We start from the raw sequence: 72,089 nt of genomic DNA on the forward strand, positions 1-72,089 counted from the left end.
GAACCCAAAGCATGGGGCAGTAATTCGCCACTAGCCCCTGTTCCAGCTCCTGCCAGGCAGCCACTTGATCCCTAGGACACCCCAAAATCCCCTTCTCTCTTCCCTGCTCCTGCTCCCAGAGATCAAGCAAAGAATTGGATGTCAAGGGCAGGATTTACCTGCTCTAAACTGAGCATCTAGAAACTGGACACCCAAATCTGAGCTAGTCACTGTAGGTTCCACTAATAATCACTGAAGAGAAGTAATCATTTATTCATCAGATCTAGATAAGTTTCCTCAATGGGATGAAGAGCCCTATGTAAGTGCCACTTTCTCTCAGACATAAATAACCCTGGAATAACTAGCTTAGGCTTAACTACTTGTACCACACATTTTTAAGCACCTGAGTAAGGGTAAATGCATTTTCTTCAGAGGGAGAGATTTAGCCTGAAAGTTAAGACACAAAAATATGTGTCTACAGCATTGGCATGAAGAAGCAATCTGCATGCCTCAGCTTCCATGGGAGATGTAGTCAATGCAGTCAGAGGCTAAGGAGCTATTCCACTGTCCTGCAAGAGACACCCCAGTCAACAGTCCATCTTTGGTCTCAATATTCATTATTGGTATTGGCTAGGAGTTGCTTTTACTTTCCTAAACATAGTAGTCTAATCTTATTTTAGGCACTGTGCTGTACTCCGCCTGTTTTCCAGCTGCTGCTCCGGAGAGTGCAGGTCTTCCATAAATGTTACATAGAATATTTACCAAGACCTACATCGTCTCCTTCACATTTAAGTTTAGGCTACTAAACTAAGCCATAAGTTTCTCTTTTATATAACATGATTATACAATCTTTCAGCCCATCACCTCCCCGTTATGCCTTTCTGCTCAATTCTGTTTCCTCCTGGAGCCCCAACTTTTTCATATTCCTATAGGCACTGCCCAGACAGCTAAGTGGTAGCAACATTGTAGTGAGGCTAACCTCAGGTGTGTTTGCATCATTTCCTTTGATGTATTCTCATCTGCTTGCCTTCAAAAGCCTGTCCCTGTTGAATTATTACCTGAGTGTTGCTCATGCTGCTTCTTGCCTGCATTTTCTGTGTTCCTAACAGCTTCCTTCATCTAAAGATGACTCCTCTGAAGCCTGATATCTTTTGCAGAAGTCTTCTTTACTGCCTCCAGTCTTCCGGAGTCTTTTGTTTAGAGCAACTGCTTTGCACAGATAAAGCGATGCTGTTAGTCTTTATACCATGTAACTTCTTCATCCGTCTGTCCATCTTCCACTTCTGGACCACACTGGTGGCCAAGGGCACAAGTTCACCCTTGATGGAACTGTTTTGGGTTTGGTTTTTTTTGTCTCCTCAGGGCTGCATAAGAATTGCCTTGTCCCAGTTTCATCTCTTCTGCGTTTCACCACCTCACACCTTTTCCTTTTGTCCCCTGCCCCATCATTCTGTTATCTTGACATTTATTCCCATGCACAAATCAACAGCTCCAAATCTTGACATTTATTGCCAAGCACAAATCAGCAGTTCCAATTTCTTGAAGCTACTAAGAATTACTTTAAGATGTTTTTTCCCCCCACTGTACGTGTCATCTCCAAAAGCTAAGAGGACCAGATGTAGGCCAGCGTTGCATCTTTCAGCCCACTTAAGGGTTTGGACACCTTGTCTGGTCAGCATGCGTAGTGATGCAAACTTAGACATCTGCTACCGAGTCCCAGTGCACGCACACAGGCAGTTGCCATAGATCAGCTTATATGTGATAATTTGCTAAGCTGTGGTAGCTTGACCATTACACTACAGTAATTTCACTGCATACTTCAGCCCCAGCATTCACTCACTCACTCGAAGAATATGAAGAAGAGTTACAGTGATTAAACCAAAGTATCTACGTGAACGGTCATGACTCTGCAGCAGTCTTGCTTCATGCATTTTCCCTTTGCACTTGTCTTAAATACGCAATATATTTTGCTACTTTATATACTGGTTCACATAAAGAGCTTTTGTGAAACGAAGAGAAGTGGCAGAGATCTTTAACCTTGTTGTTTCTTCCCTCCAATGCAAGGTCAGCCTTGTTTAAGGTTATGCTGTTCCTTATCCGCAACTTCCTCCAGAGTTGTCCATAAACTGGTACCAAGTGCTCCAATCACTAGCCTTCCTGCTGTTGATGGTAAGCACATGCTTCTACAGTGATCCAGAGTCTCACGCTGTCCTCCTATTGAGGCACGCAATTGCTGTAGCACCCAGTATGTCAGCACATCCCTTACCTTTCTGTTTATGTCTTCCCCATCTTTTTACTAGTCCAAGAGTTTGTTCATCATTCCTTCATGACTTAGACTGGAGAACATTTAAACATCAAAATAATGCCTACTACATATTCCATCTCTGTGAAGGTTTCCACCTAAATTGTGCAGCACTTAGAGGAGGATCCTGCAATCCGTTCCAGAGCTATTCATCCATGCTGTGATCTTGAGAATATTTTTTAGTTTCCCATCTCAGCTACTCTGCTCTGTACTGGGAATATTACTTCTGTTGAACAAGGATGATGCATCAAGTGCTTTGAGATCCCCAGAGCAAAGAGACTAACAGTGGAAGGTTCAGCAGGCAAAAGCAGCAAGGATCTCTGGTCCCACAGCTCTGTGTGTGCTGTAGCAAACCAGTACCATCACTTCCAAGCCATGGAGCTGAAGGTGGGTTCCAGTTCCCTCACCTTCAGATCTGCAATTTGCATTCTTTTTTACTTTATTTTATTCTGGATTCTTTGAGGACACAATATTTATGATTATTGCTGATTAATTATTAACTGTACAGTAAAACAACCTGCTGAAGATCATCAGGTTCTGGTGCACGAGATACCCCATGGCTGGTTATGAGACAGGGAACCAGGTTACACAACCCACAAGGGGTTGCTCTCCACAACTGTAGACAGGGAATATACCCACAAGCACGTGTCTCTTCAGAGCAGAGCGTCATGAGAAAACACACTTCTTGGATGTAGAGTAATGCTACAGCCTCTCTCTTGTCTTGGGACTCTTTGTAGCAGACCACCACTCATGCTGAGTGTTCCACCGTAGTCAAGAAAGCGAGGAGCATTGTGTTGCTGTGTGCAACACAGGTCTGCAAGTGCCACAGCGAGACAGATGGAAGGAAGGACCACTGGCAATGTGCAAGGCTCAGCTGAGCAGGCAGTACGTGCACGATAACCTCCAGAGCTGCAGCTCCCCTCCCTGCACTATCGTTAGGTCCTCTGGGGACTTGCTCCTAAGAAGGCCTAGAGCAACAGCTACAGTCAGCCTTAAACCTCCAGCCATCTACAGACCTAACCCTTCCCCTCTGCTCCCATCTGGTATCACCTCGGCAGGACTAACACCAACCACGTCCCTCTTTGTCTCTTTTCCCTTCTTGATGTGCACTTAAGACTTACCCAGATATGCGGAGTTCCAGCAGAAGCCCCACAGTTTCCTTTTCTCACCAGTTTTCCTCTTTATATCTGCCTCCCTTTCCCAGTTGCCCATCAGAAACAAGTCTGGAAGAAAAGACCCATCCCTTGGAGAGCTGAGCTTCACAAAATGCAAAATCATGCCAACTACTGCAAATGGAGTGTCTCCTATGAATCAGATGGAGGCTATCCTGGAGGTTAACTCCAGGATCAGTAGTAAGTAAGGAAAGCTGAACCCAAGGCAGGAAGTACACTTAGATCTCTGGGGTCAGCACTTCTAATTAGACAAAATTTTCTGAACCTAAACCGGTCCTGTCGTGGTTTAACCCCAGCCAGCAACTCAGCACGATGCAGCTGCTTTCCCCTCCCCCCTCCCACTGGGGTGGGAGGAGGAAAAAAAAAAAAGTAAAACTCATGGGTTGAGATAAGAACAGTTTAATAACTAAAGCAAAATATAATACACTACTAACTAAGAATAAGAATAATAATAGTAATGAAAAGGAATATAACAAAAAAAAGAAGAAATAACACCCAGGAAAAGACAGGTGATGCACAATGCAATTGCTCACCATCCACTGAACAATGCCTGAGCAGTGATCCGCCCCTCCCGGCCAACTCCCCCCAGTTTATATACTGGGCATGACGTTCCATGGTATGGAATATCCCTTTGGCTAGTTCAGGTCAGCTGCCCTGGCCATGCTCCCTCCCAGCTTCTTGCACACCTGCTTGCTGGCAGAGCATGGGAAACCGAAAAATCCTTGACTAAGATAAGCACTACTTAGCAACAACTAAAACATCAGCGTGTTATCAACATCATTCTCACACTAAATCCAAAACACAGCACTGTTCCAGCTACTAAGAAGAAAGTTAACTCTATCCCAGCTGAAACCAGGACAGGTGCCCTGATCCCTCCCCAGGGCTGCTGTCTACCTGCAGCTTCTTCAATTTCTTTTCTTTCTTGCTGGATGCTTTGTAAGGAGTAGAAAGAAATCCTACAGTCGAAGAGGGAGAACTTTCAGTGCCCGGTAGCACAGATTCCTACCTCTTTGATTGTTCCAGATGCCTCTACAAGACCGCACCACTGACTAGACTTTCTTTCTCCCTTAGTTCACCTGTAGCAATTCTGGGTTTTGAGCACTGGGTGCCCCATGGCCAGTCCCTGCACTAGGGGAGACGGGTGGCTGTCACAAATTGCAATGAGGTGTGGCCAGGTGGTTGCTGAGTAGCTGAGACAGCTTGGAAGAGATGGGCTCAGACAACAATCCTATTCACCACAGATGGATTCTGAATAGGATGCCCCTGGGAGACAAAGCACTCCAGACACAGCAGGAAGCATCCTTCATTAGGAAGAGACTAAAATATGGTTTGTATTGCACAAATAGGCAAGTAATTGGAAAGCTCCAGCTCCAATTCACTCTGTGGTATCCATTACAGCTGTGTTTTAACAGCACTTTCATGGGCTGAGAAGGGAAGGGCACTGCAGGGAATCAGATGTGCCTGTTTAGGAGATTTTGGTTGTTTTTTTTGTTTGTTTTTTTTTTTAAAGAAATGAAGTGTTTTCAGCTTCAATCAAAAGGCTATTGCCAATTCAGATCAGGTCCTACATTCAGATACAAGGCAATGAAGGTGTTTTACTAACAACCCTTCCGAAACATCACTAGCAGGTTTTAACTCTGATTTGCTGCACCACAACACATCATAACATGAAGTTCATTAGCAGGGAGGGGTTGTTAACCTCTGATTTTCTAAGCCATAAGCCAAGAGAATAAATGCTGCATGTTGGTACGTGTGACCCTACCGTATCATCACTGCACTGGGACCACAGAAGCTGGTCTGGACAACCTGTTTCACTTGTAACGTTTGTCCTCTTGACCTACCTGTGAAACATGTTCAACCCCATTTCAGAGATGGGGAACTGAGGCACAGAAGAACTAAGGACTGAGTCTGCAATGAGACTTAGGTTCCTCGTTTGTCCAACATTTAGCTACTACGGAGGCCATCAGGTCCTTGTCCATTTCCATCTAAATGGTCACTCCAGAGAAGATTCTTCTACAAAAGGCAGGTATCTGTAAGGCTATTTGACCCAGACTCTCCCACAGATGTTGAAGATCTACTCCTTAGTCAGTGGAGCTGAGGTTGCAATGCACCTCATCGCCACTAAACCGCATAAGGAAAGCTCATTATCACCATCTTCACAAGATAAGGCTCTCATGGTTATTATTCCATTTTTTCACCTGTTTTCTCATTCCCTCCTTGCACTTCACTTCTAGAGCCTTTTCAGCACCTGGAAATTAGAGTGTTGTTCTTGTTGCATCAGACACTCTCCCCTCTTTAGCCAAATCCCCTCTCTTTTTGAAGTTATGCACTGAACAGGACATTATCACATCTTTTCTGACCTTTGATACATACAAGCCACAGAATTTAATTCAAAGACCTCCTTGTTAGCCTGAATAACTTAACTAAGACGTGCTTTCCTGAATGACAATATCAGGCTTAACACAACATCTACAAGACAATTTAAGAGCAGGTTTCTTTAGTCAAGCTGGTCATTAGTGACTCAAAATGTAGAAGCAAGACTGCTTAAAAAGAGTACTGTTTATGAATGAGGAAAAGAACTCTCTCAGTTCTTTTTTCATGTTTCATTTTAATTCATTACTAATCAATTTCAAGACTTGTTTAATGGAGAATACCACTAAAAAACTGACTTCCTCGAAACAAGTATACACTGAAAGAAAAAGTACACTTACAACTGGGAGTCCACTTAATTGTAAAAATAAAGATAGTTTTTAGGAACAGAGGCATTTGGTATCATGTCCCCTACTTAAATTATTTTCCAGATCACAATACACATATACATATGTGTGTATATATGCATGAAAGTACAAAAGGAACCTGCAAGCTACAACATAAAAAGAAATGAAGCAGCACCACCTTGCCAGCAGGCAGTCTCGTGGTTTATTCATGTGAAGGAAGAAATGATGGAAGCCAGGACCTTCCTCCTGGACTCACAGCCCAACTGGATTGTCTCTACACATTTAACGTGTTCTCAAGTAACGCAAGGGCTCTCAGCAAATACAGGTTACCTGAATTCTTCATTGCAAACAGCTGTTTGTTCATTACTGTTATTTATATACCTAAAAAAAGCAATAGGATCCCTGGTCTAAGCTTTAATCTCAACTCCTTGATGCTGTCTGTGTTGTTTAATCTCCCTACAGTATATTCTGCTTTCTGCTCTGAATCTCTCATACTGCTGGAGCTGTGAGAATCAGAGCTCTGGCTACAGAACTGGAGCCTCTAGGCCAGAATGACTTGTTTTGAACCATTTTTCCTTGCATTTCACAAAATCTGACATCTGTGCTTTCTGATATTAACTTTACAGAGTTAAAGCAACATGATTGAATCCCCAGTACTTAAATGCAACTCAAATAGCCATCTAATTCAGCTTTGCTGTTTTGGCAACTAGAGAATATGCTGTGTGGGCATTGGGGCCCACACATCGTGCTGCCTTTCAAGGGTCCTTCAACTCCTCATTCCCCAGTGATAATAGGTTTTAAATCAAGTGTCCTTTCTGAACTTATAAATAAGCCCCAGTATCTGTCCCTGTATCGAATCCAAATGGCATTTCCCTTCAAAATATCTCAAAGCAAAAGTAGGGAAACAGCAATGTTCCTCTGCTGCCAGTTGGGAAACCAAGGCACTGGGTGCTCATACAACGAGGCAGACAGTGAAAGGTGTAAATATGAGACTTCCCAATTTTGTCTCATACCTACGGGTGATGAGGCCACTGCTGTGACCTGTGCCCTGCCGAGTGGGCAGATGAAGGGTACTCCACAACATCTCAGACAAGACTAGATGCCTGTATTTAAGAGGCTGAATCTTACCCCCAAGGAGCTATGAAACAACACCACAGAACTGCAGATAACTCAAGTTTCTGAGTCCTCCTCTCCCCCAGAGGAGCATTCCCTGTCTAGAAAGGGGGGTTAAGGCAACATCAGAGTGCAGATGTTCAGAGCTTGGAAACGAGCCCACAGAGAGGTACATGCCTGGAGGAGGTCCACAGCAAGACAACTGGAGACAAGATTCACATCTTTTCTTGTAGCAGACCCAGAGCCAGCCCTGCCTGCAGGGCAGGTGAGCCAGGCTTGGCCAGGGCTATCTCTGCTCAACAGACAAATCCTCTACAGCAGCTCTAGTGAGGCCGATGCAGAGCAGAGAAGTTAGCTGGTCCCTTCCTGCACTGCTCCTTCAGGCAGTGGGGTAGCTGTAGGCTGTGGCAGTTACTATGCAGTTAAAGAAGGTGGGAACCAAGTGTGCACCATGCCCTAGCCCTCCTCACAGGCCCTGTGAAGTCTGAGCAGAGAAAAAGGAACCGGTGTGGGGTCAGGAAGGGAACATGCACCAAGAAGGGGAACAGACTCAACATCTTTCAGCACCAAAATGTCAGTCTGAGCCAGGGAAACAGCTACCTCATTCTCCTGGCTGGTCATACAATATAGCATGAAGAGAAAAATAGAAAGAAACAACCAAACTCAAAGGTCAGCATTGACTGCTGTGTCACACACAATAACTTCTGTCCTATTTGATCTAGCAGTTCTTCTTGCACTGTTTCTCCAGGGTTCAGGAGAAAGGCAGAAATTACTCTCCAGGCACCCAGAGCATCCACCTCCTGGAGGCTGGGCTGCTGGGGCCAACTCCGAGATAGTGCAACAAGGGTTGACGCCCTTCCAGTGGGAGCTGCTTTATGCCAAGGCTCTAGTGTTTGCCCTGTGCCTGGCCATGGTCTCGCTGACCCTTGAACGTGTTCCATCACTATGGACATGTCTGGTGACCTGGGCTCTCCGCTCACCCTGGCTGCTGCCGTGGGCTTGCCCTGCTCACCTTGTTCGGGGATGGTGGGATGGGGTCTTGCTGGTGAAGACCCCTTCCCTGCTGTTTGTGTTGTCCCCCTCAGCTCCCCATTTTTAGGGAGCAGCTGGCTCTCGACATTTAGCTTTTTTTCCTCCTTCCCTTCTCATCTAGCCCTAGCAGAGCAGATACCACTGCAATGCAACCTGTGGAGAAGTCTTTTCAAAAAAGAAAAAAAGCCATGTTGTACTTCGCAGCTGAGTATTAGAAACATCTTTTAAAGATAGGAATGCAAAATATAAGAAATATCCTCCTGATCCCAGGAAACAGACTCTTTAGAAAAAGCTGGGACTTTAAGAAACAACAGCAAAAAGATTTGCTTTGTAATCGTGAAAATTGGCAACACTTCAGATAAATTTCAAAATGGCAAAAGTTTTAGATAGAAGCTCTTTACTGAAGTCGCTATCCTCAAAGATTTCCAAATTGTTGGGGAGCCAATAAACTGGGGTCTACCATCTCCTGTGTTATTGGCATCTTTCTGACTGTTTTAGGGACCCTTGCAAGTCTTAAACCACATTTCTTTTTTTTTTTTTTTTTCTCCCTCTTTCCCAGGCCACCACAGAACCCCCAAAAAAGAAACCGGACCCTGTCACTTCGGAAACGGTGGTGATCTGGGGGCTGCGCCTCTGGCAGGTGATTGGTATCTTTGCCATCTTTGTCCTGGCAGTCAGTAAGTTGTAATTCTCTGCCTTGCACCAACCACAGCACCACCCCAAGTAGGACTTGTTCCTGGAGGACTACAGACCAGATGGCCATGGAGGTTGCAGGCTGAGGCTCTTTGGTCTCTGGCATCACAGGGCTACACACTGAGGGGGTTTTGCAGCAGGGAGAGGCAGGTGGGGTCTGTGAAGGAACCACAGATGGGCCACCATGGCTTTATCTTGTGACATACTGATCAACAGGTCCTAGCCGGTGGCATCCCAGAGAAGAGATACTGTAGGGCTGTGCCACAGCTGGGACTGTGTTCAGCTACAGTACCACATTCAAGCCCAAATGTATGTTATAGCCATGGTCCTGCCCTGTTGCACAACCGTACAAACTATATGTGATCTCCTGTGGTGCTGTCCCACATGCTGCAATAAGAAGCCTCAAGAGGTCTGCAGTCACAGCTAGATCTGGTATCAAGGTCCCTAACTCCTATTCCGGGTGCCAAGACTTTCAACTCGATTTTAGCAGGGCTTTCAAGACTTAAAACCCTCCTTTTTTTGGACCCAGGCACTAGGAAGCCACTGGCTCAGACCTGGTGACTGCAGTGGGATGGGATCAGACACTCTCCCAGCACACTTTGAGGATCTATCTGGGTATGGCCGATTCCCCACCTGAGTGTCTTCATCCAGCTTCATCCCCTTGCAGCTCACTCTCTGGGAAGAGTGTAAGCCAGCTTCACTGTGCATTGCAAACTACTAGCATGAGCTTCCTCGTGAGAATATCACTTAGGACACTATCAGCCCTGTGAAAATTCAAAGGAAGGATCTTCTGCTCTCTCCTTGAGCCAACTATAACTTCATACAAAAAAATAGATCAGTTTGGTATGAGTCAAACATGAGAAATCCGTTTCTTTCCCATCTTCTTGTTACTCTCTAGATTTTTGCAAAGTGTACAACTAATTCATTTCTTCCAGCAAACGAAGTTACACTGACTCATCTACAATTCCCTTGAACCTCCTCTTTTTCCTGTTAGGGACAGGTGAGCAGAGGCACAGAGCCTGTCACCAGTCCCTGAAGGTAAACCCCATCAACTCGGAGATCACCTCAAATCCTTACCCACTTCAGGAAGGACATCATCCAGCCATATTTAGATACATCTAAATCTTCTAGGCATTTTTTACCGTCTTCTTCTCATTCTGGCTTGTGGCCCTAATTACTTGTTAAAATTAATTTCATAAGGGGAACAATGAAGCATTTTAAAGTGACTGAAGGAAGGTCTTGAGCGCCTTAGCTTTCTGCATCGCTTCTGCTCTCATTCCCCAGAAGTGACGAGCACTCTCCAAAACAGAGTGGCCACATGCAAGCTCCTGGTGTGGAACCACCACATCCAATGCCAACCCTGACCTAGAAGCAGCCGTTGTTTAGCACGTGGGTCTGCTAGGCCAGCTCTAAAAACATGGTATTGCAGACAACTGATTCCTAGTACTCCCTGTTACTTTTCAGTTTGCTGCTAAACCCCATCTAGACGTAGCCCTAATCTAATCAAAGAGCACAGCAGTCCGTGTGGTGTTGTCTCGGCTGATATTGGGGGAATCAAGTCACTTCTTGTTGCCACAGCCACCTCTTTGGCTGCTGTAGGTAGCCTGTATCGTCCTTCCCTGATAGCCTTCCTGTTATGTTCCCAAGCTCTCTTTAAACCAGACATTCACATTTTCAAAGCAAGTACAAGCATTTTCCTGTGTTTTCTTTTCCCCTCATTGCCCTTTCTGGGCAAACACCACACCCTACACCCAAAGTCTGAGGGATAACTACTCCTGCAACTTGCCTCCTCTCAATCAATGAAGCTTATGCTAATTCATCACATGCCGCAACACCCTTTGCAAACAATCACAAGAAACTCCACAGAGCAAAGTAAACATGGCCAAGTATTTAACCTAGTGACTCCATACACCATGCAAAATAGGCATCAAAATTAACAGCAGGAGCTTTAGAATGCAAGTAGACTGGTGAAGGGGATTATTTAGCTTGTTTTCCTTGGCTCAGGGGCATCAAATTGTAAAGAAATTTTTGCCCCAGTAGGCCTGATGATTGTTTTGTTGTTCATTAGAAATTGGCTCTGGCAATACCAGGTTATTTACGGTTAGAAGCATGGGAAGGCTGCCATGCTGGCAAAGCAACACATCAGATGGTGCACTGCTTGCAGAAAGAAACTAAGGTTTTTTTGGTTACCTAAAAACATCAGTAGCAAGAAGCAAACAGCCGTGAAAATTTACTCATCAAGTGACAGCCTAGAAATGAAATGTATTCTAGAAAACAACATATAAAGAAAGTTACAGCCTAGTTATTGAAAGTGCTGAAAGCAGTGAATTATGAGAAACTAAAATATGTTTAAGGATCTGTGTTTAGACAAGCAAACAAATAGGTTATGTGCAATTCAATAAAGTAACATCTGCTTTAAGGTTTGAGTTCCCGCTAACACACACAAGTAGTTCAACAAAATCAGGCCATTATGTCAGCCTGCTACAGATATATATTACTGGAGGAGTAGGAAAGTATTTGCTAGGAGATCACAGGGTTTGGGCTTGCTGAGTCTCAGAGTGATAAATAGATTCAGTGCATCACAACATGTAATGGAGTCAGTTTATGGCTCTACTGCTCTGTTACAGCCTTTTTGTTTGAAGAAGCTTTCTTTCAATGAGCAGAGGAGATTTGAAAGCAACTGTACCAGCTCAGTCAGCTGTATGAAAACAGTAAGTATTTGGTGAAGACAGCAACTATCAACCAAGTCTGTGATCCAAGTCAAAACAAGGCAGATTCAAACTTAATGACATTAGAATAACTGAATCATACAGTCAGTTCTCACCAATTTCTCGTATCTTGCTCCAGCAACATCGTCCTCCTCCTTTGCTTTGCGATCCCCAAAGCATTGATGGTTCCCCAGCTTTACCAGCAAAGCTGTAACTCTCAGGAGCAGACACAGGTTTTTCTGTGAGTGAGCTCTTGGAGGCTGCCTTGGTATCACTCCAGAAAACTAGGCAGTGTTGTACTTTTCTAATGGGACAAGAGCTGGAGAAGAGCTTTAATATGGCTTCCTTTCCCTGGTTCCAGGAGCACCTTCCCAGTTAGAGCAAGAGGGTAGCTCAACCCTCTGACAGCCCTAACCCCCTGCACTAGGAGACAGAAGAGCATCCTTTTCAGGGCCTGCATTAGCTTCCCATCTCACCTGGTTATCAAGGCTTTAAGGGTGTGTCTACTTTGTCATGTGAATTCAGGTGAGGAGTAAATGAAGATGAGGAGAGGAATTGAGATGCTTTTAAAGTTAAAGCCCCTAGCTACTTCACTGTGGGTGACTGTGGAGCCCTTGAACTGGATTCCTTTCAGTTGAAATGGAAACAGAAGATGGTTGCTCCAGAAAGGGGTGGCCCCAGATATGCATGATAATTGCTAAGGGCAGCCACAAGACCAAACTAGAGTACCCCACCTGAAATACACCGAGTGTGGATGGCAGATCCTCCACGCTCTTCCACCCCACAAACCTGCTCCTGCTGAGTGACAGGGCTTGCAAATATCGATGTGATCTAGGTGTGGTTTCCAACTCATGCTCTTAGCAACTTCCACAAGATGGCATCATCACATAATAAAAGGCAGAAAAAATGGCCAAATCCAAAACTTACATTTCCTTATTTAATGAAAAAAAAAATTTAAAAACCCTAGATAAAGGCATCTTATATGGCAACACACACCACTGAAATGGACAAAAGGTCTCTGGGGAGATCTTCTAACTCATAAAAAGGTTTTGGGGCAGGTTACAAACCAAAGCGGGCAACTCCTAGCTCTACCCAGCAGAGACCAGAAGAGATGAAATGTTTGCACACCTGTTAGCAGAAGGCTTTTCTGTCTCTCCTGCAGCAAATGACATCCAACTTTCTCAGATGCCATATGAAAGCATTTCTCTATCAGACCCATCCATCTCTATCTTTTTCTTTTGTTTCTGCTCTGTGATAGGATATGTCATGAGAGAAACAAAACTTTGGGAGTAAACCAGCCCACAGTAGAAAATATAACTTAGTAGCACATGCAGAGCATCATTCAGGTGATGCTGGAGGCATGACTCTCATGGATGTGTGTATCATTACACAATTCTTATTCATCTACTAAAATACCAGGAACGTCAAATCTTTTTGCTACAACTGGAGAAGGCACAAGAGCTCATTTTTAAAGGAAACACAAACTCTACAGGGAAAAATCTGTAAAGAAAGGGAGGAAAAAGAAAGTTTCTCAGGTACCGCACACAGCAGGTCAACTCACTGTTGCTCCTCTGCCCCAAGATTTTAGCTCAGTCATTTTGTCCTTGGTTAAAGGAAACCTTCCCTTTTGGATATTTGAATCAGGTAGAGCAAGGCAGGCCATTAGGCTGGCGAGTATCCTGACAGTGTGCCTTGAAATCCTTATCAGGGCTGCCTCTCAGCACTGGCATAATTCAGCTGCTCTGGATTGCTTCTCTGAGTGCTGGTTGATAAGAAAAGAGGCCACTTGCAGGCAGGAGCAGAGACAAGGGTTGTACCTGTCTCTCTCTTTCTTGGAGAGACTTTGATGAGACAAAAACAGACAACTAAGACGAGATTAGCTGTCGGGAGGATTTGATTCACTCAAGAGCACTGCTATGCTATCTGGTTTCTTGGTCTTGCCTTTTTTTTTTTTTTTTTTTTTGGTCCTGTGAAAGCTGTAAATAGGGAACTGAGGCCCAACACTATCGCCGTGATAGGATGGGATTGAGTCATAATCTTGGAATCTTGCACAGCCTGTTTCATCCACAAAGACTGAGGACTTTGCACCTGAAGTATTACCCTTTGCAAACTGCAGTGCTGTGGTCAAGGAGGGAGTGGTCCTGCTCCATACCGGGGAAAGCCGGCAGCTGGCCCAAGGCTTGCCCAGTGTGCTCTCCATTGACTCACCCTTTTCTTTGGCATCACAACCACCATCAACATTTTTAAGCAGCCCTGTGGGCTGTTTATTTTCCACTCTGGATATTACTTTGGTTTCAAGGTCTGCTGGTTTCCTTGTTTATGTACAGCCCCAGGTCTGTTGACAGCAGCCCACCAGGGAGGATGCAGGCAGCACCTCTTTGAGTAATGCCCCACTGATTTCTGCAGAGGCAATGCATCTGCTGGGTCTGGATGCAGGGCAAAATGGCTTGACATCCCTGCTGCATATCCCTCTGGAGTGAAGTGTAGAATAGAAGGGAGAGGGCATGAAGAGGGTGATGGGAGTACGGACAGTGCTGTGAAGAGGAAGCAGTGCCTCTCAGCTCCTGCCCAGACTCCTCCTTCTTCTGTATCATGCCAGTTTGACGTACAGTGTCAACCAGATGTATTTCAGGTACCACAGGCAGGGAGAGACCCCTTTCCTTATCATCTTCTTTTGAATCTGTACTCTCTTGAACAGAGAAAGTGAGGGAGAAGGTAGGATGGAACTGTAGCAGCAGGTTCCCACGTGGGGTGGGGTTGCAGCAGAGCTGTTACTGCATCCCACTGCCGTGTTCCAGGCAGGAGCCCATGCCTTGTGCTCAACTCAAACTGAAGACCAATTTGGCTTTGAATGATACCTAATTATCATGCCAAGGAACTCCTGAGGTACCTAAGCTGGTGGTGGACTTTAGATCACCTTGTGTCCATGAGTGGTGGACCTTTAATTCATTGGGTGCTGGTGTTTTAGTGGCACCAGAACAGTTCTAGGGCCATGGAAAGAGGTTTGCTCACTGCACATCCTTACCTGTAGTCCACAACAGGTCTAGTACTACTGGGAAGTAGGGCTTACCTGGATGACGAGTGACAAAGTAGTGGGCTAAAGCAGAAGCTGAATGCAAAAGTAGGAGGCTCGGTTCTGATCTCTTTTTCCCTATCTTTATGTCCTTGTGCAAGACCTACCAGAGATGCTTTCCCATTCTCACCTATGCCAGTCAAATAGTAACATGTAGCCCCAGACACGAGCACCAGTAATTTTTCTCCTGACGTATAACCACAGACATGAAAGCTTGCAGAAGCAGGTCTGTCATCAGGAGGGATGCTTGGGAGTCACGAATGCAAAGCTTTTGCTTATCTGCCTGCGTAAACTGGGAGTCTTTCCTTTGAACCTGTCAAACGTTCAAAAGGAGTGTAAAATAATGTGAGAGTACAAGGGAGGGAGGCTCACACTCAACAAACGTGTTCCCAGGGATCAAGTATTATTTAATGAGCACCAACAAAGCTATTAAACATCTTGAATGCAATTAACCGAGCACAGTTTAATTTGAAGTGTTAGAGGTTTTATTTACCAACTTGCTGTGGGTGTTGAAGTATAAATGTCAGGCAAAAGATTTACACCATTAAATAACCATTACTTTTTGGATGGCAAAACTACCCAGATGTTTCTATTAATTTGCAGAATTTCCAGTGAGGCACGGATAATTTAGACTGGCTCAGGGATGCTTCACGTGGTGCTTTCTGACAGAGGCTTTAGCCGTGTATCTTCAAACACTGCATCGCCAGCAGCCCAGCATATGAGAAACACTCATCAGGGTGCACAGAATAATACATGCAGAGAAGGATGCAATGGGGGGGAGTACTGTCCTCTATCACAGAGGACATCACTTGGGGCAAGGAAAGGCTCTTACATGAGGACAATAGGTTGAGCCCCTCTTTTGCCCCCAGCCCATGTTCTCACATAGAAACCTCTTATCACACGTGAGACATTTCCGTCTGTTTTAGAGCTGTTCTGCACTTGTGTGCCTACAAAATAGCCCAAGCCCCCAAACTTATTGGCACCAGCATATGTAGCTCAAGCTGAGCACAAAATGGGGCGCTTAAGAGAAAGTTCAGAGTCTTTTAAAAAGGAAGGACTATTTTTTAAGTACCCCAATTAATAACAAGTAAATATTCTTTCTTCTTGATTATTTTGATAACAAATAACTTACGGTATTCTTGTTTTGTACTATAATGTTATCTTAAACTTCCATTGTTGTGCATGCTCACACACAGACAAACACATGGCTACTACAAAATTAGTTGTTGTGGTCCCTATCAGCTAAAAAGCATTGGAGATGCCATTGCCTGAGCCTGGCTTCTCTTAAATGTGACAGCTATCAGGTCACATAGAGGGCGGTGTGTCTGGAGCCTGCAAGGGGAAGAACTGGGGTGTTGGACCATGGTGGAGCTCCAAACCAGCTCCTCTGTCTGGGTGTTCCCACCAGCTGGAAGCCTAATCTACTTCTTCATCTTCCCTGCCACTCAGTGACCATTCATGCTCAAGGGGTGATGGAGTGCACAGGTGGACTCTGGCGTCAGAGATGGGGACTGTGAGGAGAGGCCGCTTTGTTGTATGGCACAGTGCATGAGTGTGCTTGAGATCTGTGCAGGACAAGCAAATATCACTTGTGTACGGCTTCATGGATCTGAAAGTGAAAGTCAGATTTGCAGCCTTCCTGGGCAAACCCACTTGCTTAACTCTTCATGTTCTGATTTATTACTACTATTGTTATTTCAATAGACCGTCATAATTTTAATTCCTATTTGTCCTTCATGTGCAATTTCATGCATGACCCTGCCCCAGTGCATTTTCTCCACGCAGTGCCGAGAACAGGCACAAGCCACCACCTCACACAAAATCCAACTAACACCGAACAACAGGGATTTTGCAGATTCCCAGGGCAGGGTAAATAACAGCCCATATCCCTGCTTCTCAGCTGGTGTAAATGAGTGCAGGTAGCAGCCATATGTTGCTTGCGATGAATTATGAATTGAAATCTGTGTGTATCCATAGGACTACATGAGGTTTGGGGGTAAACAGGACTAAGCTGCACAGATTAGATCCAAGTCTGGTTTTGATCTTCCCAAATCACAAGATTAGCTGTGGGTGTTTGTCCTGGTTTCGGCTGGGACAGAGTTAACTTTCTTTTTACTAGCTGGTACAGTGCTGTGTTTTGGATTTAGTGTGAGAATAATGTTGATAACACGCTGATGTTTTAGTTGTTGCTAAGTAGCGCTTATCTTAAGCCAAGGACTTTTCAGTTTCCCATGCTCTGCCAGCAAGCAGGTGTGCAAGAAGCTGGGAGGGAGCAGAGCCGGGGCAGCTGACCTGAACTAGCCAAAGGGATATTCCATACCATGGAACGTCATGCCCAGTATAGAAACTGGGGGGAGTTGGCCGGGCGGTGCAGATCGCGGCTCGGGAACTAACTGGGCATCCGTCAGCGGGCGGTGAGCAATTGCATTGTGCATCACTGGTGGGGTTTTTTTGTTTTTTTTTTTTTTCCCTTCCTCCCCCTCCTTTTTTGTTATATTCCTTTTCATTACTATTATTATTATTATATTTCATTATTACTATTGTTAGTATTATATTTTACTTTAGTTATTAAACTGTTCTTCTCTCAACCCACGAGTTTTACTTTTTTTTTCCCCTCTTTCCTCCTCCTCACCCCACTGGGAGGGGGAAGGAGGAAGTGGCTGCCTGGTGCTGAGTTGCTGACTGGGCTTAAACCACGACAGTGTTGGGATCCTGGGTTTTGTTGCTAGCTCTAGTTTCACAGAAAAGACAGGCCCAGCTTATTGACTATTTTTTGTACAAATGCCCGACAAGAGGTATTTCTCCTTGTTAAGGAACACTCGTCCTTAGATCTTGCCTCGCACAGCTGCAGTGTTGGCTCCTCCTTGTGACAGCTCCTCTCCTTGCATGGAGGCAATAGAGAAGGCTCAGTCCCAAACCTCTCACCCCCTGGGAAGGTAAATCCCACTCCTGCTCCCAGCCTTTAAGATGGGATGGTGGGGAAAGAAGGTTACAGAGCTCCACCTTAGCCTTAGGAGCTATTGCACCAGGCATAAAAGACCTCAAGAAAGAGACAGAAAGCATAACCAATCAGGAGCTTTTTTAAATTAGGGCTCGTGTTAATTAATAGCTCAGATTGCCAGCCAAAACATCTAATATGGACTTTGTCACTATGATTCATCTCACCTATCTAGAGATGCCTTCAGGGTAGGCATCCCAGGTGACCAGGTGAGAGAATAAGTGGGAATAATTAATCTGTTTGCTTTAGATGTCTACCTAAGGATGAGATGACCTGTGTCCTCAAGTGCCCTGGATACCCTGTCTGGATCTACAGGCATGTTTCAGTGAGCTCTCAGTGACTACCTGCTTCTTTTTGTCCCACACAACATATCCTAGCCCAGAAATCTAACTTTGCTCAGACCAAAATTTCCTAAGGAAACATTTGTTCTGATGAGAGGTTCAACCCTAACCCATATTTTTCACTGGTGAGCTCAGAATAAATACAAAGTGGCTGCTGTTAAAGCTGTCCTCCTTGCCAGTAGACAGGAGAATAAAAAAAAAAATAAAAAGAGGTGGAAGGAGCCATGCGGGGAGTTAGCTGAATCCATTCAAACAAAATGCAGTGAATGCAGGCAGAAGCAAGGATCTATGGTTGGGATAAAGGAACATAGCTAGACCTCATCTACAGAATAAACAAACATTCAGTGATTGAATGATAATTAGTAAAATTCAGTAACTGTTATCAGAGCAAAGCAAGCAGTTAAACAAAGCAGTTCAGGGTAATGCTGCAGTACAGAGTTATTTGAATGTATTAGCATGGGTTAGTGAGAGGTAGGAAGGTTTTTTGACCTCTGTATGCTGTCCTGGTGAGATGCTTGTGCCTATATATGAAAACAAATGCTGAAAAAACAAAGGCATGCAGAAAAAAAAAAGGCCAAAAATCCTCACCTCTGTTCGATGCCTGGAGAAAGGTCTTCAAACAAGAGTCTCACTGGATGCACTTTGTTTAGCTCGTTGGAAAGAAGATCAAAAGGCCACTTGATTGCAGCACTGAAGGACTTCAGAAAGAAAAGATAAAAAGAAGTATTAAAGATCTTTTTAGTCTAGTAGATAGAGACGAGAGCAGAGTCTGGAAATTAAAACCAGGTCAATTCAAATGAGAATCTGAGAAATAAATGTGGCAGGGAGGGTGATTAAACATTGCCACACTCTCCACCCTTTAACAGCTCTCCCTGCAGTGAGGTGGGATTCGATCCAACACAAGTTATTTCACTCAGGCAGTAACTAAACATAATAACCTGTGATGTGCAGAGAGGTCAGACGATGTGATCTAATGGTGTGGACAGACCCTCATTTCCAGACACCAGGATAATATCACGTGTAGAGGCATAGTTAAGCTTGATGGCTGAGCAAATACTGGAGCGGCCCTGACCCCTTCCAGCAGTTCTTTCAGCATATCCTCAGGGCGTTTTACCAAGGTAGACATATTTTAAAACATGTTTTGCTTGAAGTCATATTGGCACAACTATTGGGACTACAATCTAGATCTCTTCATTCTTTGGCTCCTATTTTTGCTTTCTAGGAAATTAGTACATTAATCCAAGTAGTAGATTTCCATTGAAAGAACAGCCATAGAGTGGGATAAAATACAGGACTGAGAAGGATCTTGAGAGGGCATCCAATTAACCTCCAACCTGGACTTTAAATCTGACATTTTTACCATCTATGTCTCTCTGTTTTCCAGGAGAAAGCAGATCCTGGGTCCCCATTGCCACAACCTGATCCCTAGCCTGAGCCACAGCCAGGATGCAGTTCCATGCCGTGTAGATAATTGCAAACCCCTTAGAGGGAAAGCCTCCTTCTTCTGGAGCCCAGCTCAGGGACCTCTTCTGAGGCACTAGTATCTCAGCAATAGCTCTAGTAGCAGCAGCGGCATCTTTAAATGAGGTGGTCCAGGCATCATCATCAGCAGCATCTCAGCATCTGAGCACTCAGGGCGGACCAGTCCTACAAGCAGCCACCCAAGCACTAACTAATTTTCTTAAGAGTTTAGTAGCCCTTACTGGTCATTGCATTATCACAATTAGCCGGTTATTAACACTGTCGTGAGTAGCTTGAACAGCCAAAATATGCTAGCTCTTTCCTTAAAGCATCATTGTAGTCATATAGTAAGCAACAATCCAGGCTTCTCAAAGAGCATTTAAACACAAGTGCTGCAGTTAACTTGCCATTGAATACATCTGCATTAATTGCTTACATTATTAACAATGAAGTGGCTGCCTAATTAACTCAGAGCAGCACAGGCTACTTTGCTAAATGTTAATTAAATGCTTCGTTGGCAGACTGTATTTTTTCAGCTTCAAAGGGAACAAACCTACTGTGTATTGCAGCCAATTTCCATTCAATTTATAAAACTGTTCAGTACTCAATCATAGCTCCGCTGAAATATCACACTAAGCAGTCTCTGGAGAAGATATTTCATTTACATCTTTCCCAGCTCCTAGGAGAACCCAGTTGTTTCTTTCCTTTTTCTTTTTTTTTTTTTTTTTTAATTTACTGCCCAGCTAAACTAGAAGCAACTGTGTTACTGTTGATGAGCTAAATTCACTTAAGTGAAAATAAAAAAGAGACCATGAACAGGGTAGCTTGGCCACATGGATATTTAGTTTAAGCCAACAGAGCTCCTTTCACGGTCTTTTGCATATGCTCTTAGCTTGCTTCAATTACGAAACAAATTATTAGCTTGCTTCAATTACGAAACAAATTATTTTAGTTTAAGCCAGTGGGAGCAAACACACAGCCATTATTTAGTCACAAGCATCTAATTGTTTATGGCGGAAATTATGTGTTTAACATTTGCTCTGTTACTGTACTTCAGATGAGAGTTTTTTGGGGCCATTTCTCAGCTCCTCCAACCTGAGTAGTATTGGATATGAATATTAGGAAGACATTGCCCCCTGTAAAAATAATGAAAACATGCTAAAAATCCAGAAAGGAACAAGTCTCAGAGTTCTTCATTATTTTCCAAGTCAAGGTTTTTTAGTATATGCTGAAGAATGAAAATATATCACGTACAATACCTCTTTTGTCATCATAGACAGCAAAAAGTTGACTCCTTTAAAATACCCATTTCATAAAGGACGACCAAGTATTTGTTTCATTCTTGAAAAATTACATTTCACATGATCAGCCTGGCTGAAACAATGAAAAATGATTTGATATGTTGTCAGCTTGAATCTTCAGTGTGGAAAGAGAACACCATATGCAGGATCAGACCTGACTTTTTAAATTAAAACAGAAATGTTCCTTCAGAATAGGTGGCTGAATTCAACTGTGTGTGTCAGGTAACTGAAAGAGAAAAAAAAAAAAAAGGTGAGAAAATGATTTTTAGAAGCCAAACAGCAAAGCAATCCACAGCACGTTATTGAAAAAGAAAAAGCCTGTATTTTAATTGTGCCATTCACGGAAGATCCTTGTTATCCCAGTATCACAAGGCCATATTGTCGTGGTTTAACCCCAGTCAGCAACTCAGCACCACGCAGCTGCTTCCCTTCCCCCTCCCAGTGGGGTGAGGAGGAGGAAAGGGAAAAAAAAAAGTAAAACTCGTGGGTTGAGAGAAGAACAGTTTAATAACTAAAGTAAAATATAATACTAACAATAGTAATAATGAAATATAATAATAATAATAGTAATGAAAAGGAATATAACAAAAAAAGGAAGGGGGGGAGAAAAAAAAAACAGTGATGCACAATGCAATTGCTCACGACCCACTGACCGATGCCCAGTTAGTTCCTGAGCCGCGATCCGCCCCTCCTGGCCAACTCCCCCCAGTTTCTATACTGGGCATGTCGTTCTATGGTATGGAATATCCCTTCGGCTAGTTCGGGTCAGCTGTCCTGGTTGTGCTCCCTCCCAGCTCCTTGCACACCTGCTTGCTGGCAGAGCATGGGAAACTGAAAAGTCCTTGGCTTAAGATAAGCGCTACTTAGCAACAACTAAACCATCAGCGTGTTATCAACATCATTCTCACACTAAATCCAAACCACAGCACTGTACCAGCTACTAAGAAGAGAGTTAACTCTGTCCCAGCCGAAACCAAGACACATATATTATTAATACAGAAAAGCTGAGAAAATGAGAGAATTGAAAATGACTCCACTACATTTTGTTGCACAGGATGTTTCTTCTTCTGCTTTATGTAGTTTGATAACAGAGAAACCATGAATAATGTCACCATTCCAAGCCTTGATGGTGAATATTTCATGGACCTTCCATGGTGCTAATGGGGCACCGATACATCTTATGGAGATTGCTTTAAGCTCACCGTAGCATCAGACAGGCAATAGTTTATTCAGGCTGCATTTTGGAAGCCTTCTCGAGAATTAAAGTGAAAGCTGAAATCCTGGAAAGGAAAAGGAGACCACAGCATGAAAAAAAGGGAATAAATATTGCTTGATAGCAGTGTGATTAAAGAATTCACCTGGGGAACAAGAAAATTGGTGAACGTTTAGTACAAAACAGACATTCAAGCCTTGAAGTCAGGTCATCTGCCTGCCAGAAGAAAATCATAATAACAAATTCTCAGATTAATCCAAGATAATTGGTCCCCCAAATACTTCATTCTGTGACCCAGAATCAAAAGTGATCAAGTTATCACTATTCAACTGAGTTGCAATTAGTATTCCTGCACATATTCATATCCCAAACAAAAATTTTTAGTTTAAGCTACTTTCATTGTACGTATAACCCTCATGGAGTTTTTAGTGTTGGGTATTTTTATGTTGTAATTCTCTACCCTGAGAACATGGGCCTAGCAGTTAACGTGCTCAACTGATACCCCGTCACATACTAAACTTTTGTAAGAGTATTGCTTTGATGTTTAACTCTCATGGAAGAGAGTACAGTCCAATTCTTGATCTGTTATCTTATAGGAATGGGTATTTTTACACAGCAGTCCCCATTACCAACCATCTTCACGTGACAGCTGAAGCACGCAGCCAAGTCAGTAGTGATGGAACAGGTCTGAGGTGAAGCCAGAAAGTCATGCCCATGGGTCAGGGTTTGGGTCAATGGGACACATGACCAGGCATGGGCACAGCTATAACATCCCCTGCAGCGGACCTCCGTCGGGGACCAGCACGAGAGCATTGGCTTAAGAGTCACTCCAAGCGAAGAAAAGGGAGCTTCCACTGAGGCTTCTTCTAACTCCTCCTTTGAAGGCCACCAGCTGCACTACTTCTCATCTGGCCCTGAACCCCGGCAGCCAAGCCCCAGAAAGTGTAATGGTGGTGAGGATGTTCTCAGGACCCTTACAGGCATGTTCAGTTTCCCAGGTTGTCTTCAGAACAAAAAAATCTCTGCTCTTCCAGTGGAAAATTATGTTAACCTTGGCATCAACAAAGACCCAGGAAACATTACAGGTTACATTGCTTTCTGGTTCACTTGATGGATAAATTATCAGTGGAGCAAATACAATCTCACCGGTTTGAAGCAGGAGAAAAACATAAAATATCTACCAGGCACAACAGAAATGACGCTAAGATAGCTCCAAACTTCTGATATGCAACAAACATTTCACTCTTAACTTCCAAAGTAGTTAGAAGAGATTCACCTCTTGTAACTGAGGGAACAGTTCACACGCCTAAATGTGGATCTCTGGTGTCATTTGGGAAGCCCTAGGGCACATTGTCCAGCCTCTGGCTTTCACTCCATGGGGTCACAGCTCTTCCATGGTCGTGTGTCAGACTGGTAATTCCAGACTTTTTTTGTAGTTAATGGGGAGAAAGGCAGCTGCAGAGAATGATTTATTTGGCGTACCTTAAATTTTTGTCTTAAGATGAGATTAATCACCCTGTAGAGATGCTTCTTTCTCTCCATCAGTGATAAAGGGAGCCTGGAGTGACTGTCTGAGACCATAATCTCTAGCTTTGGGACACATCAACCAGAGGAGATGAATTCCACCCACTCTATCTCCTGTGTCTGACCTGGAGGGAAAAGCAAAGATACCGAATAGGCAATAACTTCCCACTAGCAATTAAATGATCATTCCTGGCATCAGTTTCAGTGTCCTAAAGCTCCTGTACCAAAATCTTATTCACTGGCCTATTCTTTTAAAAAGATAATGGTATTCAGTCCAATACTTAGCCCCCTGCATGGCTTGAACCTCACACTAAGCACAGCTTGCAAGGGGGATGGAGATAGGAATAGTACTGTATTATTTTCACACACGCCCCTTGCTCCGGTGGCTGGTTATGAATCCTTTCACATCCCAAGACAACATAAGTCCCCCGTACCTCAGTGTAACACTTCATCTCCATTAGAAAGTTAAACAGAGAGCCCAGCTCATGACTGTCATGTAACAACTACCATTTTTGTCCTTAGTAATTGAAAAGAAGTAGAGCTGTGAGATATAGAACAACCTCTACTCCTTCCTGCAGGGCTAAGCCAGCTACTGTGATATTGGCAGACATTTTGGCCTTGATTTTCAAGGGCATTGACCAATCTCTTTGTGCTTTACTTGAAAGCTGACAGTCTCATCGTTTATCAGTCTCCAGGAAACATGGTGCTAAATTCCCTGGCAAATTTTTCTCAGATGTGAGTAGAGGATTTCCTGGCTTAGCTGAATTCCAGAGTGCTTTTAGGAAAACAATAGATCTTGATTTAAAAGTGGTTAAAGAAAAAGCACATATCCCATTCCCCCCAGTAAATTGTTTTCCTGCTTGCTATCACTTTTAAAAATGCATACTTATGTCTACTCTGACCTTGCCTTGAGTCTTTGCCCAGCCACTGGGTATTTTTTTGTCTGCTAGCCTGAAAAGGTCTGTGCCATCCATTGGTTGCGACATAGCTGTAGCAGGCTCTGTGGGGAGGTGCACAGTGAAATCCTGCCCCTGACCACCCGGGCAGACCCAACTGTGTGCTTTCCAGATGCAGTACGTTACCCACTTGCAAGCTAGCAATGTTGTGCTGCCAATAACACCATATGAGTACCTCGCTTTCCTTTTTTAAGACGAACAAAAGCTCAATTACCCTCAGCTTGTTGGTGGCCCTCATGGAAGAGCAAGGATAAAAATATCTTGATTGCTTCCCCAATTACAGGTTATTACAATTTCATGTTGTTTTAGGCAATTGACTTCAGCTTCAGGTGTCTTGTCCTGTTGTGACATTTAGGTGGCCCTGAGTGTGATCCCACTACAGCACCTCCACAGCAAACTGTTTAACAGGAGTGATATTTTTGGCAGCAAAATTAAGCAAAGGGATAGAGGAGTCACTACACTTTGCTTGGTAACTTTACACCAACCTCAAAACACTGAGAAAGGTGTTTTACTACTTTCCTTTTCTCTTTTGTGGTATGGAGAGGTCATGCAGAGCTTGTTCCTGGTTAACATGATCCCTCTGTACTTAGGAGAGGCTGGACAGGTACAGGACAAACTTTTAGAAAGTAAAATTTACACCAGCAAATGGTCTGTGCGCCTGTGTTGTGAAGGCTGTGTGCAAAATGGTTTTACTCCTGGTGAATGAGAAATGCTCACACTTGGAACCAAACACACAGATTATTTCTCTCATTCCCTTGGATTAGTCTCAAAGGTCTAATACATTGCTTATGGTGATACAAAGCCAGAGGAGATTACCTGACTTTTGAAGTGTACAGAAAGTTGGATGCTTGCTCCTTTCTCATAACGTTGATATGGCATGGGGGAACTCCAGTTAAAATAAGAGACAGAGCATGTAACACTGATCACACAATATCTTTCCAAGCACAAGTCTCTTCCTGCCTGCAGAACCCATTTCCATAAGGTATATAAATGAGGTTAAGAACTTTAGTAGGTTGGAAAGTTGAGCTTTTATTTAGAATAGAAGAATCCCTCGAACTTATTTAAAGATGCCCACAAAAAAGTAACAACTCAAAAGTTCATAGAGACTATGAGATCTCATGCTTCTTGACATGTGTTTATGACCTGTGGGCCAACTAATTTTATGATTACCTGTTTCTGAGTTTCACTGATCTTTTCCCTGAGGTTGCTGCTTTGTTGTTGTCAGAAGTGGTGCATGGATGAACCAATGATCTGTTCAAGCCTGTGAATTCCTAGTCTAGGAAACCAACCAATAGTGATTTCATTACAATGAATTATCTGAATCATGATTAGATTTGCAGATGGAAATTCTGAAATAGTGTATAGGTTTAAGCATGAAGGGAAAATATATCTTACTAGGAGTGAAAGCGTCGTCTGCATCCTTAAGGCATGTAAAGAAGCCTAGCTCATGGAAAGAAGAATGATGGAATAGCAAGCGCATGATGGGGGGATTTAGGAGATCTGGGTTCTTGGCCTGCCCTAAATGGATTTGGATGACAGTCAATTAAGGCATATATTGAGCTCCTGTTCTGGATCTATTTTGGAGGGCTTACAGCATTTCCATGCCAAACTCCTCATTGCTTTCTTCAGCTGGAGGTCCTCAGCCCCAGCATCTACCTACCACAAAAATGAATGGCTAAGATGTGTTGTCACGAACCTCTAGCCATAACACACTGTTGAAGGGTGACAATACATCTTGATTGCTGCTGTCATTTCCAAAGAGATAATGAATTTAATTTGTTGATGCTCTGATGCTCAGAAACACCAGTGGCATATATGGTTTGAGGTGATGGTTTACATTGGTTTTGGTGGGAAGGACATGCTCAGTCCTTTACCACAGCTCACCTGAAGCATGGTAATTCTTTATTTTTGGGTAACTCAATTGCTTTAGACTGTGTGACCATATGCCTCAGGCAGGTACTTCCACTGATGTAAACGGCTACAGGTTCCCACTGGAAGAAACTCTTCTGAAATTAATTTTTCTTCCAGCTGTCTCCCCACTGGAAATGGGCCAGCCTGTACTAGACAGAGATCTGCTCACTAAACTGAATGCTCTTGCTTCCCTCTCTCCTTTCCCAGTTATCACGCTGTGCTGTATCTTCAAGTGCCGGATTCCCCGGACAAAGAAAGAGATTGAGGCACGATATGCTCAACGGCAAGCAGCCAAGACATATGCAGACAAACTGGAGACTGTGCCACCGCTCAACGAGCTGACAGAGATCCCTGGAGGTACTTCCCATGCCCACACCTACACATGAGACCCATCCCTTCTTTTGGGGTTGCTTTCTGTATGCATGAATGCAAAGGGCTAGGTCCTCCCTTAGGGTAAATCAGTGTGGCTCCTTGGGCACAACCACATTAAGATACTGTCATGACTTGGTAAACCCCTCCCATTCACAAGCACTAAACCTGCAGCATTTGTGGCAGCGGGCACGGTAATTTAGATGAAAGGGACAGTTTCTCCATTGGTACAAGTCAGGGTCATTCCTTTGAAGTTCATGTTTAAAATTTCCAGAGAGTCGGATTCATTTTAAGGGCTAATTCCTGGGTTGGGGGATGTCAGTAGGAAGAAAAAGAGTTGTTAGAATTTCACAGTACCCATAAATGGCTTGCCCTATCTGGATGGCCAAGAGCATTTCTGTCACTGGTCTCCGCTGCTCTCACTCATCTTTCCTGATTCTGTACCCTAGGCTCTACTGAAACTCTCCTAACTCTCTCTGGTCATGTCCAGTCCAGACCTCTCAACTCCCTGCCTGTGGTGAAAGAAGAAGATGAAATGGCCCTGCAAGGAAATTAGGGGACTGCCTTCCTGTCTGTCTGTCTATGGCTTCTCTTTTCTGATGACGTCCGTCATACCTTGGACTCTCTGCTTCTCAGTTCCCTTTCTGCATTTGACCTCTGTTTTCTCAATACCTTTTTATGAACTTTTTTTCTCTTTCCTGTGTCTCTGCAAGCCCTGTGATCTATAGCTTCATAGAAACTGGAAGTTTCCTTAACTTAAAATGTGATGCTTCAGTCCATGAAACTGGTGAAAGAGGCAGATAACACAATTGTAGAAATTTAGTCCCACACCAGCAAAATACAGAACTAAGTCCTTAACAGTAGGAACTTGCACATACCTCAGTATTTCAGAGGTGTTCAGACATCTGACTATACTTATACTATAAACTGAGGATGGCCAGACCACTCTCTGGAGCTGAACCCACTTGGCATGAATAAGCCCTTGTCCATACAGTTAAATTCTCTTAACCTACTTTAAAGTCAAATGTCATCCAAAGGTCTAGTTAATGCACTCTTACACGTATGAGCAATCACACATGGAAGTGCTTAGTATTGTATCCTTCGATTTCCTGCCCAAAAGACCAAATTCTGACTCTGTAAGGACCAGCTATCAGTAGATCCCAGAGGGTGTGAAGGATCATGCCTGTAGACAGCAGAAAGCCAAATTCACTCATCTGCTGCTGCATCCTCTTCCTGCCTAGCTATTACTTCTGGAAAATCAATAAATTAAGGATGAGAATATCCAGAAGAGACAGAAAGGGTATTTGGGCAGCGGAATGGCCGTTTCACCCCAGAATGCTAATATATTTTGATCTCCTGTAAACAGCCTTTACCTCCCACAAACATGTACATGTACTCCACCCAAAGGCTGGCTATTTTGGTGTAGATTTAATCAGACCACGGTAAATTATTGCAGCATGAACTGATGAATAAATTACCACAAGAAAGCAATTTATGGGAAGTCAGCTGCACCATAAAGACTACCTAAACTTTTATCCAGTTAAATGTATAAGTTGAGTAGTTGATCACCCTTTGACCTTTGAGAATCCCAGAATTATGGTCTTGGCGTGCTGCAGGGTAGGAGGCTGGTGGATAACATGTTGCTGGGTGGCTGCTGATATCTGGTAGTGGCTCGTGAGTACGTGTTCTCTGAAGCTCCTAGTCCTCTGGGACTAGGCAGATATAAATCTGCCCAAGTTGCCCTGAAGGAATGGGTACTGGGGTGGGAGTCATCTATCCACAAGTACATTATCCACATCTATGGAGAAGTCTGCATCAGCATCATCTAGACTTTATCCCTTTATCCACGGTGGAAAATAAAAAGGATGTGATTCCTTTCACAGTAGAGGAGGTGCTAAAGTGGAAGAGGTAAATTGTGCCTTAAAAATGCCTGTATGCCTCCAGCCTTGGGGACCCAAAAGGACGGACTCAGCTGTCAGCGCCGAAACTGTTGGATGCAAAAGCTACGTGTGATCAAACCCACCGGTTTGCCCTCCTTCTGAGATTAGCATGCATCCTGTCCCCAAAAAAGTTTCACTACATGATTTAGACTTTGCAATAGAAAGTATGCAAACCTTTGGGCTTAATCTCTGTGCGGTTATTTTCGTCTGTACAGAGTGTGATGCTCTGCCCCGCTGACATTTGGCAACCCACCTTGATTTATGCAGTCATGAAATATAATGTATGTATTTGTCGACTATTTATATACTTAAACTGTGACAACCCCTGGTAGACCCAGTCAAGGCCAGAGAGATGACTTGAGTGATTTTAATTACTGAGTGGCCATTAAATGCTTTAAAGATTTCTGTAAGTGTCAAATGCTATTAATCATGAATATATTACAATGCTTAAATGCTCTCATTTCTTGGCATTATTTTACCCTACTTCACATTTACTATGATGGAATATTCTAACTGCCAAATGGCTCTCCATGCACCTTTTTTGAGTGTCATATATGGCAAGCCCTTTTACTGGACATAAATAAAATGGACTTTAGGGTTCAGTGTGTAAAATGTTATATATAAATTGATTTATTTGTGCTCTGTCTCCCAGTCTGTGGGAGAAGTACAAGCAGGACTTGGCCTTTGCTCTGGGTGGAGATGTACTGTATGGGTTCATGGCCTGGGAGATCTTCAAGTATTCTGGTCTGAGGCTGCTCCAGCTGACATTTTTGGGAGTTCACCTGGTTCCTACCATATTTGTGCAGGAAGCAGACAATGTTGTGGTTTTTTTTTTTTATTCTTCCCTCTCCTTTTTTTTATATGAGAAGTCAGGATTTCCCCTGTGGTTGTAAGAAAGAGTCTGTATTGTTCTACTCCCATTTGTATGTCCAAATGAATTGCCAGTTCCCAAGGTCAGAGGATGATATTTTATTTTCATGTGCACGCTGAAGGGATACTTTAAGTAAATGTAACAAATTCAGGTTTCATTCACAACTGTAATACATTGCTGCAATTTGAAAGTGACACTACAGACATCCATAGCAATGGGAGATTTGGGGCTACTTAAAAAGATTGCAGTCCAATGGCTCCAGGTAAGTGTTGAGACGTCTCACCACAGGCCCATACCAAATAACCTCCTAAGCCAGTTCACTGTCATCTTTCCTTAGCCTGTGACAAACGTGAAATAATTTGACTTAGCCTAGGTGCCAGCTGAAGAAAGCTAAACAGTGACCTCCATTTGCCCAGGTCACTCCCAGGTCATTGCTACATCTTGGCTGATTTTAATTATTAAGTTGTGTTAACGTGGTTCTCTGTTTACATATCTGAGTCCTATATTGGGGATTTTCAGAGAAAGAGGTCATGGAAAACTTAATGCATTTTCACTTGTTTTTGCAAAACTTTATACTCTGCTGGTCTTGAGCAAAGGAAAAACTTTCCGTAAGAGATATATGAAATATGATCTGTGTTTAAGTGTCAGGTTGCTGCTTGAGATGAGAGTTCAGTGCATCAAGCTCTTACTTCAGAAATACTTTTGAGAAAATGAACCACTTCTAGTAGAAGAAAAATAAGAAAGTTGAGGAAAAGTTTTCTGCTACCAAATCCTTTGTCAGAATATTTAAAGTCTGCAGAGCCAGTGTGATACTTGGAGTCTTCTCACCTGAAATGGGGACACTGAATCCAAGATACTCCTAAGTAAAAGTTTTCCATAAGTAAAGATATTATAAGCTTCCGATAACTAATATGGCTTGTTAAAACATACCAAAACAGGGCTAACTATGCACTAGAGTTAATTGCTATATGCCCATGGTATGTTGCTGCCGTTAATTACAGTGGTACAGGTAGGAAGCCAGTCCCATGGTGACTGGATGTGGACAGGACATAAGCTAAGCCTACTTTGTAGTTTTGTGCTGGGCAAGTCATCTTCTGCTTGTCTGTCTCTGAAAGCAATGATCCCCAGCAGAATCTCTACCATCCACTCTCAGCTGCAGGAGACGTACCCCATACACAAAGAATTAGAAAAGCCAACCAACCAAAAAAAAAACCAAACCCAAGACACGTCTGTACTGAATTGCATGAGAGATGTTTCTGTTCCTTCTTGTGGAAGGAGACAAATCCACATTGAATGTCATTATTGGGGCATGCTTATGGACTGTGCTTATAATGTTCATGGATCAGTTCCTACCAACAGGAGTCATTTCCTCCAATAGATCCACAACTCAGCTCTTGAAATTACCAGTTCTGCTTTATCCCATTAGTCTATCTTCTCAAAACAAAGACACAAAATGCTGCTAGTCAGTGAGCAAAACAGCTGTATGGACAAAGCCCCAGTAGAAGTATTTTCCCTTTGTCCAAGATTTGCCAGCAGGGAGCAGGAGTTTTGCCCTCTTCCTGGCTAGTGTCAACCCGAGTTAACTGCTGTCCTGTTTTCTTTTTCCATCCTTGCATACAGCTCAGGTTGCAGAAGAAAAAAAAGAAGAAGTTCCCACTGTATCTGGAAAAGTGGACAAGGCTCAGGGTAAGAAAGACGGATCCAAAGGCTCCAAGAAGAAGGATGGTGAAAAGGACCAGAAAGAAGGATCCAAGAAAGAAGGGAAGGATGGGGCCAAAAAGAAAGAAGGAGAAAAGGGAGAAAAGGGGGGAAAGGACACTACTGAGAAGAAACAAGGGGCTGGGAAGAAAGGTGAAAAAGAAGGTGAAGCAGTAAAATCAGGAGGAGGCACTAAAACTAATGGCAAGGCTGGTGGGAATGCCAAAGCCCCAGCAAAGAAGAAGTGACCTTGCTAAAAGACAGTGCTGGCAGTCTTTCGGGGAGGGCACTGTCAAATTGCTGTGGGTAGAGCACTGGGAGCAGATAGGACATGCTGTTTCTGTATACTCAGGCTGTTGAGTGCCACTGGATGCATGGTTTTATTACCCTTTGAAGACCAAGTGACTGGTTTTTTTGTCCACCAAAGGAAAACCTGGCCATTTGGCTAGACAGTATCTTGTAAATAAAATGCATTGTGCAGAGATACATGATAACAACAACTGGAATCAAACTGCATCCTGGAGTGAGAATCAGGACTTTGGATAAGCATGGAAATGCACAGAGATGAAGGTCTAAACTAATGGGAGGACATAATTCATTTAAAATTTGTTCTTGAGGACCTTAAGGATTTTGATAAATATTTACTAGCGCTCACCTCCTCCTAAATAGGATTTTTATGTGGGTAATTTTAGGGATTAAGAAAATTCTGGATGCTAAACCCCAAAGAACAGAGCTAAGTCATAGCTCATGTGGTTTCTGAGAGGTGGCTTGGACACATGGGAGAAAGCTTTCCTTCCTTCTCAGATGCATCTTTCTCTGGACTGCTGAAGGAAATACAAAGAACTGCATATCTCCCAGAAGATTTATCCACCTTTTTGTCTTTTCTGTTGAAAGACATATAAATGAAGCTGTAGGAGGATGTGCACAGAATAAAAAAAGCAGACTGCATCTGTGCTGCTGTAGGCAGTAGCTGTCCTCAGTTCATCATCCCTTCGGAAAGGCAGCAGATGACAAGAGCGCACTGGGACGAAGGCGATGTGAAGAAGCTCAGCATGTTGCAGCAGAAACTCAGGGTCTCAGGGGAGCAGGGCTGAATGCATTCGTGTCTTTGCTCTCTCCCTGAGCAATTTTGAAACCAGGGATTTTGCTACACTTTTATGTGGCTGCTATTTCTCTCACCTCCTGGAAAATTTTGAAAAGTAGTTTTATCAGGAGCAGCTTTTCGCCTAGTGTATTTTGTAAATATCTCAGCAATTTATGCCTTAAGATTAACAGCCATGGGGGATTTAGCTAAAAAGCTAATGGGGGATAGTTTACAAGCTATTGTGATGACTAAAGCTCTACCTGTTGTCTCTGCTGGATACACCATCTCCGAGTATATACGCTGGCATGGCTTTGTCTACTCCATGGGGCAAGGAGGGAGTTATCTCCAGCAGTTTATTCAGCTCAGGCCCCATAAGTTAGATTTATATTATTCCAACTGCTTTCTATTCACCCTGTGGTTTCAACACAGACAGAGAGCTGATCTGTCACTGCAAAGACATTTCTCATTTGTCCCACCTCTCCTTTCCCCTCTCTCCCGTCCTACCCAACCCATCCTGGTAGAAAATGAACCCAGCAAAATGAAGAGCATGTTCTGCTGTCTTAATGAGGTCAGTCAGCTCAGAGAAGGCCCCCAAAGCACCAGAGCTACTGAAGGGGTGGCGTAAGACTCGAGGAGCAAGGATGGGAAAGATGTTCACAACCACAGAAATATTTACTAAGAGCATGAACAGTGACAGTTCATGGCCTCCAGGTGTGATCTGCCATGCTAGAGGAGTATGGAGAGAAGTCAGGGTCAGAAATGCTGCCCCTATATGCAGACAAGTGGTTGGAGCCCTAAATCTCCATCCACTGCAATGATACCCAACGATGAGTGTGAATAGATATGTTATAGACATCTATGTTTAAGTCTGAATCTCAGTCCCACCCCTAATTTTTCAAAGGCTGAAGATGAGTGGGGATTGCAGCTTCCAGGCAGGAGAAGAGGACCTGTTTTCAATTCCCTCCTCAGCTTGAGAGGTCTCAGATGTCCAGGTTTATGGCTCAGGACAACTACTGGGCTGTACGTAAGACCAGGAAAAGGACTTTATCCACTTTTTCAGCTGAAACAAAAGGGAATACAAGAGTCATACAGCCAGCTGGGGAGGAGGCAGCCCTGGAGGAGCACAGGTCTGTAATCCAGACTGTGTGTGTATGTGTATGTATGTGTGTAACACCTGATGAGGTATTGGTTCATATTAATGCACCTTCACTCAGGGAGCTGCAGAGACTCCTAGTGCCAGAGTCAATGAAAGCACATTGATTCCAACACACAGAAACATGACGGGTGTCAATCATTATATTTCAGTCACCTGCTTTCTTCTGTTCTCTCCCTGATTAATTGATTTCTTTCATAAGGAGTCACAAAGAAAAGAAAGGAAAAAAGATTTTTAAAGTTGCATTCAGGCCATACTCTTTGCCTGTGTGCAGAGATGTCACTCCCTGGGACCTGCATGAGGTTGCATGAGTTCACTGCATATTTTGGGGGGCCTGAGTGGATGATTATGTCTTATAAACTCCAGTTTACAGGTAAAGCAGCTGTAGGGTGGGATCCAGCTGTGATTTGGGCAGGAAAGACTGCTTCCCTGTCCTGCAGGGTGCAGTGCTGTTAATCCTGCTATTAATGCTCTTTAAGATGTGCAGAATGAGGATGCTGACTCAATCTGTACCTATTTGGTGAGAGGGAAGAGGAGCAGATCTATTCCTGATCCGAAAGCTTCAATGAAGAAAATCTACCCCTTCGCTTTGTCATTAAGCTCACTATCACAGAGTAAACCAGCTCTTTCCTGAACCCCCTCCTCCCCAATACTGTCTCTCCCACACCAAAAAAAAAAAAAAAAGAAAAAGAAAATATACTGCATCGGGACTGCTGGAGCCTTTGCAATTCGTCTTAATTAGTTTCTGCCAAGATCAGACAGCAAATATATTCAAAGTCTTACATATCGGATCACACTAGTTTGTGGTTGTGTCTTACTGAAAAAAAGACGTGTTAAAAAAAACTATTTCTCCTCTGAGAAGGACCAGCCCTGGCTCACCCGAGGGTATACCAACTTGTTTCTAAGTTGTCAGAGTGACAGTGTATGGGTGGAATGAAGAGAATACGTTACTGGGGGTTGCAGACTCTCAGGAAAACATCCAGCCTAACAAAACTTGTCATAATGCCTGAAGTGGGCATGGAGGGAAGTAAATTTACAGGCACAGTCCAAGCCCAGTGTGCATTTTCCCCTAGCTTGTATTACAGTGGTCAGGTGGAATCTGAAAGCCAGATCTCGGTGGATGTAAAGTAGCGCTGCTGGAGCGGAGCACACTGACCAACAGCAGCTTGGGAGCTGCTTTGTACACCACTAGATGGAGAAATTGCATTGGAAAAATTACGTCCACAGCTGCTGAAGCTTTGCAAAATGAATCATTAATGACAAGATTGGAGATACGCTGATTTCCCTGAAAACATAAGTGAGACAACAAATCCCAGAGGCCAAAAGCAGGATTTAAGACCCAAGGCTCAGACATCCAGGTAGTAATGACGGTACCTCTGCTTTCATTAGATTAGCCTGATGGTGTGTGCATGGCAAGGGTGGTGTGGAGAAGACAAACCAAGATGCTACAGAGCCAGGACGAGGAAGGACTTGGATTATCTCCTGCTCGACATATTCCATAGCTTTCCACTAGAGGGGACCTTGTTCTTCCTCTGTAATATGTGGAGACAGTTTTAAAAGTAGTTTGTGCTGTATATATTTTGTCTTATTTGTGGTGTTAAATCGAGCCTGGTGTTGGCAACATCTCTTCTTCGGTCCAAAGACGACTTTCATGGCATTGATTTATCTACCTGAGCCATCATATCTTCTTCCAGTATTGTTCTTCTACTGGTTAAGAGAGGTAAGAGTTCAGCTGACAGTAGTTTAATACCCAAAGAACATCACTGATCTAAAAGAAATCAAGAAAATAGTCATTGGCTTTGGTGGATAAAACTTAAGTCAGCCTAGCTAGATGTCCCCAAGGGGCTGCAGTGAGGATCATAAGTCTGGATGAGCAGGTCAATAGGAGGAGATGGGAAGCAGAAGTTTTTTAATTTAATTCCTGGTTCCTTTGGGAAAGAAGCCCATGGAAAAGCTGTCCACATTATTTTCCTCCTGCTCCCTTTTCCTTGTTGGTTTTGCTTTTAGTATTAATGAAAAGCAGTGAAAAACTAAGCATAGGTTCTGTGGTGATCTGCCAGGAGATGCTACACACAAGGTGCACCTATTGCTAGGAAATTTCATGATACCTTTTCACCACTAAATTGCAGCTTTCTCCAAAGGATGAAATCCTCTGGAGTAATTACAGCTGCCCCAGAGGATCTCAAGGAAAAATATGGTCTTCTTTTTCCTCTCTTTGTGTACTTCCTTACACAGTGGGACTCTGAATGAGAAATGCTGCTTCTTATTGATTTTGTAATATAGGTCTAAATATTAGAAGTATCTTGGATCTACCTTCTGAAAGTAAACTCTCTGTGCCCAGCTCCCTTTTGAGATGTAGCAAGGAAGAAATCTGGATCGCCTGTGCTGTCCTGATCACCTGGTTAGACCCATGGAGACCAAATAAGGTCTTCACTGGGACTGGGAGATACCCCCTTCCCCCAGGTGACACATGGAGTCCCAAACCTGAGGCAGAGCTGTTAAAACCATGGGTTTTTTTCCTTCCAGTGGCCAAAAAAGAAAAGGATCAACCCCCAGATGTTTCCAGGACTGGAGATGGATCTTTTCATCTGTAGGTCAGATTGGTCTTTATGTTACTGACGTGGGTGGCCATTTTCAAAGAGATAGGGGTTTGTAGGTTTAAAGAAAAGGGTCTTTTTCGGAAATAAAGAGCTGCAAAAGTTCTCCTTTCCCTCTTTTTCTTTCCTTCTTTTTTGGGGGGAGGGGGGTGGGGGGAGAAATTGGGGCCCTTTCAGCATGTTCCTGCAAATGCACCAGCCAGCTAAACGCCCTCATGAAGTGTAACTCCAAACCCCCTAAGGTGTCTTAGAGATGCATCAGACAATAACTGTGAGATAACTCTGGCTCTCTACTGTTCCTAATTTCATATGGCATTTTGCACGGCACTCCCCTCATTTCTGCACATAGACCCAAAAGACTTTTATGGTCCTAATCTTTTCTGGCTAAACAAAATACATCTTCTTCGTTTGCTGAGCCCCTGATGTACTGAGGCTCTTAGTCTGGACTCCTGCAGACTGAGAAGTGTCTTGCAGGGTAACTGGGGCACAGAAGGCAATCTGCTTAATGTCAGAAGCGAAATATGGGACAATAGATGGGACCTGAGCACTGATCTTGTGAAACAGGGCTTTGTGCACATTTCCTTCTTAAGATGCTCCAGGGATTTGATCTAAAATAATAGTGGCGAAGCCTCCCTGAACTTCACTATCTTCTCTTACCATAAAACTGCCTGTCAAAACAAAGTTATTTGCAGGGAGGTCATAGGACACAATAGAAATTCTCCTATTTAAGACACAATAGAAATGCATGTTCACTTTCAAAATCTGCTGTTGAGAAACTAAAGAGGTGATGCAGTGCACTGAAGGAACTCATTTTGCTTTGAGGAGAATGAAGGGAAAAAGGAAAACAAGACATAAAGACTTTTGTAATTTGCCTTTCCTTGGGCTGTTACCCACGGCTCTCTTGAGTCTGTGATTCTAGGGAAGAAAGAGTCTCCTTTTACCTCAAGACAGGGAGAGTCCTCCAGAAAATCTTCAGTCCATACTTGACCTGTTCTTTTTGCCTTTCCTGGGCATTTTTGTGCTACCATCCAGGACAAGAGGCTGGGTCCAGCCTAATGCTGAAGGCATGCTGGATTTTGGTGGCCTTTGGACAGATAACCTATTCTTGTGATCCTCTGGAGTGTGTCTTGCTTGCTGCCTGGGGTCTGCAGCCATTTGGGGCCGTCAATTCCAAGCACTTTGGTAGTTGGTCCTGCCTTGCTGTCTCTCAAAAACTGAGACCCATTGTGGTGGTCTCTACGTGATACTAGTTCTAGCATTCAAAGACCTCTTGCCATCCCCTTGCACATGAAAAGTCTGTCTGTGGCTGACCAAATGAATTCTGGACTGTTTGTTCCTTGGTACGAGGAGGGATGGCTTTGAAACAAAACTCCCTGAAGCAGAAAGCCAGCTCTGTGCTTTGCAGCAAGGGTCTGTCCCTTGCTGTTTGTCCCTCCTATGTAACGTAGTGCTGCTCTCCCTCCATCCCAGCCTCAAATGGCTCGGCTCTGAAACTCAGTCACATCTTTTTCTTTGCTCAAGAGATAGGAAGTAGCTTATTGGGGGCTTTCTCCATAGGCAATGCATTCAGAATACCAATTTAATGAGTTTATTTTACAGGCTTTCAAATATTCCCTGGCTCCATGCTATCACACAGTGGTGTATCTCACTGATGCCAATGCTTCCATATGGGGATTATGATTTTTTAAAATTCATTTTAAACATCCCTGGAGACTTTATTAAGACTTCCTGTAAGAGGACAGGGAGTCTAATACAGAGGGAAAGAAACAGGAACTTCGATTTTCACTAGAACAGGGCTTGACTTTGTAAATGAAACGCACTCATGCTCTCCCCCACCCTGTCCCCATCCCATTTCCCCCCTCCCCAGCCCATAAAACAGACCCTAGGATCAATGCCCCATGTGTATAGAAATAAAGACTAATCGTTTAATTTCTGTGGCTTTCTGTTTGATGAGTCGCTGAGCTGGGAGAGGGACAGAACTGCTGTGTAGGGCACAAGCCCCGTCCTGGCTGGAATGTGCCGTCAGGGACGAGTTGTTGGGGATGGCAGATACAGGGACGAGGAGGGGGGGACATGTTCACTGAGGGTCACTTGTGTTGTGTGTTTCTGGTTATTAATGAAAGGGCTTAACACACATTTCCCCTTTTCATTTTCTCTCTTAGTCAGAGAGGTGGAAAGCTGGGCTGAGCTGACCCACTGGGTGGTGGCATGTGGTTGAGAAGGAGAGATACCAGGGAGATGCTGTCCATAGCCGTTGGGAAACCTTTCTCCTGGGGAACACAGACTATCAGGCAACAGCAAACACAACCTGAAGAGTACCAGCCCTTCAGCTCCATGAAGCACTGTCCAGGACATCTGTGCTCCATGGGACCATCTTCACCTGGTACAAGAAACAGACAGGGCTTTAATTGCCCCAGACCTTTTCTGGGGGGTCAAAAATGACTATCATCTCACATGCATGTCTGGAAATATAGCAGGGATTTGTTGCTATCCATTACCACTCTGGAGACATAAGGTTGAGGGAAAGAGTCCAAAGGAATAATTGTTTAATGCTGTCTCTGTTGGGGTAAACACCAGAGCCTTACAAACTTTCTACTGCCTGCCATCCATACCAGGCCTGGATCGCAAGTTCTCCCATGTCTCTATATGCATATTCTGAGGTCCTTCTGAAATCCCGTCTTCCCTGAGCATGATCAGTTGCATGATGGATAAGCGAGCTTCAGGCTATGAGGCCTTTTTGCTCCAAGGGGCAGGAAAGGAAGGAACGGACGCAAGAGACAGAAGCAAGCTGACCTCTTTGCCGGAATGGTCCTTATCAGCCCATGCAGGGTTGTTTTAACAGCGGGCTGTGAGGAAATGAGCTGGATTGGGAGGCTGTGAATGCAGATTCCCAAAGGCAGATGTGGAGCATAGGAGTACAACCTGCAAACAATCCCCCTTCCAGAGAGGGTTCCCTGAACCAACAGGACCTGGGCCAGAACTTGCTTTAGGTACAAGCAATTGTCTGGGGCCCTATAATTTGGGGGGGCCTGAAAGACGTGACCCATCCAGGCCTCTGTTCCTAACAGCAAAACAGCAACTTGTGGTGGCTGTGCTGGATTGTGCACCTGAAAACACTGGAAGGGAGATGTCCACAGTGGATATGGCATGGGGAGGGAGGTAGGACTTCGGTTTCATGGGACTGGGGAGCTGGTGAATGGGTGAGGAGCATAAGACTGAGCCTGGTTTACTGAGGGAGGGTGTGAGACGGACAGGGAGGCAGAGCTCAGGGCTCTGATTTGGTCAGGTTTAGGTGTGATGTGATCAAGGAGGGAAAAAAAGCTTTTTCATTTGGCTAAACAGTTGTATTTGCTTTTCATAGAATCATAGAATCGTTTAGATTGGAAAAGACTTTTAAGATCACTGAGTCCAACCATTAACCCAACACTGCCAAGTCCACCACTAGACCATGTCCCTAAGCGCCACATCTACACGTCTTTTAAATACCTCCAGGGATGGTGACTCAACCACTTCCCTGGGCAGCCTGTTCCAATGCTTGACAACCCTTTCAATGAAGAATTTTTTCCTAACATCCAATCTAAACCTTCCCTGGCGCAACTTGAGGTCATTTCCACTTGTCCTATCACTTGCTACTTGGGAAAAGAGACTGACCCCCACCTCACTACAACCTCCTTTCAGGTAGTTGTGGAGAGCGATAAGGTCTTCCTCATAGGATTTGTTCTCTAGACCCTTCACCAGCTTTGTTGCTGTTCTTTGGACATGGTCTAGCACCTCAATGTCTTTCTTGTAGTGAGGAGCCCAAAACTGAACACAGTTGAGAGTATCCACCTCTAAATCTTGCTTGGGATCTTAGTTGTCTTAGCCTGGCTCCTTTCTGAGGTGTGTATAGTGGAGAAGGGACACCAAGTGAGACAGAGCTGTGTAGAAGCAGGGTAAAAAAGAACCTCCCACAGAGCTGGACAGCAATAGGAAAAAAACTAGAAATTCAGAGCTAGACAATAGGGAAAAAGCTAGAAATTCAGAGCTAGAGGGGGCAGAGCTGCAGCTTCATCTTCAAAAGCAGCAGTGTGCACTAGGCCAGACAGCTCGGAAAGGGCAAAGAAGTCAACTGATCCAAGGAAGGAGATAGTAAGCAGCCTGACATATATGCGGAAAAAATTTCCAGGCAAAAAAAAAAAGACAGACCCAGACATATGGTAATAGTAGAAGCACGGATGTACACATCCAACAGCTTGACTCTCACAGTCCAACTGTTATGGCCATAACATAATGAAGCGCAGTCTAATTTAGCATAGACACTTGTCAACTCTGGGCACAAATCCTGTTCTCATTGCGCTCAGAGGATACACCTATACTGGTAAAGAAACGAGCCAGCACCCATTCCCTGGCCCAGAAGCCATCTGCCCCACCAGGGCGTACATCCACATAGCTGAAATCTGAAACAGTCTGGTTGCATCCAAATTGCGCAGTTGGAAGGATTCCTGGCTTGTGATAATGCCTGAACAATACCCAGGAATTGTTTTGGAAAATATTAGTTAACCTGGGCCAAAACCATGCTAGAGACTGAGCTAAAAAATTAACAGCATAGGTGGTATTAGAACAATGTTTGGCCCATCTCCTGGTCTTGGTGAGTTGCTGGTATAAAGACAGTGAATGCTAACAGTTCCAGCAACTGCTGATGGCAGTTGTAGATGACGGCAGACCCCATATACGTGGGCTTGTCTCTTCTTTTGTGGGCTCATTAGGTGTGTTGTTCCCTGATACTTTGGGACAAAACCTTTGCTTTTTGTACAGCGCTTTGCAAATCCACACCATTTCCCACAGAGCAATGTAACATCAGTCCTGCCTTAGCTCTGTTAAGGTCCCCCACCACCTATCAGAGATATGTCCATGCTACAAATGTCTGCCTGACAAGCATAAATCAACTGCCACGCTTTCCTCTCCTCCTTTTCCTTCCTTCAGAGAAGTACCCTGGGCTTAATTCCCAATTTTCACTCATTTGTGTGTCCAAGAGCTGCCCTGTGGGTGATTTCTGATGCCCATAAGGTTGATCCTCACAGGCCAGTGATGGCATCCTGAGACAAGCAACTGTAAAACAGAACCTCAAGATAAAGAAGGGGATTCAATTTAATTTAAAATTGCCATCCAGTTTTTTTTCTAAACAGCTGGGAAAAAAAAATTAAAATCTTCTTAACAGCAATATATTTTGGGTTTTTTGAGGGCAAATGGGAAGTTATTTCAGTGGAATGATTTGTCCACGTCTGATTGGAAAGAAACCTACTAGGAGATTCTGAGACCTCATGTCCTCTAGTTATTGGAAATAGGGACTCATGAATTTCCTTGATTGCCACAGAATTGTTGTGTACCAGCTTTGGCTATCAGAAAAATTGCCCATCTAAGGCATTTCTGGAGCTGTTCCTGTATTGAAAAGCTTTATTTGCACTTTCAGAGTATTATTAGCTTTGTTATAGAGGAAAGAAAAAGCTGCTGACACTCTTCGTACTTTGATGTGAAAGTGGAGACAGTGGAGCTTGAATAAACCGCTGTGTTTCCCCATCCCTGCACACAGATCTCAGCAGAGTTTTTGTGCACCAGCCTCAGGCACAATCCCCCAGGCAACAAAGCCGGATAACTGCAGGACGTTCAGTGAAGATATGGGAAGGTGGCCTATTTTTTGGTTTACCAGCGTTCAAGGGGCACGGTGCAATGCACAAGGAAGATCTACAGAAAGAGGACACTCAGAAACTGCTCTTCTGGGATATTTACCATGCCACCAAGATGAACCAGGTCCATTGCCTTGGTGCTGCAAAGACTGTGCATTTCTAAGGTTTGGTTTTACACCTAACATTTGGGAGATAGTCAGAATGGTGCAGAAGGCGGGCCACATTTCACTCTTCTCATTTCTGGAGATATGAAACAGTGGGTCAGGTTATAATCTGTTTCCAAGGGAGCTAAATATGGGCTGCATAATTGACAGGAAAAGAGGTAAATTTGCCAGAAATCATAACCAGGGGACTAGTGAATGGAGGACTTCGGATTGGTGGCACATCTGAGTTAATACCCACCTATCCCAGGTGGCCTTTATATACATTTCCAGGTTAAACAGGGATGCCTCGCAAAAAAAGATAGATGGTAACACTGGATTTTCCATGCATATATGTTGTTACATAATTCTGGCACATACCAAACCTAGATGTTAATTAAAGATGAAGCATTAGCTCAAGGACTGAATAGAACCCAAGGCTGAATGTGATGGAACCGTGCTGGAATAAAAGGTGGCCTTTTTTCTCATTGGGAGGTTCAGGCTTGACTTCTTAAAAGAAGAACAATAATGTCTGAGACAACTGATCAGAGCATTTTAGCTGGTGCATGAGAGCTCTTGCATTTATCAAAGACAATAGGTTCAACCCCAGGTAACTAGACCAAACTTTCAGGTGAACTTCAGATTTTCTTCAAGAAGCCACTGTCTCCCTGCTCCCTGTAAAAGTCTCAGTGTGAATTCGTTGTCCAATCAGCTGTAACTGATGCCCTACATTTCCCAAACAGCTTTTTTTTTTTTTCAGTTAGGACGTTCGCAAGTGTGAAAGTGATTTGAGGGACACATTCCTCATGGAAAATCCTCAAGAGGATGCAGTTTCCTGTGCACAGAAAGGGGGTAAGTAAAAGTATCTGATCTGAGCCTTTCAGACAGCAGTCATTCTCCTCTGCAGACTTGAAAAACTCAACCAAGCACAAGAACTGGCAAGAATAAAGGAAATGTGACTTATGTAAGCACTGACCTGCTGTCTGCTGGGATTTTACCCATAAAATAAACTGTAAATTTACAATAGGATTTAGGCCTAATGACTTAGACATCTAATGACTTAGACATTTAATGTGAACTTCTGAGAAAAAAAAGAATGCTTGAAAATTACTCTGTTTTCGTTTCAGACTAACACGTTCATTGTGTGGGGGATCCGAGGACCTTTTTAAGTACAAACATATAAGAAAGCCACCTAGCCTGTATAATTTAAAAAATACCCACCAGTTGAAATGAGACCTCCAAAACACAGTTCTGGCAAAACAGCCCTATCACATCTGATCCAATAATACGGTTTAATTCTTTCAACAACTTCTTAGCTAGTTTGCCAAATCAGATTGTCCCACTGGCCAAAAAAATCTCAGAAGGCTGCCAAACCTTTTCAGACAAATTCCCCAAACTGAATATTTTATCCTGTTGCGTACTGGAAAGAGACAAACAGAAAGAAGAGTCCATTTTATTCTACTTACTGAGCGTATACGCAACAGTTCAATCTGAGGACTTTCAGAGAAGCATTTCAGTGGCGCAGGAAGCTAATGCCTAAGAGGGACTAAAGAAGATTTGGAGAAAATTAAAACCCTATTTTATTTGGTTCTTTTACTTCAGTTCAACTTAAACACACTTTTCCAAGCACTGTTTCAACATTCACACATTTGTGAATAGGAAAGGAGTGGCTGAATGCAACTCCTTTGTTGTAAAAGAGTGGAAAATACGGAAAATGATGGGCAAGGGTTTAATGAATGCTGAAACACAGAAAAAATTACTGTGAATATCTCAGAAGATTGATACGTCCTACACTCCATTTGGAGTCAGTGCTGAAGGTCAAAGTGGTCCAGACAGAGGTGAGGAGAAGCGTCAGAGGAGTGGAAATAATGGCCTGCAAAGAAAAATGAAACAAAGTTTTTACTGTAGAGAACGCCAAGGAAAAGCCTGGACATGGTTGTCAAATACCTTAAAGATCACTCAATAGATCAAAGAAATATTGTGCTTTCCAGGTCCACTGCGGACAGAACAAGTGAAAATGAACCGAATTATAGAAATAGACGTTTAGGGCAGGTAGTAGAACAGATTCCAAGTGACAAGAGTAATGAAGTATTGAAACCGCTCTCATTCAGGACTTTAAGAACAGGTTAGATGCACATCATGGCTGGCTTAAGTGGAGCTGATTCAATATTGGGGCTGTGACATGGAACTAGACGATCTCTTGAGGAGAAAAGTGGTGGTTTTGTACACACAAGATGTGCCAGGTTTCCAGTTCAGACTAGAAGTCATGAGACTCATGTAGAGCATTTAAAAAAATATGGGTTTGGGGATGCCCTTATTTCCTAGGACTTTCTGTTTTCAGAGCTCCTTACTCCATGTTTCCAGGCCTTGTTCTTCCAATACAATGAAATGGGAAAAAATATGGTTTAAAAGTTGACTTGAAATCTACCAGTCTTCCTATTTGTGGAGAAAAGTAAAGTCTTCTTTATAGAAGTGATCTGTCCTTCCAAAATTTGAGTAGTTTTTAAAAGATCTGAAGCACAGTTAGAACAAGGTAGTGCAATGGTTAGAGGGTTAGCTCAAATCTTAGGATCAAAACCCTGTTCTGTCACATGCTTCCTGTTTGGCCTTAAATAATTCATTTCTCCCCTCCGTGCTGTGACCACTGGCTCTGTAGAGGGGAAAGAAAGAGCTCTGCCCTGTTTCATGAGGCTATTGGTGAGGAACAATGCATTACAACTCAGGGATGCAGTCCTGTTGGCAAACAGAGTAGATAAACCCTCTGAAATCTGGTTGAAACTAAGGGGGTGGTAACATTGATTCTGGCAACTGGGAATTTGTTTACACAGTGATTTCAGACAGCTTTCAGGCCAGCTTGGGAGCTGGGCAAAACTCACAGTGTAGACAAGACCTCATTGTCCTTTCTTTCCTAAAAATAACTCACATTCTCCTGCTTCCCAGAAGTCATTTTGCCTTTATAGCCATAAATATTTTGTTCTTGTTGAATCATTTTCCAGTCCTCTTCATCGCCACCTGTTAGAGGCTGGTTTAGGATGCCCCATGTTGCCAAACCTAAGAGCTCAAAAAAACATGAGTCATAACTCAACACCCCACCAGCCTGGCCTATAAGCAAGAGGTATCTTCAAAAACATAAGTGTAAATGTACTTTTGCACACATTTCTTGTGTACCCACTTCTTTACACCTGTGTTTTGGACTCCTCCTGACAAGGGTAAGAGTCGTCCTTACCTGGACCTAGGGTGTCCCCTAGCGAGACTGAAGGAGTCCTTGATCCTTTGAAAGCTCCCAGACAGGCTTCTTCAGAATCACTGTTCCCTCCATGTCTATCCTTCACCCAGCCCAGCTGCCTCATCACTCTACTCCCTCAACCATGGTGACTGCTCAAGCATGATATCATCCTTGAGGTAGGTGCAGAATATCTGAGGACGTAAGATGCTTCAAAGCAGGCTCTTGGCATGGTTGTGTTGGCAGCAAGTGAGCTCTAGAAGTTGTTCCTGTAGAGTCCTGAAGGGCTGTATTTGTTTTGAGTGACATACTTTGCTAAATAAGAAAAACCAAACCCAATCAGCTAGCCAAGAAACTCACCCTTACTGTGTAGAAATGCTTGGAACTTCTAAAAGAATAAACCAAGAACTTCTCCCTCCTTCCAAACCGGTAATACAAAAGTTTTGTTTATGTTTATACTAATAAGTTAAAGAATATCAAGGAACTTCCCCCAGTGCAAGAATTCCGTCATCTATATGGTTAATTTCTTTTTTCCCTGGCCAATGCCAATTAGCATCCTTCCAGCAATTGCCTGGACCTTTTCTGAGGTTTGCACAGGCCAAGGACTGTTCCTAATATGCAGTGCATGACGATATCCTGTTTCAGGTTGTCATGACCTAAAAGTAGGAGTAGAAGAACTCAGCTGCAGGGTTGTAGGCTGTGTTGTGCCAGTTGGCCTCAGGACTACGGGAAAGACCCTGACCCGTTTTACTTATGGATTCAGATGTATCCTTTAAGCTATATCCACAGTCAGGTTCATACCAAGGAATGTGAATGGAGAACATGGAAGTCTCCTGTCTTGGCTCACTCTCCAACTTCCTTTTTGTTTTACAAGTGTAGATATGACCCATGAAACCAGTGGAGCGCTTCCAAGGGACAAGCCAGATCCAATATTTATAAGCTCAGCATAGTTTAGTGGTTCCCATTCTCTTAATATATGTCGAAGGTTTTATTTTATTGCTGTCAGACTTTTGTTCTTCCAAATTAATCATCGATATCACACACACGCACAACACGGTGATAAATGTGTTACAAACATCAGAGACATAGATATCAGATGCTAAATTCACTATCTTGGAAACAGATATTCTGAAGTCTACTACACAACAGAGTCAGGGAGAAGGAGAGTTTTTTGCATAACCTTGAAATTCAAAGACAAATGTAAAGCGGCAATACTCTAAAAGAGTTGAACAGGCACTGAATAAATCTCTCAAGACCTTTTAGGGAGACACTGCTTATTAAAGCAGCATTGAAGGAAGTTGCCAACTGAATCAGGACACCTTAGAAGATAGCCTTTGCATGTATGCTTTGTGAAACTGTCTGACTCAAGAATAAAATGCTGACAAAATAAAAATGATGAAATACAGTGTCACTTGTTAGAGAATTTAACCTCAAGTGGAAATTGGCATCAGAGTGATTTAAAGCTGCTACCAATTCCAGTCCATCTGCAGTGGTGTTTATTTACCTCTCTTGTCTGCTTTTCACTCTTTTTAATCTCCTGTATTTTCAGAGGTGAAGGGGTTTTTGGTTGTTGTCATTGTTTTTAGGGTTTTTTTCTCTTTTTTCTTTCAGCAGGATTTTGTAAAAGGCATTTGACATTTCTTATCTGGGAAAATATACACAGGTTTCTCAGATGTGGGATTTCATACCAAGGCACACTATGGAGAGAGGCTAACGGGAAAAAAGGCAAGTAGGAGAGATCAGAGAAGAGGACCAGGAAAGAGTAACTGTGTCATAAGCTACCTCTGAGCCTCCCATAAGATCTGCCAAAATCATGGGGATGCCTTGAACACCTCAGAGCCTCTCAAGTGGCACTAAATTCTCAAGCGTAGTGAAATGAAAAGTCCTTGGTGTCAATTCTTGTCACCCCAGCCCATACTGAAGCACCCACCTAATAGATATTTCAAAGACTATTCCTGATTAAGGGTATAGATAGGTTCTGGAGTCCTAAATACTGAAGGATGTGGTATCTAATTGGTTTTGCGGCCCTACCCAACAGCACAAGGATACTGTTCCTGCTCCAAGAACTGGAAATCATTTTCTGAGCATCCATGAGCAAGTCTCTGTCCAAGTCACCTTCCCAGCAAATAGAAAAAATGAAGGTAAGTCTCTCTTATATCTACACAGTTCCTACAGAACAGGTCAAGGACAAACCAGGATCATAAGTGTAGAAAGGTATGTAGGGATTGAACAGGAGGAAGGAAAATTTACATCTTTGCTTGTAGAAGGGGAGAACAAGAACAGGTCAAATCTATGCAACATCTCTTTAATGTCCAACTATTTTCACATCTGGGACATTCGAATGTGTCTTTTTCTTTGGTTTTTTTCCAGTCTTGCCTGGTACTCATGTGAGCTTTCAGCATCCATGACGCCCTTTGATAGAAAGTTATTACACAGGTTTACCACTCATTATGTCAAGAACCGCTGTCCTTTGTTTATTTCAAAACTGATTCCTATGGGCTTCATTTCTTGTTCCCTACCTCTTGTAATGGAGAAGGCAGTGAAAATAGATACCTTTTCAAGCTTCTCAGGGTTTTTTCGACCCTTCTCAGTTGTTTCCTTGTCAGAATGACCGTTTGGGCAGTGTGAGTTTATACCTGCAGGCTTTGGGGTGGATTGGGTGTCAGCTCACCTCCCACCCTGATATGAAGCTGGCATCCATGCACACAGCCGAAAGACACCTTGCACTCCTGGCTAATTTAAGAGCAATGTGGCTATGAGTCCATGCATGATCTAGATCAGATGGAAACTTCTGAGTGATCTGACAGCACACAGACATATTTTTAATGACTGTAAAACCATGGCTCAGGCTAACTTGTTTGCTTTTGCCCCAGGCAGACTGGGAAGCAATTACACTGCCCTGGTAGACTGCAAAGGTCATCATGATATCCAGTGGGTGCAACGATGAGCAATTAAAAACAGTGCATACACACAGCCCTAGACATGGTGAGCTGTCCATAGCCATGCTAAAACTGATGTGGAGCTAGAAGGATTACTCTTCACCAGCTGACTATAGAGAACCTAAAGATTTTAGAGTGAACTTTTAGGCTTGTTGAAGATTCACAAACTGAACTAGTGTAAGTCAGCTGAACCATAATGAAGGCACGTGCTTTTGGAGAAGCATGCCTATCTTGTTGCTGCTTTAACACCTGATTGCTATAGCTGTTTCTGTACCCACCAGGGCACTATCTGTTCGTAATATTTACCAGTTCACATCCCAGAGATGCCACCAGTCATTGAGGCCAATAAAGTCTTTGTCAAGAAAACACCATGTAAATAAGGGTTGGCTCCCTGCAGCACTCTTAGATACGAGGCAGTAAATATTTGATGTAAAGACTGGTTTGAGGGCTGGGCTATCCATTTACTAAAATGAAGGAACTGCATCCGTATGGGTAAAAATGAATTTCACTTGGGGAACAAGATGGCAACTTGACATAAGTAGTATGAAGCCTGGGAGCAAGAGAGAGAGCAAATTGGTAAGTAAATAATCTAACTAGATAAGGAGAAAGGTGTTCTGTAGTGTATGAGGTAAGGCCTCTATAAGATGTAAATAATGCATTTTAAGGAGAATTTCAGCTTTTTTTTGAATAACCTTAAATCTTGCCTGGATTTAAATCAGTGTGATGGACATCTCTGGAAAACTGTTGGTAAGGATGAGACTACTGAAACCAATGGCCAAATATCCCAGAGATTTCAAACAAGTCAACCAGCATGAGACTATTAACCTGGTGCTGCTCTCAACCTCCTTAGCTGTTTACACCAGGAGTGCCAGCTATACAAGTGCTTTGTTCTGAGTGAAGCTGGCTCTTGTAATCAGTTCAATTTTGAGAGAAAAAGAAAACCACTGATTGAGTCTCTGGTGTCTTCTAGGGTCTCTGGATTCCTGCTGCTAGGTAAACTGAGGCACAAGAACAGGAATTCTGTAACTAAGTGCAGACATCTGAGTTGCCGATGTCTACAGCTGGCGAAGGCAGCCCAGGCTTCTTTTGCAGCTTGCTAAAAGAAATAAATGCTCCTAAGGCACTGCTCCTCTCATTCTAAAGTAGACACTAGATCAAACGAATTGCTTCCTAAAAGGCTCTATTTCTTTCTACTGACTACCAAAGGAGCCCAGGGTCACTAGACCAGAGGTGTATGACTGCACTGTAGACATCTAAAGGCATTTGAGGTTTCTCTCTCCATGTGGTGTCCTACTGCAGAGCGGAGAAGGGTGGCAAGGTCTGGCACTTGCAGCAGGAAGCGGTGATGAGTCATGCTGCAGAGCCCTGGGATGCTCATCTCGGCGTTACACACTTGGATAGCAACAGTACAGGGAATCCCAAAACTGTGGTCCCTGAGACAGCCTGGAAAGCTGTGAGGAAGAGCCGGGAAACATAAAACAGGTTCTTAAACCTGAGGGGTTGATGATGAAACACCCATTGCTAAAGGGTGATGATGTGAGAAAGAAAGGGAAACTGAAGAAAACCTCCACCATCAAGTTGCCAGGGTTACAGTTTCTACTTATCAGTGGCATGGTGATCCAAAGAAGCTTGCCATTGAGAACTTGCCTCAAACTCCCTCTAAAACCCTGACCACCTGTTTAGAAAACATGGGACCTTCCCTGACCTAGAAAGGGTTCAACAAGGGAATTAATGGACCTACAGACCTTCCTATGTTCTTCTCTGGCTCTGCCTGGCCCTGAGAAGAAAGCAACCTCAAAGAACCCAGAACTTGTGAGTACTTCATAAACTTTAAACACCACAAAAAGAATCACAATATTTGCTGTGGGGGATGACTTTTAGCTCAAGCCTTTGAAGGACGATATAGACTGGATTCTTTTGCAAGAAAACAAGCATTGCCTTTTCATTTAAGTGAAACACCAGGCTTTTATATCCAACCTTTAAACATTAAGTGTCCCAGCTGTGTTCTTTAATGACACCATTCTGCAACCTTAACAAAATGAAAATAGCCATGAATATCATCGATCTCTGGGCACAGATGCATTTCCACATCCTTCATTCCACGTCCAGCAGCCTTTCACAGGCCAGAACAAAAAAACTTTCACATGTAAGTCTAGCCATTCATCAGAAAATCGGCTCGATAAAAATGGTGAAGTTCAAAATTCTCTCCCCCTCTCTGGTTTCGCTCAATGGCTTCCAGATTGCAGCCATTTGATTTACAAAATGAAAGACGTGCTCCCCCCTCCCCTATTTACCAGGGACACAAATTCAGTTTTGGATGAAAACCTTTTGTGTGTGCCTCTTAAGTCCTCCCCAAAAGTTCTGCCATTGGAATTTGGCCAACCATTTTGTTGATGATGCATGAGCTGGAACTGAATGGAGATGATTTTTCCATTAACGGCTTTGGCTCTACAGAACCAACAGGAGTAAAATATTAGTTTTGCTTGCTAAAGAATCCACTATGACTCAAAGACACAATGAAACAGATCTTTGGGGAAAGGGGCTTATGTTCCTAGAGAATCACTTTCCTAACTATAACCATACCAGTTCTCAAAACCGTATACAAAAATCTTATGTATCTTATTACAGTCAAGAGTCCAAAGGTTCAGACCTCCAAAAGGCCTTGAAAGACTTGGAGCAAGGAATGGAGTATTCTGTCAACAAGATTTGGGGTTTTTTTCTCTATGTAAAATGTTGGTCTTGACTAAAATACAGATTAAAAAAAAATTAAAAACAGTCAGGGTTGGGGCATTGTATGAATTTTTGTAAGTCGTTGACTCCATTAAGAGAGTGGAAGGACAGAAGGCTGTCCTTCTGTTTCTCTATTGGAAGACAAAATATATTCTGAGTGTGTGTTAGCCAGTGTGGTTAAAGGTATGGACTAGTGAGGACCTAGGTGAGGCTGGAGGTTTAGGGATCTGGAGGCCACCCAGAACGGAGGAATACTTCTCTAGTTACTGTCTATCACCTTATGCAAAAAGGCTGCTATATTGGGTGGTGCTTAACAGAGAGGCTACCACCACCTTCTTATGCCCAGTTTGGTGTATTTCTAGCTGGGTTTAAAAGGAATTAAAAGGCTAAGATTCTGTATGAAGTTACACACTAAGGGCATTCACATTGCCTGGACATGGAGACCTGCAGTGGAGCAGGTGGTGATACAAGAGGTCCTTTCCTGATCTGGAGGTAGCAGCCTACCCCTTGCTCTTCCTCCAGTGCTCACGAAAGCTCAATCCCGTCACAGATCCATTGGGTAATTAGGAAAAGATGGGAAAGATGTCTGTACATGATTATTCTCTTTCAAGGTCCTTTGTGGCAAGCTTGGCTGAAACATGATTTCCTCTCCCAGTGGCGGCATGGGGAATGGTCTCACCCTGTACTCAGAATCTGGTTTGTGATCACTGCATCTCTGGTTGCATCCCCTTCTCATGCTATTCCAGAAGGACCAGAGTGCAGTAGAGCGCAGACTGGTGTTTAGCCACTGAGTGTTTCTAAGTGCATTAGCGGTGTACATTACTGTAGAGACATGTCTTGACGTTAATATTTGCGGTGTCCAAAGGTATGACAAGAAATTATCTGAGACCACTTCTTTCATATGTTACTACAATGATAGAGAAATGTGCCCCCCATTCTGACACCACCTCCTTATTTTTCATTTAAAAAAGGCAAATTATGTTTTGAAAACCATTTAAAGAGGTTTAAGCATCCAGCAATGTTTGGCTGAAGAGCAGCAATGACACTTATTCAGTGAGTTTTGCAGAGCTAATCCAAACAATTTGCTTTTATCTGTGTGCATGCGTGTGTGCGTGCTTTGGCCTTTGGGTCTACTCCAGACTCATTCATCACGCAATAACTTCACATAGCAAATAAAAATAAGAATTTGTATCACAGCAACATCGAGGGCCCTGCAACAGGATCTGGGCCCCACGATGCTGTGTTGGATAAACATTTACTAACAACTGGCTTCTGCCCTGAATAGCTACAAAACTAAATAGGATGGTGTGTTGGGTTTGTGTAGCAGGGGAGGGGCTACAGGGGTGACTCCCATGAGAAGCTGCTAGAAGCTTCCCTGGCTCCAAGTTGGACCCACCTCTGGCCACGGCCGAGCCCATCAGCAATGGTGGTAGCGCCTCTGTGATAGCATATTTAAGAAGGGGAAAAGACTGCTGAGGTAGAGAGTAAAAGGGCGGAGGAAGAAGAAGATGGAGGAGGAGGAGGAGGAGGAAGAGGAGGAGGAGGAGGAAGAAGAAGAAGAAGAAGAAGAAGAAGAAGAAGTAGAAGAAGAAGAAGAAGAAGAAGAGAAGAGCAGCAGCTACAGTGAAGAGTGGGATGTGAGAGAAACAACCATGTGGAGACACCGAGGTCAGTGAGGAAGGAGAGGGAGGAGGTGCGCCGGAGCGGAGATTCCCCTGCAGCCCATGGTGAGAGGGCAGGCTGTGCCCCTGCAGCCCATGGAGGTTAACGGCGGAGCAGAGATTCCCCTGCAGCCCGTGGAGGACCCCACGCCAGAGCAGGTGGCTGGGCCCGGAGAAGGCCGTGACTCCGTGGGAAAGCCCACACTGGAGCAGTCCGTGGAGGACTGCAGCCTGTGGAAAGGACTTGAGTTGGAGAAGTTCATGGAGGGCTGAACCCCATGGGAGGGACCCCACGCTGGAGCAGGGGAAGAGTGTGAGGAGTCCTCCCCACAAGGAGGAGGGAGCGGCAGAGACAATGTGTGATGAACTGACCGCAACCCCCATTCCCTGTCCCCCTGTGCTGCTGGGAGGGAGGAGGCAGAGGAATCAGGAGCACAGCTGAGCCCGGGAAGAAGGGAGGGGTGAGGGGAAGCTGTGTTTTTAAGATGGTTCTATTTCTCATCATCCTACTCTGATTTAATTGGTAACAAATTAAATTGATTTCTTTTTCCCCAAATCGAGTCTGTTGTGTCTGTGACCATAATTGGTGAGTGATCCCTCCCTGCCCTTGGTTCCACTCACGAGCCCTTTTGTTGTATTTTCTCCTCCCCATCCCGCCGGGGGGGAGGACCAAGCGAGTGGCTGCATGGTGCTTTGTTGCCGGCTGGGCCTAAGCCACGACAGATGACAAAAATAATAAATAAATAGGCAGACAGGAAACAACTTCCCTTTCAAGTGCCCATCTGTAGGGATTGCATCTGTGCTAAGAGATGAGTGGTGGACAGGGCAGAGAAATCCCACCCCTGCTTTCCACCCTGATGGCCTTGCTGTTGGCTACGTTGGAAGTGCCCAAACGTTTTTGAAAGAGCTGAATTTAAGACATGCGTTAGGCTGCATTAACATGCAACACGTTCAGCCCCAGCAGAATTCAAACTTTTCCCTCAAGTGGAGGCTCTCCTCCTTCAAAGCTGAGGCTACAGACCTGAAGCAGTCTTGAGGGTTTACAAAGCGGATGTGTGACAGGACTGGTCTTAAGAGTGGACTCTCATTTGGGTTTCACTGACAACATAAACATGCCTAGTGCAACATGTTGGTACTCTCAAACAGCTGGCTTGGCTATAAGAATATCTGCAGTGTTATACCTTTACCAGCGATTGACATTTTTCACTTGGAAACCTGAAGAAGCTCAAGGGTGAAAGTGCTATTGCAAGTAATATGGACATTACTGCAACACAGAATCTGGTGGTTGGAAATACACCTGAGTTTTATCCCAAAATTTTCAATTAACTGTCTGCACACTGCATACACAAGGAAAGAGTTTACAATGGGACAGGAAAAAAAAAGGTTTATCCAAACAGCTTATATAAAGTTAGTGGATAGGATATTTAGGGCAGGTCATGTTTCAGTCAAAGAATTAGTGAATTTGCCTTGATTGCCATAGGAAAAAAAGAAAAAAAGAAAACCAGCAGTATGGTTCTCTCTCCCTCTGTTGATTGTAGAGAAAACCTCAGGCATCCCAGTTTAGACAAGATATCTAATTCTTGTCTAAAGACAAGAATCTACAGCAACGTGAAATAACCCCAGTTTATTACTCAGTAGTTACAGAGCTTTTTCATGACCTCTGTATTTAGAACATTTAGGACTGAGGACAGGGACAAGAAGTTCTTTAGTCCTAGAGCTTACATTAAATAAGAAGCTGGCCATGTTTACTTCTACCCTGAATAGGTAAGGTTGTTATAGTTAAATGAGAAAATCTGGGAGTGGGTCCTGAGGGTCATGCTTTGTGTTTTAGCTGGTCAATAGTCTGTGTCTATATTGGTGTGTTAGGCTGGGGAACAAGCTTGCAGTCCTGCTCCTCCTGAGGGTCTTCTTCATTGGCTCCTATCTGGAGCAAGTCCACGTGCTGACCAAACCCAGATATAGAGGGTGGTGCAGATCATTTCATAGCTAAACCTAAAGGACATGTGGGAAGAACTGGCTCACTAGCTTGAAACACTTTGAGAATTTAGGGCTGAGCAGTTACTAGTAGTCATACTGAAGTAGCAAGAGCCCAAGGCATCTAGGGTAGATGATGCCCTAGCTATCTTGTACAGAGTTCTCTCACTTTCTTGTGAAACCGTTTCTGCCATTTGTTGTTAGAGATGGGACACCAGAGTCATTTAGACTGTAAATCTAATGCAGCCCTCTGTGTCCTGTATCCGTACTGTCTTCCCATTTTGCATGGGGAATGTGAGCTAGCAGCCCTTGCACCGCAGAAGCTGTGGAGTTCCAGAGGAAGTCAGGGTAAAACCTGTGTGCATTTCTTTTCAGTAGAGATGGTGACCCAAAGGCAGGCGTACAGCTTGGAATTACTCTTTTCATTCAATCTCTTTTGGGCTTCAGGTCTCTTTTCAGAGCCCCAGCTGAACTGGAAAGCTGTTAATGATATCTCTTTGGTTCATGCTTGCAGACCTGTCTCCGTCATCGTCATTCCCAGACCTTAGCTTTATTATTCATGTAGCGCATTTTAGTTAGTAAATTCCTTAGTCTTTAATGCGTTTGCTTCAGCGCCAGCTCACCCCATGGCCACTTGCCCCCAAGCAGCTTCAGAGTCATGTAGTAGGAAGTTCACTTTACTTACTTTAATGACCTTTTTCTGAATTAATACATCTTTTGGAGATATGAACCCTGACAGCACTGTTAGTATAAGATTGTGAGCTGAATTATGCTCTGTGTAATGCTACTTGCTTCAGTCAAATTGCTCTTGAGTTTCTTTTCTCTTATTAAATCAGAACATTTCACAGGGCAAGAGAATTTTTGTAGTTTTTTATTTTTAAATAGACTGAGGCACAGAGGTTCAGTGATCTTGGAGTTTGTATTGAGTTCTCTAAATCAGCTCAATGCTCAGGGAGATAATAAATATTAGCAATGACTATAAAAACATTGAGCCAAAGAGAAGACGACAGAAATATCTCTGTGTTAGAAGACAAAAACATCACACAGCTAAATAGTACACCCACATCTTGAACGCTTCTGGCAATTTCGGTTCTCCTCCCCTCCACCCGGGAAAGGACACACTGGGATCAGAAAAGGTTGAGAGAAGGATGACGGAGACAATCAAATGGCCGTATCAGAAAAGAGGCCCCCTGCTCTTCAGCTTGTTAAATAGTGAAATAGGTCTGCAAATTCCTGAAGAGTGATGAGGTAGGAGAAAGTGAACAGGAACCTCTACCAATTAAATGGAGCACTCAATAAATTTTTGGAGTAACGCACTTCGAAAACAAATGAGAGGAAGCCTTTTTCTGCCAGGCTCATATCCTGTAACTCATTGTCACAGGAAGCTGTGGAGTCCAAATATATAGATAGGCTCGTAAAATAAAGACAAAACTGTGGAGGATCCATCTCGTGGGATTATTAAATTCAAAGGTCTGGATTCAACTTCCAGCTCAGGAAGCTTCTGAGATGTGTAGCGTCAGATCCTGGAAGGTTATTCCAGACACAGGGTCACTCTTTACATTCCGTGTTTCTTCCACTCTTTCCCTATGCATTGCCTTTTAGGACAGGCTATATAGATTTTTGGCTTGGCTGAGCGTAACCACCAGTAGGAAATGTAGAAACAGACCTGTTCTCATAACCAACAGTTCTACTTTTTCTGTCTTCAGGGCACCAGCAATAAAGTAGCTGTTTGTCTGCCAGCCAAAAGATGATAGACCCAAGGACTTGGTTCTGAACCTCTGATGTTCAGATCTTCCTACTTCAGTGCCTCCAGCTGCTACTATTATGAGAAGGATCTTCCTCATAGTATTGATTCAGTTCCTTTTCCATTTGCGGCATAAGGAACTTGTATTGTAATGAAATATCTAAGGCAAAATAACAGAACTCTTTCAATGCACAGACATCTACTCAGGAGGGAGTGCACAAGGCTGATGAGGTTTCTTTGGGGTCTAAACTCACAACTCACAACAGCAATGAACTCATCTGGGCACTGAGCACCAAGAATTGTTCTGTATCATTTCTGTGAGATAAATTGAGGTTGAAAGGATAAAACCCTGAAAAAATCCCTATGAACTTTCTTAAATTGATTCAATTTTGAGTGTTTTACATTAAATTGAAACAAAGGTAAAAAAGACTAATTATACCCTTTAGCTTGATTTAGTTTGTGCTATTCTATGCAACATGTCTTCACGCATTCTAGTGTTTTGCGCAACCTTTTTCAAAGCACTTGAACAGTAGCTCTTCAATCATGTCAAAGTCTCATGAAGAAACTGTTCACTGTTCAGGAATCTGTGCTACTAGCCAGATTGCAAGAGGTTTAAAAAATTTAAGTGAGTCGTTGGGTCACTCACTTTGGAGATCTGTCCCTTATTCCACAGCCTTCCACCCTGCGTTGTAACCCACCAGGTACTGAATGCTCTATGAGGAAACATAGCCCTCTTTTCTGTTGGAATAGAGCACCTTGAATTTCCTTGAACTGCTGCATTTTAAGAACTTCTCCATGGACAATACCCATGGAGAGGCTGACCTAGGAGAACTCATTCCTACTTATTCCTCTGAAGCTGCAGGTTCAGTTTTGGGAAATGGAAAATGAGCACTGGGAGGTGACATCGAAAAAGACAGTCCTATGTCGTGAGTAGACTTTTTTTTTTTTTTTTAATTTGCTTAGAGACTTTCCTCTATATCTTGTCATGTGTTGTTTAAGTCCAGGCTTGGCTCTTAGGGCTTCCCTGCAGCTATCTGATTTTCCTGGGGATACCTGTGGTAGAGTCTTCATAATTTGAAAGCCTGGAGGTCATTCCAAAATCGATGAGACAGCAACTAACAGAGAGTCTGAGGATTAATACAAGTTGCTAGGCAAAGTGGTCTGACTGACTTCAAGTGAAATGCTCATTTTGGCTTTCTGGCTTCAAAAATGAGGAATTATCTTAAAAAAAAAAAAAAAGTATCTCATTACCATTCCACTGATAGCTGGAAATCTTCCTCTCTCTTGCTCACCTGGCAGCTGCTTCAACTGTTCAAATGTCTTTATGAGCCAAGTCAATGTTTGGCAAGTCCACTTTTCTTTTGGGAGATTAAAAAAAACCTATCTTTTTGCCTGTTCATTCCTTTTCATTCTTAAGTCCTCTGTGCAATGAGAACGTTAACACTTTGTGATGCCCTTTTGAACTGAATTCTGCTACAGCTTGACAAGTCACGTATCTGACACTACATATAAGGTTTATCTTGGCTAGTGGTAGTCATCTAAGTGCCAGAAATCTAACTCTGGGCAAGTCACTTGAGGATCCCTGTAGAATCAGATTCAGAAAGCTGATCCCTTCTGTGATCAGGTAGGTGTCTAAAAAAAGTAAGATAAATCACCCACTTATTTTCAAACAGAGAAATGCTAATTTAGTGTTTGTGGAATGTTGACCTTATATGTACTCTTACAACCCAATGAAGGAGAGGATCTGGGCTTTTATCAAACCTTTGTTCTTCACATTGGAGGGTTATTTTTAATGTATGCAGTTTCCTCAGTAAGATTTGCGACATAGTCCTTCAAGCAGATCTGGACTGCTACCTGGGACTATGTGTGAGGTTGTGTGTGTGGAGGACAGAGGTGTCTCAGGCTGCCTCTTCCACCCAGGAAAAGACATTTTGTGAGTTTTACCTTTATGGATATATCTAGACAGAGCTGGCAAAGGCGACAGACACTGCAGTGCCTGCTAAAAGCAGTTGTCTAACCAGCACTGGTGGCAACAAGTGAGCCAAGCCACTGGCCATTGCTCAAGGTCTGCTCCTGAGTGCAAGCTTAAACTCTTCAGGAGCTCTGAGTCCTTCTGGAGACTGAGAGCCTTTCCGACCACCTGCTGCTATCTCACTCTCATTCCTCTTGTTCTCTGCATGACACCAAGGCTACTCTGTCAATGCCTAATCTCATCTCTGTTTTGCTCTGAGAACACAACCAGAGAGAAACTGCCTTCTCAGAAGTGCTTTGTAGCCTTGATTGTTTCCCAGGACATGTCAAAAATCTGTCTGCTTCATCTACAGAAAATAGATTTTGTAGTAAGGGCTGATATATTTTATTAGACCAGCTGATTCAACTGGAAATAACAAAGGTGTTTCCAGAGACTCAACCCCTTCTTCAGGACTGAAATAGAAGCAGCCAACCTCAGACTAAGTACAGGTTGTCTTGTTTATATTTTTAAACCATCACGGCTACAAGATAGCATTGAATACACTTCCTGATCCAAAGTCTGGAAGGAGCAAGGGAAAGATTACCATTGGCTTTAGTAGCTTTTAAGTCATCCCAAGAATGCTCTATGCTGAGATACCAAAACGTGGCTGGAGTTGAACGGCATTTGTTCTCAGGAAGCTGGTGAGATGTATTGACACTTATTTAACAGATGTTCAGAGTTTTCTATGAGGTCCTCAGATGAAAAATTATATAAAAGCTTAAAGCTGTTTTATTAATGAGCCACTTTATCTCACTTCTGATACTCATCTGTTACTTGTTCAGTAAAAATAACACCAGTATCTAAAAGGTTTCAAAAAGGCAGTGCGTGTGATTGCTGTTTTGAAGGCATTGAATGAATGGGGTCTGATAGCTGTTAAACCCTGGGGAGATTATTCTGCCAGGCAAGACTTAGAGTTTAAGCTTTTAAGTTTGCTTTTACATGGGAAACTTTTCGGATGTCTTAAGTGAAATGTCTGCCTCTTTTTCTGAATGCACCTCTTATCTTTGCTTCCCAGAATAATTCTTTGCAATAAAAACTGGATAGAGAGCCAGAAAATCTGTGAAAAATAGCCCCACAGCACATCTGTTGGTGTCACTGTGATTCAGTGATTCACTTTTGGCCATGGAAAGAGGAAAGCAGGTACAGACCTGAAACCCCAAATGTTCCTCATGTCTCATAATCAGGAGTAGAGAATTTGAGGCTTTTGCGGAAGAGGGCAAGCCCAACAATCACTTTAAGCATCTAAATGTACACAGGTATATCCTGTTTCTGGCAAATTTTTATACACCTCATGTTCTGTATTGTGCGTGTTCATGAGCTCTACAGTCTTGGCTGAACTGACACAGCTAAATGACTGTTTCCCATCAACGTCATGAGATCCAAAAACTAGAGGAGTTCACACTCACTTTCATCTCGGAGACCCTATTCACTCTGGGAAAACCCAGAGGGCATGGAGGTCAGATCAAAACACAAGCAGAAGAGGAGGGACTGTCCTCTTGTTCTTTAACAGCTTCCAGGTGAAAGCACTTCCCAGTGTGGGGAACCTTGAAATCTAGGCTTTGTCAAATCCACCTCTTCTTGTAACTGGCAGGAGAGAAAATGTTCCAATCAAGGGGACCCTTTGTCCTTCCTTTTGAATCTTCTGTTACAAATAGCAATCGATCAATGAGAGGGAGAAATTAGGAAGCATCTGTAGTTCAACAAAGGTTGATGGGTGATCCGTGCTGGGATATTTTCAGAGATTTTGGGTCTAACATGTCTAATGCAAAACATAGGCATAGTTCAAGATCAATTTGTGCTTTTGTCTTTGTAAGTTATGAGCTGAATACCCACCACAAAACATACTCCACCAACCATTAGGCATAATTATCAGCGTGAGCATACCAGCAGTGCCAATAAAATCAGGCCTAGAGTTTAATATGCAAAATGCCATACAAATTGCTGAGAAGTTACTTACAGGGGCAGCCTTGATTTTGTGAATTCATTGGAGACATTTCAGTTAATGCACAGCACATGAGGTGCTTGAAATGAATCTCATAATCTCATTACATACCCATGCACAACGTCTGTTGGATATACATTACCTTTCAGCTCTAACGCAAAGTGGATTCATTTAAAGAAGCGATTAAATCATAAAAGACAAGATCTACCCAGGATCGGCAACACAAAGGAAAATAAGTACATCTGCATTTTCGGTTGCACAAAAAATCAGTAAGAACATGGGTCTAATAAGAAAGGGAGCTAGAAAAATTAATAGATTATATAAATTTAAAGCATAGGAAGGTGAAGCATTAGCAACTTTTTGTGTCTGAAAGTGAGCAATAGAGTATGTTTGCCAGGACCAGGTCATCTAGAGAGGAAATGAGGTGGAGCCTCAGGAGGGTAAGGCAATCACAAGCAGCGTTCACAGATCAGGAGAGCTGCGTTTTCCTATAGACAGACGGTTTTATTCAGTTGCCTAAACATCAGTGGTTTGTACCCTCTTGGACCAGAAACAGCTCATCAGGAGGGACCCTCTAGGGCAATTCAGAAGGCATTAGATGCCTTCAAATGAGCGATCAGTTCTTTTCGCAGGTCGATCAATCCTACATCGATTCTAATTGCAGATTAATTACTCAAAACACATTTAATCCTATAAATTAGGTGTCATAGTTTACATGATGGTTCCCACTCTTAATTTCTCTGTGCCACAGAGTCAGATCCCATAATCATATATGATCTGATTGTAAGTTTTAAGAAATTATCAGAGACAGTAATATTTTCTTCCAAAGCTACCAAATATAAACTTCCAGTTAAAGAGAAGTTACATCTTAAAATTAGTAAAGTATATGACTTCAGTGGCACAAGAAATGGTGCCTGGTCACCTAAAACTCTGAGGAGCTTGTACTTTCTTCCCAATTTGTAACAGGAAATATATTTTTTCCACCAAACTTTTGTCTTTTATATTGTAAACACTTGTAGAGCTTGATTGGTTGCACTATGGGCTAAAAAAAGAGATCCTGTAGTCTTAAAAAAAAAAAAAAAAGAAAGAGAAGTAACATTTTCTTGAAACCTGAGAAAGCTGGAGAAGAAATGAAGCCTCGCTCTTCGGAATATAGAGATGAGATGTTTCCCTCACTAAGAAGAATCACCTTTTGCTCATTTAAAGACAATTATCATGGAAGAGGTTAAAATTGCAGATGAAATCATTTCAGTTTTTAGAAGAAACTTCCTAATCATTGGAGCAGAGGAGCCCTAGGATAAAGACTGAGGAATGATGTGGGATTCCTGGCTGGGACTGGTGGTTTCTCAGATCAATTAACTCTAGTAGTAATTTAGCTGACTGCCTCTGGAGACATACACCCTTATATTTTCAGGGTTGTACCTCTACACTGAGCAACCCCAGTTCCTGCCATCTTTCCCCACAGGTTGTGCTTTCAGCTGTGTAAATAACTTTTCCTGCTGCTCCATCACTTTTGGCCCCACGTTTGAGGCCATACCCAGTGCTGAGCAGAGCTGAAGGACCCTGGTATGGGTCTTGCAGACGCTCCTTTTGCCTAAGGCGCCTAAAGCATGTCTCAGTGCAACGTCGGATTTTGTGGCATCTGTGACATTGCAGATGTATGGGGAGCCTGGGGTCTGCTCTCTCCTCTAGACCTTAACCAGCCGTTCCCCATCCTGCACCTGTACGAGTGAAAATCCCTGCAGAAATACAGAACTTGGTGTTTCCACACAAAGAGAGGAAAGAATGTGACAGAGAGGGATGAAGTCTGTCTTAATCTGTAATTGCCACCAGGCTAAAATTCTATTCCTCCCTATAAACGCAGCCTCTCTCAAACTCAGATAACAACATTTCGATCAGTTGCTTGTTTTTCTTGCTACCAAAAAAAATTGACTAAGAGCAAATTTCAAAAACTCCTAGCAAAACTTGCAGCCAACACGCAGTTCCTTTTCTGACAAATGTCAAAGTTTTTCCTTGTTTTAATGAGTAATCATGGGAAATGGAACAGTAGGTTGGTTTTGCAAAGTTTTGCAGTAATAGCAGGTAGCAGTACAAACCCAGTGGCTGGGTATGAAGTGCGAATGAGAAGCAGCATTCAGCAGCATAGGTGTAATTATCCAAAGAGAAGACTGTTGCCATCATTACAGTGATAAAAATAGTGAACTTAAGGGAAAAAACCAAACCAACCACCAAACCTCTGCTTATTTTGTTCAGAGTTATAGCTGTATAATTAAATTGTGCATCAGGATATTCTTATGGACCTTAAACTTTGTAAAATACTAGTTGCACTGATAAATCACAAACACGTGTACATAAATATTTCAGAGTTTTTCTGTTTGTTTGTTTGTTTTTCATATGGATTGTAAAGGTTTAATTGGTGTTTAAGAAACTAATCAAAAGCACAGAATCAAGAGAATTTGTGGCCACAAATATGAACTAAAATGGGCTAGGAATCGTCTTGGCTGCAGGCATTCTCTCAGCCAGTAATTTCATCCTAGGGATGCAGTGTGTGATAGATAGGAGGAATCGCTTGCTAGGACCAGTTCTCTCTAACTTAAAATGATGCAAGAAAAGAAGAATTTGCTGATGGTATGATTTTGAAAGAATGGGGAAATAACATGCTAAAATACAGAATACTGTTGCTCCCTTTGATGGAAAAAAAAAAAAGAAAAAAAAGAAAAGAATGCCCTTTGTACCAGCTAGACGTAGCTGGTAATATTCACTAAGAAATATTCCTTTTTTTTTTTAACTTCAGGTCTTTATTTTTAAATAAATTTATATGTAATAGGGATTATTAAATTGAGATTAATTTTGATTGTTTTGAGTTCCTCCAATCTCTCTCTCTGTTGTTTGCAAGACTTCAGAACTCTGCTGTAGTTTTAGAGGACTACCAAGGTTTGAGAGGGGGCACAGGACTGTTTCTATTTTTTGTTTTTTTCTTGGTATGATTGATCTGGTTTTCTAAATTCTCTTAATTGCAGTAGTGGCCAGTTAACTGCATGACTTACAGAATATTTCTCATGGGGAAAAAAAAAAAATAGAAACAATTACAACAAACTGTGATTTCTACCCCCATTCAGTGTTATTCCTTAATACATTTTTATGCATGAGTGCCACAGCGCAGAGTGAAACAGGAGATTCATCACATAGGGTCATCAGAGGCACTCCAAAGGTAGGGTGGATATTGCTATTTTCACCTCGAGCAAGGATTTCCTCCAGTGACATAGCTCGGTGGGGATAACTCCCTCAGGCAGAAGAGCACACAGATGTTGCTACTCTGCTTCTGCCCTGTTAAGAGCCAGAGCAAACAGCTTTACAGTCTTTCTTTCAAAGCAAATACACCTCTGAAAGGCTGATTCTCAGGAGACAAAGCTGATTGCAGGAGCTTTACATCTTGTTTCATTACAATTCAGGAAGTTGTAATGCTTGGCACTCGCTGAGGATTTATCTATCTCCAGAAGTGTAGCCAAGGGTGAACAGAGGTAAACAAAGTTTATCCTCTTCTAATCTGGGCAACTGGCAGTTTACAGCTCCACGTGGTGGGCCTGGAATACCAAACAAGTGAGTTTATCCACTTGTTTATTGACTCCCATGCAAGAGTTCGGTGCCAAAAGAGAACAAAGGTGTCTTTATCGTTCCTAAAGACAAAGCCTGGCTGATCACCGCATGTCAGATGGAGCAGAAAGCTAAAACAAGCAGGGCAGAAACTGATTGCAGCCTTGTTTCCTATGGAAGAGCGTGCTTTTATATAACTTTAAGCATTTTCCTGTGCGGGGGTGAATCAGAGTAAGGCAACAACCTCAGAAGGAGACTGGGGGTGGTGTTCAGGTTGACTCACACCTATCACTGGTAGCTCAAATGGGAAATATGCCCAGACCTGGTTTTGCAGCTGACTTTAAACCATAGTCTGGTACCCAAGAATTCCCTCTAATCTTTTTTTCCATCAGGTTTTGTATTTTGCCTGCTGATCAACGCCCCCCCCCCCCGCAATGTGCCAGGAGGTTTGGAATCAATAGCCTTGCTCTGAATCGTATCAGCTTTCACATTTTCTGTTGTTCTTGTTATGAGAGACTTTGCTGCTTTAAAACATCTTCTTTCAGGTACTGCATTCATAAGAGGCAGATTTCCTACTTGGCTTCTTGTTACACTCACGCGAAGTGTTTTGATGATTTGTTTCTTTTTATGGCTTGAAGATGGTTAGGAATAATCTGCAATCACAATGATGAAAGCCATGATAAGTGAATTCTGGAGGCAAGAAAAAAGAATGCAGAAGTGACTACCCATGCACAAATCATTAATGCTGTAATGAGATAGCAAAGCTGATTCTGCATCATAATTATAAAGGAAGCATTTGTAGTTTTTCCACAAAGAGACTGGGGCATTACAATTTTGTTAGCGTCAGGCGTATGCTGTCGGTATATTTATCACAACAAAACATAGAAGAACCTTTTGAAAGCTCACTGAAATTGAGAGGAAAGTTTTCCCCTGACTTTAATGGAATTTAGATCAGGTACAAAACACTTCTTAATTAGCCAATTTACAAAAACTTAAAAATTTAATACAAAGTCTCTGTAAAGAAAGAATGCTTAACAAGCTTTGCTAGTGACAGACCATACACAGCCTGCAGGGTTCCTAGTAACCAGTTCCAGCGTTGAACACAGTATCTACTCACACAACAAGGGCCTGAAGAAGCAGCTTCAGAAAAGAAGGGTGGAAGGGACCTCAGCGATCATCCAGTCTATTTATCCCCCTTCAGCTAGCATCAATTACACCAACACTATTCCTGACAGCTCTTTTGATAACATAGTCCTAAAATGTCAGACTTTCCCACCGTCTCTCAGAGCTCTGGGCAGGGAATCAGTTTTCCAACACTCCCCTAAACAACAGGATTAGGGACCACTGATTTCTAGGTCTTCCTCTGAGGTGTGAAATCAACCCACAGCGGTTTTGAAAAGACAGGCAATTCAGGCAGACAGCCAGCCTGGTAGCCAAAACTCCTTCGTACTTATGGCAAGCAGGACAAGGTCATACAGAATCGTTAAAGCTCTGAGCACCATGGGAGATGGGTGTCATTGCTTGATAGTACTGTATAAAACTGTAAAAGTAAAACCAAAATCAGCATTTCAAACTGATCAAGGTAACGTGATTCATTGTCCTCCTTTTTGGTGCTGAAGAAGACCTCAGTCACAGTGTGTAGGAGGCAGCAGAAAAAAATTGCTCCTCTGAGGATCGTAGCCCATCCAGTGGGTGAATAACTCACAAATTTCCAAGAAGCATTTGGATGGGTGAACTGAGGAATAGAAAAGGGAAGAACACCAGAATATTTGAGAAATCTCTTCAAAGAACCCTAGAGGTGGATTGAATTGAGGACTAGTTAGTCTGTCTGAGTATAACTTACCAATATTTTCTTCCTGCAGCACCACAAAACAGGATGCTCAGAGCACCCTGGTACAGGAGGCAGAGACCTCAATCCTCAGCAACCACAGATGGTGCTGTGAATTGTAGGAGAGAAGGTGTTCCTCTTAAAGAAGTCTGTATGGTCATTACCAAGCTGGAGTTACTCATGTCCTGCTACTGTGCTTCATCTTTAACTGCAAGGGATCTGGACAACCCTCCAGCTTTTAGAGCTGATGGAAAAATTCGTGGCGAAGCCTTGTTGCTCTCTCCATGGGCCACTTTCTACAGATGTTAATCAGTTCCCCATTTTCTGACACAACTGTGCTATGGACTCGAGAGAGATTAGCAGGATTCATTTGCAAGAAGTAAACAGCAAGAGGCATCTAATCTTTGCTTGGCAAAATGAATCTTTTAGGTACTACTCACCAGTTCTGAATGACGCTCCGGAGCTTCCAACTCTCCAGCCTTGGAGAGTCGTTTGTCTTTTCCACAAGCAGATGAGCCTTTTAGTACTGCCTTTGCTCACAATCCTCATGAATAATAATGTGGAGTTAGACAGACTTCCTGTGCTTATCAGGCTGCACATGAAGGAGCTGTTGCCTGGCCACTTGGGGTTAAGGGCAATGCATGAAAAATCATGCCTCTGATTGAAAATGGCAGGGAAGATTGAAAGGAGAAAAAAAAGAAGCTAGCTGAGCCTCTTAGTTCAGCTCAGTGAGGGAAGAAAAGCAGATTCCTTACAGCTGTAAGTCTTGTGGTATCAGGGCTTTCCTTATGGTCCTTCCTCTTGGGTCTGAGTGATCAGAGGAAAGGTCTCCATTTTCTTCCCAGTAATAAAAATAGTTGACAGCCCCTCCTGATGATAAGACAAGCCACTTAATGAGAACTCTGTGGGCTGTGACACCAGAAAGCCAGAAATCAAATTGCCTGGATCCTACCCTCTTTTGGGAAGGGAGGCAGGAGGGGACCAGGGATGGGAATACTGTGAAAAGGTATTGAGAGAGCACTGTTCACGACTACTGGGCATTTCTTCAGGCTTTCCTGGAGATAATGCCACTGATACGGACAATAAGGGCACATGGGACTGCAGCAGGAGACAGTGTCTTCATTCAGCCCTGGCAGGACTGGAGCATCTTGACAGCATGTTGTATTGGTGGCACATGGGGTCTCAGCAGCGGCAAGGGTTGGTGACAGAGCACCCGAGCTAGCAAAATCTTGCAGGGCTGTAGGTCCGTGTGGGCAGATGCATTTCCAATTTCAGGAGCAGCACCAGTCCTGGGATCTCTCTTGGGTGAGCAGGGTTCAATGCAGATATTCCATCATCTCTGGCATGTGATGTGTTTCTGATCCCCAAATGAAATCTTTCTGGAACCTTCAGATGATCAGCCCATTCCAAACAAGTAGCAATGTTTGTCTTCATTTCCTGCAGCATCTTCCTTGCTCTGTTTCCCTCTCCAGTTCTACGTATTTTTCTCTTCCTGTGCTGTGTTGTCTCCAGCTTGCGTGATTTTCAAGGCCAAGTGATCACCATGACTGCAAAACCAGAGTAAATCAATGGCATTGAACCTAGGAACAGTGAATATGTAGAGTAGTCTTAAAACACTGGTATGCTTGGTATGATGACTTCACCAATATCTTCAGCTTAACCATGGTGTCTCAAGCATATAGTGACAACCAGGCTGCTTCAGTATTCCCTTGTGTGATGCAGCATGTTTTGAAATCCTATCAAACCATTTCTGTTTCTTTTACTTTGTTTTTTGATGTCTTATGTCCTGGCTAGTTCAGAAAGACTACTTCCTGGAGAAATAAGTCTGTGTTTTTTTCTTAAATACAAGAAGAACAAAGGACAAGTGTTCTAAGAGGGAACAAACTTTATCCAAGGCAAAAAAACAGCTTTACAGCAACCTCCTAGCCAAAGCAATCTTCTTTTCCATTTGCAGTAAGGTTTTGTTCTGTCTCTTCCAAAGAGATCTGAGTATCTAAAACATAAAAATACTCAGACCATTCTTTCACCTGCCAGAGGTCCTGGCATTGAAACCTCCATAGCAGATGACATTTGTGATTCTTAGTGATTCTTTGTGATTCTTAAACTGTTTTTTTCAGGATGATACCATCTCTAGAAACAGTCCTTAAGTAATCTATTTTGGTGCTTATTAAGCTTTTAAATTACTTCCCTTTCCTTCTTGGTCTTCGGTACCTTGTATCTTCCGGTCAAGGTGAACCAGCCCATCAGCATGCCCCATCTTATGCAAGAAAACAAAGGTCAATAAAAAACCTAATTCTTCCATGCAGTCAAGATTTGGCCAAGCACCATCAGAGAATGGCTGTGATGCTGAATTGATTTTTGATTTCCAACTTCAGCCAGTCAGCTAGGCCTCCCAAGGAGTGGGATAGCAGGCACTACACTCTGGTTTTGCCCTATCCACATCCACTTAAGGTATTTTCATCCCTCTTAGTTCCTTCCCAGTAAATTCAGACCTGGTGATCTTGGACTCAGCTGTTTAGATGACCAGTAGTTGTTCCTCACTGAAGGGTGGAGGAGACATGGTCTACCTTCCAGGAGAACACCTTCCCTCCATTCCGCTGTCCTTACATTCTTCAAAGGTGAAAGCTGAGTCACTGAATTCAGCATGAGTCAAAAAACACTGACGGGCAAGATATTTGAGAGCTGTTTACATCTGCCAGTTAATTGGCTATTGCCTATGCAGTAGCAGTCAATAGACACCGTCAAGAAAGTAGTGCCCCCAGAGAAAATTATCTCCTCTTTACACCCCTTGCAGTCACCTGGGGAATATGCTATTTCTGATAATGCTATGCATATATTATTATGTGGGAAGGAAAGTATCCAATCTGTACTTTTGCCTACAGGCATGTTGTATTGATCGTACTGTCATCAATATATCATCTATTTATTTCAAGTCAGCTCAGCAAGGCCCGTCCTGGGAAATGAGTTGGATGGGTTGCTTCCAAAAAACAATTAACAGGTGATATTTCTTCTAAGCTGAATTTTAACTCAAGTCTGGACAAGAAAGGTGCATTAAAGAGCATTGGTAAACATCTTCTTTTTTGAGTTAACCGTGGAAAAGTTCCTCTCCACAGCTGTTCAGAGCTACTTGCTCATTAGAAGCTCAGAAGGAGAGACAACTGATGTTGGGGTGTCTTGTGGGTTTTCTGCAATGCACAGGAAGGCCTAAAATTGGAAACCCAAAAACTGAGGTGGCCAAGTTCAAAGGTGCAAAGTCATTCCCTTTAAGATAATGTGTGGGAGAGTCCCCTGATATCTCCGTAATGCCAAGGCCTGATCAAGGCACTCTTCACCATTGCAAGCCCATGGGCTGCAGGCTGAGGAGAGACCCCAGAGGCTGCAGTTCAACCCACAGCCTTAACCACCCGTGGACCTTTTCCTTCATATGTAAAGCAACCAGAATTCCAATGACCAATGCTGAAAGTAAATACTGGACACAAGGTTTTGGGGGGATCCCACACTGTATCTCAGCTGCCTACTTTGATCATTGTCATCTTTGCATGACAGCTATAGTCAGAGATAGTATTCAGGGCTCGTTGGACCACAGGGCTGATACTCTTGCCTTACACTTCCTCCATTTCTTAAACCCCAGGTAAATCTCTGCCAAATACATTATAAATCTGGCATTGTGAGATTCACACTGCACTTGCTGTGTCGGACAAAGGCTGCACAGAAAAAACTTGTTTCTTTGCTATGGGGAGCTGGTAGGTATCAGGGGGACCCCACCGCCTTGTTTGCCCCACCACGTGTGTCTGTAGCCTCCTTGTGCAGAGGAGCAGTAAGGCAGGCAGCTGGCTGCCTCTTTGCTGGCTTATCAGCGGTGGCACAGGAAGCCCCAAGCACAGTCTGCAGGTCATGATTCAGGGAGCGGGAAGGATGTGGTCAGCAGCAGCAGCCGCTATCAGATGTGCTCATCTTAAGATGCTCACATTTCTGCATGGGAAGGAGGCAAAAGCTCTCCCTCCCACCACACGTCCCCAGCTTATATGGTGAGACCAAAGGCAGAGCTGAAGTTTATCACGTTTTCTAAGTTGCCTCATTTTGCTTCCTGTTTTGAGCAGCTACAGAGAAAACCACCTTGTTCTGAGAACATAACAGCTTCCAGCGTGATTGTTCAAGCAGATTTCAAATGAAGGCCTTTTAATGCTGCTACTGCACCAAACCCTTCAACTAAAGCCAGCACGCCAACTCCTGGTTAATAGGACCAGGAGCTTTTTACCCACCTCTTCAGCTAAACACCAAAAAAGCATTTAGTGAGACACACACTTGTTTCTTAACTTCATGTTCCCATGCATCATACTGCTTAAGTGTTTAAAAGCATTGTATTATGTGTTAGCTGCATGGAGCTGCGGTCTTCCTTGTGATATAATGTCCATTCATCCTCTCTGGTCAGCTTGAACTTTTCTTGGTCAGTCCAACTGCTTCTCTGGCGTAGGATCAGGAATCAGAGCACAGAGCAGAGCTCAAAGGCAGCTGATGTTCTGTGCTTAATACAGTTGAACAATGTTCAGCACTGTCAGCATCTGTTCTTGACAACATGTTTTCATTTGTAAAAGAGCTATTTTGATGAAGCAAAGGGTAAGTGGGTAATCTAAGTTCACATAAATTAATACCAACAGGGTCACAAAAATACTTTTTAGCTAAAAGAAAGCAAGCCATTAAATTCACTGCACTCTTACTATGTCAGTCTCCTGTTCCATTATTTTCACCCTAGCTAAATTTTGGACTTGTTTTTGTTGAACCACACATAAAAGCAACATTTTTTCTTTTCATATAACGTTAATCTATTTAATATTGTGCTACAATTCAAACTTTCTCTTCAACTAGAAAGTTGATAGAGCCCACTCTTCCATTCAGTACCTAAGCCCCAAACGTAAGAGAAATTAGCTACAGTCACAGCTGGAAGCTTAGTTTGACACTAGAATGCACATTAAACAACACAAGTGTTATAAGGTCATGCTATAAAATACACCTGCGCACCAGAGCATTTCCCACTGACTGATGAATCCCACCTTTACAAGCTCTAATTGAAGAATACCACTCAGGTTGTTAAGTGCTACAGCACTTTTGCACAGGAATAGCAACACAGACCACAGGTGGCAGATAGTCCACCGAGACACACTAACTGGCTCATACATCTGAGCTGCTGGAAGACCTGTAGTTACCTGCTGAGCCAGGTAACTGTACCTGCCTCCTTCCCTCACAGTGGATCAGGATAGAAAATACTCAGACTTAAAGGCTGATTTGCAGTTAGCACTTGACACAGTTGTCCTGGTGTTAATGGAGCTGCTCGGCCTTTTCCCATGACGTGTGAGAGAGGGCATTGCTTAGGCATGGGATAGAAAAGGCACTCCTCCACAAGGACAACTAACCCTGCGCTCGCGGGCATTTCTGTCTGCATCCATTTCAGATGATGAATGGAGAACTGCCCCAGCCATACCTTCGTACCCCGTGTTTATTCATCCTCCACCTCCCTGCCTTCCACTTCTCTCTGTAGCTTGTGTCTCTTCTACAGCTACTCACCTTCTTCCCTTCCCAGTAGTATATATAAGTTATTACTAACCCTTTGGTAGTGTTTTCTTGAAGCCACACAGTTACACAGGCAAGTGGTAAGACTTCATACTCAATACAGTACCAGCCCTCCAAGAATTTATTCTGCTCCCACCATCGTGGAGTTGGTCCAAGTTTCTCAGGCAGGAGTTTTCTGTTGGAAAATGCTGTCTGTGCAGTGCTGCAATGTTCTGCAGGAATGTGATGACTTCTTCAAGTGGGCGGTCAGGTTAGTCAGCTGGTCTCCTGCCAGCCCACCTTCCCAGGCGTTCTGGCATCACAGCCACCTATGTAACATCCAGCCCAGGATTCAGGCTGCCAACTTTCCAGCTCTCCAGGCAGAAGGGATGGTATGAAACTATCGCCTTGTTTCCACAGTGGACCAGGGTTTGCTGTTGCGGAAGTGGCCTGGTACTTTTGCTCCTTGCTTATTCCCTAAGCTGACAGGCTTCATGGGTATCTATCACAGTTCTCTTTGCTTTCCTAGCTTCTTCATTACCTAGACACCACTGCTGTCTTCTAACCAATTGTGCAAAGCCAAGAAGAGTAAACATTCAGAGATGGAGGTTTCTCCAAAACTTACCAGCTTTAGGGGAAAATAAGAAGAAACTTTGTGAATATAAAAAGCTGCCCAATTAAAGATATTGGGGGGTGGAGGGGAGATGGCAAATTCAAGGGTTTTTGCTGATCAAGAAAATATTTTGTTTTAATTCCCTTCTCTTTCCCCAAAGAATGCAAAGTTTGGCCATATTTTCTGTGGGATAGAAGTTGCTATGACATTCACTGGCGAAGTCTTTCTACATGTTCTCTACAAGGTTAGTTTTAAGTACAAGACCTGCCCCTGT

At 43.3% G+C, this 72,089-nt stretch overlaps 1 protein-coding gene across 1 annotated transcript; it reads left to right on the forward strand.

Moving 5' to 3' along the window:
- The first annotated feature begins 8,234 nt into the window (after positions 1–8,234).
- Positions 8,235–31,620, forward strand: TMIE (transmembrane inner ear). The gene is made up of 4 exons (XM_050890949.1): positions 8,235–8,309; positions 8,875–8,992; positions 26,702–26,851; positions 31,295–31,620. The coding sequence occupies exons 1-4, from the start codon at positions 8,235–8,237 to the stop codon at positions 31,618–31,620; spliced, it is 669 nt and encodes a 222-aa protein (XP_050746906.1).
- Positions 31,621–72,089: the final 40,469 nt, after the last annotated feature.

The sequence above is a fragment of the Gymnogyps californianus genome, chromosome 2 (assembly GCF_018139145.2).
Source record: "Gymnogyps californianus isolate 813 chromosome 2, ASM1813914v2, whole genome shotgun sequence".
In the NCBI taxonomy this organism is placed as follows: Eukaryota; Metazoa; Chordata; class Aves; order Accipitriformes; family Cathartidae; genus Gymnogyps; species Gymnogyps californianus.

What these genes read in the sequence shown, in the direction of transcription:
- TMIE (XM_050890949.1), top strand. Translation starts at nt 8,235, where the DNA reads ATGTCTGGTGACCTGGGCTCTCCGCTCACCCTGGCTGCTGCCGTGGGC. An exon ending in CATCTTTGTCCTGGCAGTCA is followed by an intron (nt 8,993 to 26,701) that starts GTAAGTTGTAAT and finishes CTCCTTTCCCAG; the next exon opens with TTATCACGCTGTGCTGTATC. An exon ending in GCTGACAGAGATCCCTGGAG is followed by an intron (nt 26,852 to 31,294) that starts GTACTTCCCATG and finishes CCTTGCATACAG; the next exon opens with CTCAGGTTGCAGAAGAAAAA.